This window comes from Panthera leo, chromosome D2 (genome assembly GCF_018350215.1).
Source record: "Panthera leo isolate Ple1 chromosome D2, P.leo_Ple1_pat1.1, whole genome shotgun sequence".
Classification (NCBI taxonomy): Eukaryota; Metazoa; Chordata; class Mammalia; order Carnivora; family Felidae; genus Panthera; species Panthera leo.
Genome location: NC_056689.1, coordinates 67,363,848 through 67,435,936, shown reverse-complemented (window position 1 = coordinate 67,435,936; position 72,089 = coordinate 67,363,848). Strand labels below are relative to the sequence as shown.

The 72,089-nt window shown below is 39.4% G+C and overlaps 1 protein-coding gene across 1 annotated transcript; it reads right to left on the bottom strand.

Annotated features, from left to right (window-relative positions):
- Nucleotides 1–28,457: 28,457 nt before the first annotated feature.
- SMC3 (structural maintenance of chromosomes 3) lies at nucleotides 28,458–66,007 on the bottom strand. Its single transcript, XM_042908447.1, has 29 exons — nucleotides 65,870–66,007; nucleotides 64,796–64,871; nucleotides 58,218–58,256; nucleotides 56,529–56,596; nucleotides 54,354–54,425; nucleotides 53,899–53,978; nucleotides 53,553–53,631; nucleotides 50,059–50,176; nucleotides 48,339–48,514; nucleotides 47,618–47,698; nucleotides 46,977–47,141; nucleotides 46,193–46,314; nucleotides 44,960–45,173; nucleotides 41,950–42,053; nucleotides 41,538–41,637; nucleotides 40,954–41,114; nucleotides 40,490–40,631; nucleotides 39,015–39,165; nucleotides 36,771–36,923; nucleotides 35,015–35,166; nucleotides 34,255–34,413; nucleotides 33,468–33,575; nucleotides 32,853–32,961; nucleotides 31,837–32,084; nucleotides 31,540–31,752; nucleotides 31,006–31,197; nucleotides 30,672–30,849; nucleotides 29,466–29,572; nucleotides 28,458–28,870 (listed from the first exon to the last, which is right to left on the bottom strand). The coding sequence occupies exons 1-29, from the start codon at nucleotides 65,882–65,884 to the stop codon at nucleotides 28,799–28,801; spliced, it is 3,654 nt and encodes a 1,217-aa protein (XP_042764381.1). The 5' UTR covers nucleotides 65,885–66,007; the 3' UTR covers nucleotides 28,458–28,798.
- Between the last annotated feature and the right edge of the window lie 6,082 nt (nucleotides 66,008–72,089).

Genomic DNA, 72,089 nt, shown 5'->3' with positions numbered 1-72,089 from the left:
GTATTTATATTTTATTCATCTCTATAAAAATGTGCATGGATATATATATATATATATATATATATACACATGTACACATATATATATATATACACATGTACATATATATATATATATATATCCTACAGAATTATTTGCCTTGTGTTAGTTTTATCATTAAAACTTTTGAGTTTTCCAACTGTACTATCATGTCACCTACCGATAGAGATAGTTTTATTTTTTAATGTTGACTCTTATGCTTCTAGGAGTTTTCTCTTGTCGAGTAGCATTGGCTAATATCTCTGATATTATGTTAAATAGCAGTGGACATATTGGCTATCCTTGCCTTGTTCCTGACCTCACGTGCTTATTCATTAAATAAGATGCTGTCTTTAGGAATGAAGTATACATTCTGAATATATACATTTATTATATGAAAATTAATTCATTAATTCTTGTTTTTATTTAATGTTTTGATCATAAATATTTAGTCAAAAGGTTTGTAATATCTATAGTATATAATTTTCTCATAAATTTATTATTATGGTAAATTATATTAATGAACAATATCAAACCATTCTTGTATTACTGGAATAAATCCCACTTGATTATGGTATGTTTTGAGGGAAGGGAATTGTTTGGATTTTTTATAGTTTTTTCCATTATTTATTTATTTTTTAAGTTGATTTAAGCAATCTCTATACCCAATGTGGGGCTTTAACATTGTTTCAGTAAGAAGTTCAAGTGCACATTTAGGGCTATTTTAAGAAACATGAACACTTTGGCTTTCATTATTACATCAGATGAAAAAAGTAATTCAAAGAATGGTTTTCAGGGGCAGCTGGGTGACTCAGTCAGTTAAGCATCTGACTTCAGCTCAGGTCATGGTCTCACGGTTTGTGGGTTTGAGCCCCATGTCAGGCTCTGTGCTGACAGCTCCGAGCCTAGAGCCTGGAGCCTGCTTTGGATTCTGTGTCTCCCTCTCTCTCTGCCCCTCCTCTGCTCATGCTCTGTCTTTCTCAAAGATGAATAAATGCTAAAAATAAATAAATAAATAAATATAAAAAACAAAACAAAAAAAACAACAACAAAGAATAGCTTTCATCTCTTACTATGATTAACAGCAAAACCAAGTAGAAAAATAAAAGAATGTATTTTATTTTTTTAAGTTTATGCATGTATGTATGTATTATGTAATCTCTACACCCATCATGGGGCTCTAACTCATGACCCCTAGATCAAGAGTTAGCCAGCCAGCCAGCCAGCCAGGTGCCCCAAGAGAATATGCTTTATTTTACTTACTTACTTATTTATTTGGGAGAGAAAGAGAGAGTGCATGCACACACAAACAAGGGAGGCATAGAGGGGGAGAGAGAGAGAGAGAGAGAGAGAATCCCAAGCAGGCTCCATGCTCAGCACAGAGCCTGACTCAGGGCTCAACGGGTCAATGGGGGGAGGGGAGAAGGGGAGGTTCGAGCCCATGACCCCAGGATCATGACCTGAGCTGAAATCAAGAGTCGGACACCCAACCGACTGAGCCAACCAGGCACCCCGAGAATGTATTTTAAAAGAGAGTATTTTATGAGACTTCTTTTGTTTAACTTTTCTATTTTTACTGTGGACAATTTTGATAAATTGTGTTTTCTGGAAAACTATGGATTTTACCTACATCTTCAAGTCTATTCACAAAAAAGTAGTGCAAAATAGTCTTATTTTTAAAATTCCCTTTTTTCCAGTGGTTATTTTGTTCTTGTCACTTATTTTGTGTGTTTCACCTTTCTCTCTTTTTTTCATTAGGTAAACCAGAGGTTTATGTATTTTGTTGTGTTTTTCAAAGAACCAGCATTTGGATATGTTTACCATTTCTGCTGTTTTCTTCTACTTTTTAGTAGAAAAAACACATCAGTGAATTTTTGCCACATCAGCGAATTGATGAGGATCCGGTGGTCTGGGGCCCTGCCAGGACATCCCCTCCGAAGTAAAAGACGAATTATTGTGTCTCGTGTCATCTACCACCAAAATGAAACACAACCTTTGCTTGCCCTCTTTGAGTCCTGGAGGCAGCATATTTATTTTACACTTGGGATACTGCTCTGATCCAGTCATGTATCAGGTGACACATAAGGCTGCCAGTTGTGTTATGTTTTTTGTTTTTAAGTAATCTCTATACCCAGAGTGGGGCTCGAACACGTGACCCCGAGATCAAGAGCCGCGCGCTCTACTGACTAAGCCCAGCCAGGCGCCCTAAGGCTGCCAGTGTTGAACAAGGCACTGAGACCAGGGGAGGACTCTTCAGTAGGTCCAGGCTGTGGGGCAGGTCACCCTGTTGCTTGGGTCACATGACACAGGAGACCCTATGGTGCTAGAGGGGTTTGTGGAAGGAAAAGATACCGTGCAGAATTTACTATAAGCCGCAGTAGGAGAATCGCAGTAGACACACGTGAATTCTGGAGCAAGCCATGGCATGTACCACAGAGAAGTACACACCATGTGAAAAATAGCCAGGCCCTGCTAGAGACAGAACCTCTGATCCTGCTGACCGTGGGATATCAAGTGACTACGTGGCAGAAATGCTCTATTATATTTCTACTCATGTGTAACGAATTATCACAAATGTAACAGCTTAAGGGAACACAAATTTATTAGCTCATAAATACATAGGTCAGAAGTCCAGCGTGGCTCAGATGGGTTCCCCTCTTAGGGTATCATAAGGCCAAAATCAAGATGTTAGCCAGGCTGAGTTTTTTTTTTTTTTTTTCTTCTTTTTGAAGGAGAGAGAGAGAGAGAACAGGGGAAGGACAGAAAGAGAATCTTAAGCAGATTTCACACCCAGTGTGGAACCCAACCCACGCCGGGCTTGATCTTAAGACCTTGAGATCATGACCTGAGCTGAAATCAAGAGTTGGCTACTCAGCTGACTGAGTCACCTACGCGCCCCCAGGCTGAGTTCTTTTTTCAACGTTTTTTATTTATTTTTGGGACAGAGAGAGACAGAGCATGAACGGGGGAGGGGCAGAGAGAGAGGGAGACACAGAATCGGAAACAGGCTCCAGGCTCCGAGCCATCAGCCCAGAGCCTGACTCGGGGCTCGAACTCATGGACCGCGAGATCGTGACCTGGCTGAAGTCGGACGCTTAACCGACTGCGCCACCCAGGCGCCCCCCTAGGCTGAGTTCTTATCTGAATTCAGGCTGTTGACCAAATTTAGTTCTTTGTGGGTGTAGGACTGGTTTGTTTCTTTTTTAACATTTTTTTAACATTTACTTTTTTTATAAAATCTTTAAAGGTTTATTTTCAATTGAGAGAGAATATGAGCGGGGGAGGGGCAGAGAGAGAGGGAGGCACAGAATCCGAAGCAGGCTCCAGGCTCTGAGCTGTGAGCACAGAGCCCCACATGGGGCTCGAATTCGTGAGCCGTGAGATCATGACCTGAGCCAAAGTCGGACACTTAACCAACCGAGCCACGCAGGCGCCCCTGTAGGACTGTATTTATTGGCTGTCCACCACGGGCCTCTCTCAGCATGTGAAGGTCACTGCGTTCCTTCTCACGTGGCCCCCCCATCCTCAAGCCAGCAGCACATCGAACTCCTCTCATATTTCAAATCTCTCTCATTTTTTCTTTTGCTGTCAGCCAGATAAAGCTCCCCATTTCGAAAGGCTCAGGTCATGAGAGCAGACCCACCCGAATAATCTTATTTTACCGTCAAATGTGCTATATAACATAACAGAATCACAGGAAGGATATCTTGTCATAGTCACATATTCGCACTAACAATCCTCACTCGAGGGGTTAGGGCAGGACATCTGGGGAGCCGTTCTGGAACTGGTCCCTACCACCACTGCCCATCATGAGCTGAGTTCTGGTCACGAACTGATGAACTGATTCATGCCCATCATGAACTGATTTGTCAGGGTCCTGGAAGGTGGACGGATGAAATATCGGGCACAAGGAGGTCTCGGGTAGAGGCGTGTGGATGAACCTACGGAAGTGCGCGTTAAGCGTGATGATCATTGAATCATATGAAAGCCACCCCTTCCGGCCGAAAGCATTCACCGTGGAAGAGGCACTGAAGAGCCAAGTACCCAAAATGACTTGGTGGGGGGGGGGGGTTGAGATCAGTCAGCCTCTGTCATCGGCCACCCCAGTACTGTCCAGTGAGTGTGTCAGTGAAGTATCCCGAGTTCCAGGGATGGAAGTCATTTATGAAACCACCAACACACGCTCCCAGTCATCGAGACGGATCTAGCTACTGCACTGCTAAATATGCAATGCGCCGCCAACAGAGACCAAAGCTGAGCCCCTGATATAGCATCATCCTCCAAAGAGAGCAATCCCGGGGAGGCAAACGATCTCTGTGGGCCATCATCTGCTTACCACAGATAATGAGGGTCAGTTGCAGCTGTAAGACCAGTTTCAGCAGTGAGGTCTGTAGTTTTCTCTTGCTAACCTTTCTCTTGCCAGTTTTTCCCAAAAAGAAACTACCAAAGTCCTGAAGGAGCTGTGCCAAGATGGGATAAGCAAGTGGAACTGTCAGATACAAGGAGCTGACTGCTGTGGTTGCCATGGTGCACCGCCTGGGTCTCCCTTTCAGGACCCCTCAGCTGCCAGAGCTGTCAGCTTCTGATGGCTCCCAACAGAGTCCCTGTCTGGAATTGCCCCAAACTGAATGAAGTGCCCCCCCCCCCGGGAAAGCCCACATCCAATAAAATCCAATAAATACTCAGTATAGGAGTATAAAGTCCTGGCCCCCTTGCCTTATGGCGGGACATCCTGAAGAGCCATCCAAGCTCCAGGGCTCCCGATAGAATCAGGAGTGAGGCCACTGCAGTGCGGTTCAACTTCCCCTCTGCACAATCCAGCTTCCCTCCCTCCTTACAGATTTTGTTGCTGATAGTACTCCCCAGTAAACCCCCTGCACACAGATCTCAGTCTGCTGTCTGAGAAACCTAACCAAAGGTACCTGCCTTTGTTTTTTATAGAAGCTGTATAGAATATCTAAATAGGTGCCAGGAAGATTATCTCCAAATTAATGGCTTTGCAATACAATACACTGAAACCTTGGATTGTGAGTAACTTGTTCTGCGAGTGTTCCACAAGACAAGCAAACATTTCTAATCAATTTTAACTTGATTAACGAGCGATGTCTTGCAATATGAGTAGTACATGATGTCAAATGTCCCACGATCACAACTGAGCCAATGGTTCTTCTCTTTCTCTCTCTCCCTCTACGGGATTGTGGGTGATCATCTCCCATGCTCAGATGCTCAGTCTCAGGCTGCAGTGTTTGGCAGAAATTAGTGATTTTTCAGAACATTGGAAGGTGCCCACAATTGACATTAGGGTATTTTTTGTTACTTCAAAGCACCAGTGGATAGTCCTTTGCTTTTCCATACAAGAGTAAGCTCAGGAATGCTTTGCTTCATTCTAGGTCAGGCTGCCTGCAGATATAGGCCCTTTCCTCTGCTACCTTATTGCCAGTTATATTAAATGCAGTATATGACAAGAGTTTCTTAATACTGAACTGGGGCGCCTGGGTGGCTCAGTTGGTTGAGCATCTGACTTCGGCTCAGGTCATGATCTCATGTTCCGTGAGTTTGAGCCCCGCGTTGGGCTCTGTGCTGACAGCTTGGAGCCTGGAGCCTGCTTCGGATTCTGTGCCTCCCTCTCTCTCTCTCTTGACCCTCCCCCGTTCATGCTCTGTCTCTCTCTGTCTCAAAAATAAATAAACATTAAAAAAAAATTTTAATACTGTACTGTAGTCAACATCCATGCAAGCATATACAATGGCGCAGGAAAAGATCCCATTGAGCCAATAGATAGCAGTGTTTCCATTAATGATAGTGAAAGTCTTCCTACATAATAATCCTCTCATCTCCCTCACACCAGCCATGAAGGTTTTCAAAGGTAAGTGCAGGTTAATTTGTTTACTTTTCTTTATATTTTGTATTTTCTTTATTATTTTGTATTATATTACAGTATTGTAATCATTTTATATGAATATTTTGGGGTTGTGGGATGAATCATCTTAGTTTCCATTATTTCTTATGGGGAAATTCGCCTTGATATACAAGTGCTTTGGATAACAAGCATGTTTCCAGAACAAATTATGCTTGCAAACCAAGGTTTTACTGTACCTCCATTTTTACCATGGCTGCCAGGAAGCTCAGAGCCCCAGCTGAGCAATCACAGCAACCACTTTACATTGGTTTAAATTCCCATTCCGTAGTACCTCTTTTTAAGCCGTATTGGAATGTGTTTATTGTAAGCCACCTCAAGCTCTCTATTAAAAGGGGCAGGGTATATATGCATTATAAATAATAACCCACCTTGATGGTAAAACCAGCACACCCTGACTGCTCTTAACACATTAAGCGGTATAATTCTGCAATTAGAGAATTGGCTCCTTCTAGGTTTAGGGCTGAGCTTCTATATTAGGCTGAGCTTGAGCAAGTTACCTAACCTCTCTGTTGTGGTGATGACCTAAAAACCATGAAGCTAGCAATACCACCTCACAGGGCTATTGTGAAGATCAATGAAATAACATTTATAAAGCACCTGACACGTGAAGATGCTCAGGTAACGGCAGCTGTCAAAGACAGCATCAGCATCAGCACCATCGTCCTTGTCATTAACAAGGACAATAGAGACATGAACAATGAATAGAGAATGGACGTTGCTGTTTTAAGCCCCTTTGGGCAAAAGAATGGCAAACAAGCCTTTGATGAAGTTACCATGGGATTAAAATAGTTTGGGGCTCCAAATCCTGAAGTAGCTGAGCCCCTGGGAACCCTGAGTTCCCAAGTTCCATCAAAGGGCCATGAGTGGTTCATGTTTGGAGGCCATCATTGATTTTGCAGAAGATAAAATGGTGGCCATACAACATATTCTAGTCTTCCTGGAGTGATGGTCCGTGGCCTTAATTGGCAGCTGTTCTGACATGTGTGGGGTGGGCTTGGCTCCCTGCTCTGTGCTATCATTGTATCTGGACTTCCCCCATCACCACCCTGCCTGTGATCGCCTCTTGTGGACTACGTCCCCCAGGAGGCTGTGAGCTGCTCTGTGGAGGCAAAGTGTTTTTGTCTTATTCACTATTGTATCCCCTGGATCTAGCACAGCACCTGACAACATAGGAGGTGCCGTTTAAATATTTGTTCAACAAATGAATGAGTAATGCCTCCTCCCCACCAGCTCTTTTAATCAGAATTAAGTAAATTGGGAAACATTAGCAGGTAGCAATTAAAAACAACAATCATGAACATTATGTGGGAAGGTAAAATAATTATGTGAGAATGTTAAGTGAGTTAAATTCCTTTTGGCCTCTCCTGGAAAACGGGGTCATTACCATCTCTTCTATTTGTTTGTTCTGATGCTTAAATGAGACAGAATAGGTAAAATGCTTAGCATAGTGCCTTCCATGAGCACATATGTATTTGATAAATGGTAGTATTTTTGTTGTTGTCATTTACAATAATAGTGAGAGAAAAAATAGAATAAAAATAATTTTTTCAGGCTGATTATATATAACTAAGAAAACAACAAATTTCCACCATTTCTTTTATTTTTTTAATATATATTTTTTTTAATTTTTTTTTAACGTTTATTTATTTTTGAGACAGAGAGAGACACAGCATGAACGGGGGAGGGGCAGAGAGAGAGGGAGACACAGAATCGGAAGCAGGCTCCAGGCTCTGAGCCATCAGCCCAGAGCCCGACGCGGGGCTCGAACTCGCGGACCGCGAGATCGTGACCTGAGCTGAAGTCAGACGCTTAACCGACTGAGCCACCCAGGCGCCCCATCCACCATTTCTTTTAACCTAACAATAATATGTTTTCTATAATTTCAAAACTTTTGTGATTAAAGTAACGTAGAGACCTGGGTTTATTACCAGCTCTCCAAGCCTTATTAATAAAGTAAAAATAAGTATTATGCCCTATTTGCTTTATAGGGTTTCAGTGAATTAAATGAATTTCCAAATGTGCAAATGCCTTGAATATAGTCACCTACCTTTTTCAGTTCTTTCTCTCTTCCTTTAATGTTCCCCTCTGGTGTCCTTGTGAAGGGTGTCCTGGTTGCAAGGGAGACCCTGAACAAGAAGGGAGAGTAATTCAAGTAAAAATCTGCGTGGGGCTGGCCATGACCTTGGGGTCAAAGGTGGCCAGAGCTGGAGGGGAGCCGGTGTGTGCCTCCCCTACAGAGGGACCCACAGGAGAACCTTGGAATGACTGCCAAAGAGAGACAAAACCACAGTGCTGGGTCCTGAGTTTGGAAGGGCTTCAGAAAACTACATCAAGACTCAGGACATTCAAAAAAAAAAAAATGCTGGAGGTGAGCAGCCTCTGATCCCCACCTGGACTTACCTGGGGCATTCCCCCACCCCCCTGACCCCCGCATTGTTTGCTCAAACCAACTCAGCTTCCCACCTCTCATACCTAAGCCTCCGATGGCCCCCAGACTATTATTACTACTGGCTGTTTGGATCTGACTGACAGAGGCTTTGGACTCTGTCCACCCCAGTGCCCCAGGCTGAGAAAGACACACGTCTGGCCTCCTTACTTTCTGTGAGTTACTGGAGCCCCAGCAACTGGTCAGCACAGGAAGCTGATTCCTGTCACTGGATTTGTCACTTTCTGACACCAGAATAGCACACATGTTCTGGCCTCTGTATATTCTGCTTACTGCTTCTGAGAACACACAGAAATTGGATTAAGGGGCCACTCCTACTTAATGTAAACAGTCACATGTATTTGGAGTCCTTTTGTTTTAAAAGTCCGGCAGCCTCCTTTGCACCTGTTGGCAGAGTATCAACTTGCTTTATGTCATTCACACTGCATGGGAGAGTCAATCAGAGCTTCAGTTACAAAGTCAACAACATTAGGGAAGCCCTGACAGGCACTTTCACTTAATCCTCACAAAAACTCTGCAAGGGAGGTGTTATTATGCACCCCCCCCCCCCTTTTTCTTAAACAAGAGAACTGGGTCTCAGAGAAATTCAGAAACCTGAACATGGAAGAGCTAGGATTCAAAACTGGGGCTCTGGCCTGCTTAGAGCCTGGCTCTTTCTACTACGCCAGAATTTAGACGCAAAATGTTGGCCTTTATTTCATTTTTTCTTTTTCTTTCCTTCCTTTCTTTCTTTCTTTCTTTCTTTCTTTCTTTCTTTCTTTCTTTCTTTCTTTCTTTCTTTTTTCAAGTAAGCTCTATGCCCAACATGGGGCTTGAACTCACGACCCCAAGATCAAGAGTCTTATGCTCCACTGACTGAACCAGTCAGGTGCCCCAAGAATGTTGGATTTTAAGTGATTGCTTTATAAATTCAATACTTCTAAGGCACCACTGCTGCTCCAAGCACATTAGAATAGATAAAATATTTTAAAAATTAATCTGCTCAAAAGCACAATGAACAAACATCTCCATGGACTACACAAAATGAGTCTGAAAACCAGCATTTTAAGCACATGAAAATATCTAACCCTAAGAAAGAAAGCTAATAAAATCAAAGAATAGGGGGGAAATTTTACGACAGAGTAAATTAAAATAATGGGATCATCTGACATAAATTTTTATTTAAAAAAAAAATTTTTTTTAACGTTTTATTTATTTTTGAGACAGGGAGAGACAGAGCATGAATAGGGGAGGGTCAGAGAGAGGGAGACACAGAATCTGAAACAGGCTCCAGGCTCTGAGCTGTCAGCACAGCGCCCGACGCGGGGCTCGAACTCACGGACCGCGAGATCGTGACCTGAGCCGAAGTCGGCCGCTTAACCGACTGAGCCACCCAGGCGCCCCTGACATAAATTTTTAAATGACATGTTTAGATGGCATTTTTTCTCATTGTATCGGATCCAGTGGTGCATGATTTCAATTTGTCCCATTCCCAGTGATGTTCATTTTGATCACTTGATTAAGATGGCATCCGGCAGTCTTCTCTATGGTACATCGCTAACTATGTAACTAAGAAGAATTTTGAGGGGAAGCCACTGGGATGCCTTCTGCATTTGTGCAGATGAGAGTCAATGGTGGCTTCAACGGGGATAATGGCAAAATGGCAGAGGAGGGGGCATATGTCATAAAACTCAGCAAGGAAAGTCATATCTAAGCCCTGGAAGCTGCTTGGATCTGAGGAATGAGAAAGGGAGAAGCTAATCACTATAAACATTCTGATCTGGGCAGCGGGGTGATGGAGGTGAGTATGACGCATAGGACAGAGAGCAGGCAGGAAAGATGGCAAGTTCAGTCTATGTGTAGGTTCTTATTTCCAACTTGAGAGTCATTATTCTTATTTTAAATTTATTCTTTATTTTTGAATAGGTAATATATTGGTGTCATAGGAAAACATGAAGAATATACAGAGTATTTAGGGGTGCCTGGGTGGCTCAGTTGGTCAAGTGTCTGACTCTTGATTTCAGCTAAGGTCATGATCTCACCATTCGTGAATTTGGGCCCCTGCATCAGGCTCTGCGCTGACAGAGCAGAGCCTGCTTGGGATTCTCTGTCTCCCTCCTCCTCCATGCCCCTCCCCCACTTGTGGGTCCTCTCTCCTTTAAAATAAATAAATAAACTTAAAAAAGAGAATAGACAGAGTATTTAGGAAAACAATAACAACACGGACACTTCTAAATAATCCATGAGTCAAAGTATAAATCACAAGGGAAATTAGAATATATTTAGACCTGAATGAAAATAAAAGCACCACACATCAAAATTTGTGGGATGCCGTTAAAGTGGTGCTTAGAGGGATATTTATAACTTTAAATGCTCATGTTAGGAAAAAAAGAAATATCTAAAATCAGTGATTTAAGCTTCCATCTTAAGAACCTACTAAAAAAAGAGCAAATTAAATTCAAGGTAATTAAATAGAAGGAAGGAAATAATAAAGAGCAAAAATCAAATAAGAAATGGACAAATGGATAAAATTCAATTAAGCCAAAAACTACTACTATGAAAGGTTCAGTAAAATTGATAAAACTCTAGCTAGAAAAATAGAGAGGATACAAATGATCAATGTTAGAAATGAAAGAGAGGATATCACTACAGATGTACAGACACTAAAAGGGTAACAAAAAAACATCGCTGGTGACAGATGGTGACCATAATTATCATGGGGAGTATTGAATAATGCACAGAACTGTTGAAACACGATGTTGTACATCTGAAACTAATACAATATTTTCTGTCAACCATACTTCAAAAAATTTTAAAAACACATTATAAACAATGTAACGATTTATGACAATAAATTGACAATATGGATGAAAATAGATAAATTTCATTAAAGACACAAATTGCTGACTCAAGAAGAAATAGAATATGTAAATAATCCTATATCTATTAAAGAATTTGAATTCATAATGAGACATCTTCCACAAAAGAAACTCCAAGTTGAGATGGCTTTACTGGTTAATTCTAGCAAACATTTAAGAAAGAAATAATAGTAACCCTATGCAAGCACTTTCAGAAAACAAAGACTAAAGAGATATGTCCAAGCTCATATTATGAGGCTAACATTATTACTCTGATGCCAAAGTTACACAGAGACATTCCAAGAAAAGAAAACTACAAACATCCCTCATGAATATAGATGCAAACACCCTTAACCATGTCCTGAAAGAAAAAGAAAGGCATAGAAATTGGAAATAAAAAAAAGGAAAATTATTCAAGGGGAATGTGATTGTGTGTTTAGAAAATCATAAATAATCTACACAAAAGCTTCTAGAAGTAATGACCACAGGATACAGGTTAATATACAAAAATAAATTATATTTTTATATACCAGCAAAAAAAATTAGAAAATGAAATTCCAGGGGCTCCTGGCTGGCTCAGTCAGAAGAGCGTGTGACTCTTGGTTTAGGGGTCATGAGTTTGAGCCCATGTTGGGTGTAGAGATTACTAAATAAATAAATAAATGAAATTCTAAAAACAACATTTGCAATAGTATTGAAAACACAATATACTTAGTGATAAATTTAATAAAATATGTGCAAGACTGGTACATGGATTACTTGTAAAGATTGATGAGAAAAATTAAAGATCTAAATAAATGAAGAGATATACAAAATTCATGGATCAGAAGAACTCAGTATTATCTTTTTAATTAAAAAAATTTTTTAACATGTATTCATTTTTGAGAGACAGAGACAGAGCCTGAGTGGGGGAGGGGCAGAGAGAGAGGGAGACACAGAATCCCAAGCAGGCTCCAGGCTCCGAGCTGTCGGCACAGAGCCCAACGCGGGCCTTGAAATCAGGATTGGGAGATCATGACCTGAGCTGAAGTTGGACGCTTAACCAACTGAGCCACCCAGGTGCCCCAGATCAATATTTTTTTTTAAAAATATATATTTGTTTTGAGAGAGAGAGAGAGCACGGGTGCTCTCACCCATGAGTTGGGGAGGGGCAGAAAGTGAGGGAGAGAGAGAATCCCAAGCAGGCTCCACGCTGTCAGCATGGGGACTGGAGATCAACACAGGGCTCCATCCCATGAACCGTGAGAGCATGACCTGAGTCAAAATCAAGCGTTGGACACTTAACTGACTGAGCCACCCAGGTGCCCCAAAGACTCAATAGTCTTAAGATGTCAATTATCCCCAAACTGATCCATAGGTTCAATGCAATTCCAATGAAATTTCTAGCAGATTTTTTTGTAGAAATTTCCATTCGGATTGTAAGTTGTATCTAGAAATTAAAAGGACTCAGAATAGACAAAAACAATTTTGACAAAGGAACACATTTGGAGGACCAACACTATAGATTTCAAGAGCTGCTGTTTAGTGGCAATAACCATGACAATGAGGTGTTGGTGTAAGGATAGATACATAGATCAATGGATGAGAACAGAGATAGGCTCATACATCTATGGTCAATGATTTCAGTGGTGTCAAGGTAACTCAGTGAAGGGAAAATACAGTATTTTTAGTACATGGTGCTGGATCAACAGGAGGCCGTATGAAAAAAACAAACCTTGACCTTCACTTCATATCCTATGTAAAAATTAATTCAAGGGGCGCCTGGGTGGCTCAGTCGGTTAAGCGTCCGACTTCGGCTCAGGTCACGATCTCGCGGTATGTGAGTTCGAGCCCCGCGTTGGGCTCTGTGCTGACTGCTCAGAGCCTGGAGCCTGTTTCAGATTCTGTGTCTCCCTCTCTCTCTGACCCTCCCCCGTTCATGCTCTGTCTCTCTCTGTCTCAAAAATAAATAAAAATTAAAAAAAAAATTAAAAAAAAATTAAAAATAAATAAATAAATAAATAAAAATTAATTCAAAATAAGTCACATACCTAAGTGCAATTGCTGACTATAAAACTTCAAGTGGAAAATATGGGGAAAATCTGTACAAACTTTAAAAATTGGTAAATTAGAATTCATTAAAATGAAAACCTCAGCTTTGCTTCAAAGAAACCATTAAGAGGGGCACCTGGCTGCCTCAGTCGGTACAGCATGTGACTCTTGATCTCTCGGGATTGGTAAGTTTGAGCCCCACGTTGGGTGTAGAGATCACTTAAAAATAAAATCCTAAAAGAAAAAAATTAAAAAAAAAAAAGAATTCTGGAAGAGGCAAATCTAATTTATAGTGACAGAAAGCAGATCGGTGATTCCCTGGCATAGCCATACTATTTAACCATACTAAAATGGGCGTGCAGTGGTAACTCCTTAAATGATTTTAATGTTACATTTTCTGAAGACTTTTCAGTGTTGTATTGGCTCTGAATATAATAAAAAAGACTGTTGAAGTCTTTTGCCTGGTTTAAAAATTAAATTTGGGTTGTGTGTCTTTTCTTCTGATTATATTATAGAATTTCTTTGTATATTGGAATTGAGCCATTTCTTGAACATAAGTATCAGTATATCTTCCCTTGCTGAGCCACTCACTAAATATCAATATATCTTAAATTTGTATTATTCCTTTTGTAAGTGAAGTTGAACACCTTTTCATATGCTTAGGATCTGTTTGTACTTATTTTTTCTGAGAATAGTTTTCATCGCTTGCCCATTCTAAAATCAGGTTTTGGTCTTTTTCTTATAAATGACTAGGAGACTTTTATATATTGTGGAGATTGGCCTTTGACCTTTGGAATACAGTAGCAATTTTTCCCCTAGCTTGTCATTTTATTTGGCTTTGCCTATGGTGTATTTTTTGGCCATGCAGGTTTTTATTATTATTTTTAATGCAATTGAATTTTTGTTTTAATGTAGTTGCTTTGGGTGGCTTTTTTTTTCTTTCTTTTTTTAAGCTTATTTATTTATTTGGCAGGAGGAGGAGGGGGAAGAGAATCCCAAGCTCCCAGGCAGGCTCTGTGTGGTCAGCACAGAGACCGATGTGGGGCTGAAACTCACAAACCATAAGATCATGACCCGAGCCGAAATCAAGAGTCGAATGCTTAGCCAACTGAGCCACCAGGCCCCCCATAATGCAACTGAATTTATCGATCTTTTCTTTTATGATGTGTAGTCGTTTTTAAGTCCAATTTCCCCATTAGATACCAAGGGAAAAAATGATTTTAGACAAGGTCTAGCCATGTTGGACTAAGCCTAAGAAGGGCCTGAGCTTGTGCGGAGGGTTCAAGCCCCTTCTCTGCTACTTATTAGCTGTGGATTCTGGGGCAAGTTACCCTACCTCGCCTTGGCTCAGTCAGTTCTTTCGCCTGCAAACTGGAGATAATGAGGCCTAGTTTAAAGAGTTGTTGTCAGTATGACACGAGATAGTGTATGAAAAGCACCTGGCACGTGCCTAGCACAAACCTTCCCTGCAGGGTTCTTCTGTCTCTCCAAATGCGTGTACACAGAGGTGTGTGTGTGTGTGTATAACAGGTGTACATATATATGTGTATTTGTGAGTGGGAAGAGGCAGGGCCCAGGGCCGCCTGTGGGATTCAGCAAACAGCTCAATCACTCATGGCCTCAAAATAAAAAAGCTGCTCCAAGGGCCCAGGATGATTGTAAATCCCACAGCCCTGGCCCCGGGCCAGAACACTCCTTGCCCACCCTCCGTAACCGCCTCTGCTGATGGCCAGAGCCCTGCTGCCTGACTCTTTCTCCAGGATGGCCTGCACCGTGGATGTCTAAGTGCTAGTAAGCCCCAGGGCATCAAGGGCTCCAGGATGGTCCCGAAGGGTCAGGGGCAGAGGGAGACCACCCCCACCTCTGGGCTGCTTGCCTACTCTGGGGACCTTTCTGGATAAGGAGATTGATCTAGAATCACCGAGTAGATGCACAGCCTGCCTCAGCCACGGGTGCAAATCTCAAGTCCCTCCCACACTGGAGCTCACAGAGCAGTGGGGTACACTTCAGGCCTCAGCTTTTCCGAGAAGGGTCTGGGAATCCCCGTTTTTGCACACCCATTCCTGCTCTTACACTTGGGGTCTCCATTTTTACAAATCCATTTCCAAACAGACCAGCCACCTCCTCCCTGTTGAGCTCTGTAAAGCTGTTTTTCCATGGCTCTGCTAAAGGTGAGCGGTACACAGACACCTCTGGAGGCCGGCACGAGGCCAGGCAGGTCTCAGTTTCCCCAGCAGTGCCAGTCAGCCCCGCAGGATGTTGATCCCTGGAAAAGATGCCATGGCACCAAGCGCAACCCCCTTCTCACCCCACTGACCAGGAAAGTGGGGTGCTGAGAAGGGAGGCGACTTGCCTGACATCACCCACTTGAGAGGCAGAGGTCTAGAATCCAAAACTACTCTCTTCCTATCTCTGTATTCCTGACATCAGAGCTTAGGCCTTGGCAGTAATAGGAGCTCCAAAGATGGGGGACTGGACTCAAACCCAGGTTTCCTGGTCGCCAGCCCTGGGCTCTTTCTACTCCCCCTAAGTGCCACTGGAAGAGCTTTACACAAAGAAATACTTTGTAAGGTCCTATTTTTTAATGTTTATCTATTTTTGAGAGACAGAGAGAGAGAGAGAGAGTGTGTGTGTGTGTGCGCGTGCACACACAAATGGGGGAGGGGAAGAGAGAGAGGGAGAGACACAGAATCTGAAGCAGGCTCCAGGCTCCCAGCTGTCAGCACGGAGCCCAACATGGGACTAGAACTCACAAACGAGGAGATCATGACCTGAGCTGAAGTCGGATGCTTAACTGACTGAGCCACCCAGGCGCCCCGGCAAGGTCCTATTTGAGGGTGTCTGTCGTAAAATTGTGGCTCTTCCTTCCGTGGAGAGCTGGGGGCCAGGTCCCTTCACCTTGGAACTGGGCCAGGCTTCATGACTTGCTTGACAAACTGAGTAATATGGCCAGGACTCTCAGGGCTAGTTTCCCCTAACATCACACCAGATGTGGGTGCAGGAGTGAAGCCACCTTGGACCCTCCGGGTCAGCCCATCTTCCAGGTAAGTCCCACTTAGGGGACTGCCACTGAGACCATGTCGGGGCAAAGAATCAGATAGCTGAATCCTGCTCGAATTCCTGACCCACAAAACATGAGATATAATAAAACGGTGGCGGTTTTAATCTACTGAGTTTTGGTGTCCTTTGTTACACAGTAGTAGATAACTGTGCAATAACTTTGCATCTCAAACATACCAGCGAAGATCGCAGGTGGCTATTGAGTCCTTCCTAAAAGCAAGTACACACACTCCTGAATTTTATACACTTTGTAAGCATGGATTGCTCTCAAGCTTTTCTTGAGGCTGTCTCTGGCCCCAAATATTACAAATATAACTTGGATGCCAACTGACATAAACAAAATACACCTAATTCTTACGGAGAAAGCACTATGTGCAAGGCACTTGGTTCTCCCTTAATTCTAGAACCACTTTTTAAGATAGTTTCATGTGGTGTTTCCATTTTACTGGACAAGAAACGGAGACAGAGGTTAACAAACTTGCCCATGACCACACCACTAGAGAACGGCAGGGCTGGGATTCAAAACCCCTGCTCCTTTCCAGAGCCTACATGCAATGTCTCCCTTGGCAGATGAAACTTCCCTGGGACCCTCCCCACATGAGACAACATGCCTGGATGGGCTGCATTGGTGGCACTAGGGACTCTGGGGTCGGTGCTGGAGTGAGGGTCCCAGCACCCTGGGGAGCGCTGCCTCCAGGATGATGAATGAGCACAAACCCCCGGCCCAGCCTTCCTCCATCTGCCCAAGCCCCCTCCTCAGGCCCCTGCCGCAGCTGTCACCATCACAGCCCCCGATCCGATTACAGACCCCAGAGCCCCTGGCTGCCTCCTCCTCCCCTTGCCAGTGCGCACGAGGGCAGAGTCCCATCCTGCCTGGGAACAAGGCTGAAGTCGGAGGACGAATCTGTCAAAGGCACTGCCAGCTGCAGTCGTCCCTGTGGCCCCCGCCCTCTGAGCTCATTCCCAGAGGTCTTAGGCGGCTGGTGCTGAAGAGGGACAGGAATGAGGGCCCTGCAGTGGGGATGTGTGGAATCCCGCAGTTGGCTTTGTTTAGACGTGTAAAACCGCACCAGGCCTGGGCTCTGCACCTGCTGCTAAAGGAAGTCACCTCCTACCTCCCACCCAGTTCACATGTGCATGTGCGCGCACACACGCACAGAGGAAGTCACCTCTACCTCCCACCCAGTGACCTCCCACACACACTTGCGGCTCAGGAGACCCAGGCATGGATTAACTCTGGGCTTCACCAGGCCCCCGGGCCTGTTCCTCACCCAAGCTTCAGTTCCCTCATCTGTAAAACGTCTCATCAGAGCACCTAGGTCATAGGTTTTCATATACCAGGTCCTTACCAGACGCCTGTTGAGAGAAACCTGTCATCCTCCGAATCCATCTATTCATTGCAGGACCGGACTCCCGCTCTCCTCCACCCTCCGCTCTCCTCCAACCACGGGCTCGACTGGCTTGACCAGAGCTGCTTTTTGTTAGGCCTCCCTTTTTAACCCTGAGGGTCCGCGAGCCACGTTCCTCGAGGTCATGCTTCTGAGGACTGGGGTGGACGTTCAGAGAGGCTTCGAGTATTTAGAAAAATGCATCCAATACTTGGAAATAAAGCAACAAACCTACTGGATGCTTTTTCAAAGCCACATTGGAGCCCTTGGGTCCCCGAAGGGTCATCTGACTCTCTAAGGGCAGGTCACCCATTTTTTTCCACTGATTAGGAAATTGGTAAAATTAGATGCTAACTTACAAAGAAATAGACGACTGGGAAGTTAGAAATGATTCATGTGGTCAGAAAGATAACCCCGAAGGTTATGGTTTAACTGACCTATAGAAGTCTGGGTGTCCTACTGGTTCCCTCACTAATGAGATAAATAAATCTCTAATACACGCTTGCTAACCTGTGTGTGAGAATCATGTTTCCAGCTTCTCAAAATTTATGCTTCAACACAGATCTCGTGTTCTGGGATGTGGCCAGAGTCGGGGTGGAAGCGCCCCTGAGGGTGGAAATTGGGAAGAAGGTTGAAGCCACCGTGGACGATGACAGGCCACAGGATGGAGAGGAAGGCTGAGCTAAAGGCACAGAGCACCTGTGTCCTGAGTAGCGGGAGTGATCGCAGGACGATAGTGCTGGGGCCAGGAGTTCAGGGGTTCCTCTTCCTAAACCTGAGAGAGGAGGTAAGTGAGAAAATGTGTTCTTCATCAAAAGGATTTCAAGGGTGAAAGATCTCAGAGGAAATCATCAGGGGGGTAAAAGGAAGTTTCAGGTGTTATGATTGAGGCTGAAGTTTCTGGAAGGCTTGGTGATAAAAGGTTTTTGGAGGAGGTGGAGCAAGTATGGAAGATGAGTTGAGGAATGAGGAGACGGGACGCCTTCTGGACAGGAAGTAGAGCCATAACGAGGTCTGTGACAGACTGGGCGGGCCTAAGGGCTTCCTACCAGAACAGAACAGAACACAGCCTGGTATGGATTCAGAGGTCAGGCATGCTCAGGTCTGGATTCTGGCTGCCAGGCATGAGCCAGTAGGAAGGGAGGGGCAGTTCTCAGTGGCCAGACCCACACTGGCTAGGCTAGAGACTATCACTGAGCTGGTCCCTTCATCCTGGGTCCTGGCTCTCAGCTTTCAACAAACCCCCAAACCTACCAGTATACAAGGGAGACATCAGGGCGGCGGGGAGTTGTAAGGTCCTCCAGCTCACGTCCTGTAACCCCAGAGCTGCGATTATCCCCCGAATCCCAGAATCCCATGCTCAGAACTGCCGGCAGTCATCAGCCCTCCGCAAGGAGCCTGGAGGTCCCTTCTTAAGGAGGCCAATGAGTCAAGCTGGCTAAGTTTGTAACGACTCTCCCCTCAAGATAGGAATTCCCTAAAGTCCCCAAGTAAAACGGGGAGGTGGCTCAGGGTGGAGGCGACTCTGGTTTATTGTCTCTGTTGCCGCAGCCCCCTAGTTTGGAGGCCTTTCTGTCTAAAGTTCTGCCTGTTTCAGGAACTCCCCCCCGCCCCCCAACCTCCTACATCCAGAGGCTGTACGCTATTTACCTTAGTTCCGATTAAGTTTCATTTTCTGTTTTGGATAAAAATAAAGCCCTCTCAAAAATAAATAAAACGTTTAAAAAAATATTTTAAAGGGGTGCCTGGGCGGCTCAGTCGGTTGAGCATCCGATTTTCGCTCAGGTCACGATCTCACAGTTTGCGGGCTCGAGCCCTGCATTGGGCTCGAGCCCTGCGTTGGGCTCCTTGCTGACCGCTCAGAGCCTGGAGCCTGCTTCGGATTCTGCGTCTCCCTCTCTCTCTGCCCCTCTCCTGCTCACATTCTGTCTGTCTTTCTCAAAAAAATATATTAAAAAAATATTTTAAAATACATAAACAAAACCAAAAACCATCTGGTGCTTTCCTTTGCATAGATGCCTCAGGAAGATCTCCCCGATTCACAGACCATCCTTTGTTTCAAAGGTCAAAGATTTCAACAGGCCTGACCTTTGAGATCCCTGGCTAACAGGCATCACCTGTGGCCCTCCTGGGCCCTGCCCCAGACCTGCTGATTCGGGTTCTCCCGGCGCGGCGGGGGTGGGGGGGTGCGTCGCGGGAAGGCTAGAGAATGTGCATCTTCAACAACCACCCCAGGTGAATCTGACAGTGAGGTAACAGTTCAGATTGGAAGCACTGTTTGCTCATGAGATAGCATACGGGGGCCTGCATACATGTCTAGACAAAGTTCCGGTGAAATTATTCTAGATTCTTACCTAGCCACTGTGTTTATCCCAAGAGTAGGGAAAGCAGGCCCCGGGACACACAGCTTCTCTCGAACACCCACCGCTCCGGGGAGAACCTCGTGAGAGAGAACGGCGGTGAAGATAGAAATAGAGTCCGTGGGAGAAGTCGCTGAGGGCCAGTGTGGGCTGTGGCAGGAAACGGCCCCTGGCAGGTGGCAGGCTTAGTGATGGGGAGTGACCACGTCGCTGTGGACCCAAGAGGAGGAAGGCCCGCTGGGGCCCAGCTGCCACCACTCAGGGATGAGAGGCCACGTGAGGGCAAACAGTTTCTTTGAGGCTCGGTGGCTTTCTTTGGAAAACCAGGGCAACAGCTTTTCTCTCGGGGTCGTAAGTTTCGTCTGCCATAATGAATATAAATCACTCAGCACAAAGCCTGGCGTATAGGAAGCGCTCAGTAAGTGCCAGCTGTGTGTGTCATCAATCATTCACTCAACAAACATTCACTGGATAAAAATGACAAACAACAAAACAAAAGACAGACATGGTCCCAAGGCTCATGGCTCTTACAGAGTAAAAGGTCTTGAATAGATTTCACTTTAAGATAAATAAAAGTTTTCGTTTTGAACGTGACAGGGGGAAAAGAAACTATGGGCAAGAGCACAGCTTTCAGAGGACAGAGGTCTCTGCTTTAGATTCAGTCCTTTGGAGCAAGAAAAGACTGTAGAGGTTCCCAAAAAGGGGATGTGACTTCCTGAGACCCCAGAGCCTTCAGCCTTGTAGAACAGACTCGTCACCTTCTCCACCTGCCCCTGCACTACTGTATTTAACAACTTGGTGACCTGGAACTATTCTTAGTTCTATCAACTTCCATATCCTTCTCTACCTCAAATGTCTCAAGTGTCTGCCTAAAACCCCTCCTATATCTGCAAACCACAAAGTGAGGAATAATTAAATGGATTTGAGGACCAAAAGAGAAAAGGGATGGTGTGGTGGGGGTTAAGGGGTCAGTATCACAGTTCTGCTCTTCAGAACTGGAGGGTGAGAACTGAACCCAGGCTCTTCTTTGGGAAAGCTGAGCTCTAAGCAGCATGGTCAGGGAAGGGGGGTGAGGTAGTGGCATTGCTCAATGTGCAACCTTTGCCTTTTAGAAATTGGGAGCAGAGGATAGGATTGTGGGAGGTGAGAGGAGTTAAAGGTTAGTGCTAGAGAATTCCAGAATCAAAAGCCCTCAACCAGCACCATACTCTGCAAAAATGCACGTGAGTCATGCAGAGTGAGAGGAATAAGGGGGCACCTGGTTTGGGATTTGCAAATTTGGGTACCACCTGGAAAAGCCTGCATGGCCCAGGATCTTGTTGCAATAAAGCCTTCTGCTTTTACAGCCTGGCGTTTCTGGGGGGCAGAGTGGGATGGAAGTTGGGGGGGGGGGCTGCAGGAAAGGACAAATACTCCACAAATACTCCTCAGACTTGTAGACAGCTCTGAAACCAACTGGTTCAGAGGTGACTCTCACTCCGTATTGTGGCTGGTCAAGCTGCAAGTTTTGGTATCAACTTCATTTTGAATTTTTCCTCTTTCAGGTAGGCTCCACACCCAACATGTAGCTTGAACTCATGACCTCGAGATCGAAAGTCCCATGTTCTACCGACTGAGCCAGCCAGGAACCCCCTCATTTTGAGTTTTAAAAAGGAAGCCAGAGAGATCTGGTGGACCCTGGATAGACCAGGGTTCTATTCTGAGCTCCACCACTTTGTAACTGGAATTTTTAGGCAAGTTACTTCACCCTCACAAAAGCTCAATTTCCTCTTCTGGAGGTTGGGGTTAACGCCACCCACCTCTGTCCTTAAGCGAGATGATAAAAGGGCCTGTCGGGTACTTAGTAGGTAACTAGTAACTATTAAGTCACGCAAACAAGGTTAGCTTGTATGAATCAATATGCAGCAAAGACACAGTCTCTGAAAGACTGTAATCTTCATGCTTCTGCTCAAGGGATCAAGACTGTCACCAGAAATCAAACGTCTCAGCTAAAGGCGGGGGTTAGACAGACACCCCAGGAGCATGTCCACAGGAAAAAGAGAACAAAGGGTCATAGGAAAGTCCTCTTTGGCATCCACGTCAGTAGTTTCACTATCTTGGAGGTTCCTCAGAACCTTCCTCAGAACTCTCCTTCTCAGAACTGAAACACCATGCTGCATATTTATCTACTTGTACCTTAAACTCCCATCCATCATAAGGCCATCCATGTTCAGTGCCAGTATTCACAGCAGGGGCAGAAAGTCAGCATCATTCGGGATAAGATTTAGGCCACTGTGCGACCCCAGGTGAGAAACAGAAGGCAGGGCTGTATGTGCACATTGTGCTCCTGAACACCGTTCATAAGTGGTATACAAACTGGACTTCTGGAACAATCCTAAAGATAGGATTTTCTCCCGGGCTACAGGGGTTCTAATAAGACTTCTAACAAGAAACCAAATCAGCAAGTATTCCCTCTGTGAGTCACTCTGTGAGCAAATTAACAGACCCTAATTCGGACTCAGTCTTGTCAGGAGAGGATTCAGAAATGGTAAAATGAAAAGCAACATAATAAGTGAAGCCGTTTCAATTAAGGGATGCCGGGTGAGTCAGAAACAGTACGTAAGGAACACTAAGACGATCTCTTTTGGGTGTATATGAGATTCAGAAGGAATGGGCGGAAAAAGTGCTGTTCTGAGAAACAAAGAGGGACTGTTGAAGAAAGGGTTGCCATTTTGTTAGAAGGTCCCGTTAAACAGCTGCTGCATACCTTTCAAAAATAGCAATACAACCTGTTGTTAAGTGCTAGGTACCTTGGCTAAAACATCCAATTTATGACTGAGCTGCAAGCAGTTATCACTTAGCTCATAAACTCCTGTAATAGAGAAATCTCGGGAATATCACATCTCGACCTTCTCATTGCTCCTGGAACTCTACTAATGAGGAATCAGAGAGGAAACTGGTTTGAAAACTAGACCGAGAAAGGCCAAGGAGGGGCTGGCATGTGTCAAGGGCCCCCTCTAGCGGTTCTGGAAATAAATGAAGTAACTCGGGATTTGAGACATTGGAAAAGAAAATAGCAGCATAGACCACACTGACAAAGCCTCAACCTTACCAACCTTTGCAGTCCTCGTTCTACTTCTGAGGAGGTCTGACAGATTCCTGTTGGGAAATTCTCTCCTAGCAAAGGCTTCTGCCTTAGAAGTGGCATGGTCCTTTACAATGTTACATATGGTCTCTGTGAACTTCGTCCCAAATGATTTGGCCTTAAACCCATGTCCTTCAATTTTCCTTTTCTTCTCTTTCACCTATACGTACACTTCCATGTTAGCCGTCTTTATAACCATCATTGTTAACGGCTGAGTAATTTCAGACTTTAATTTCGAGGCTAAGGCTGGACTTGGTATCACTGCACACTTGAAGCGTTTGTGTATTACGTAATCAACATACCAGGCACTGGCCTGAAACCACATGGAATCCATAAGAGAACACTCAAATGCTAATAATGTTCTCTTTGCAATAGACGTTACCAACCAATGCGATGACTGGAGTAAATATATCCACGTTCCCTTTGCAAACCTAACCTCTGTGCTGCCTCGTATCCCTGTGTGGTTTACTGGCTGCCACAAGGGCTCTTACACCCAGGAGACTCTCTGTCTCTAGGAAGGGGAGACTGAGTGCCACATGGTGGCAGATTTATGGAGCAACACTGGCATCTTCCATGCAGAAGACTGGCAGCTAGGAGTAATCCAGTCCCCCTAGGACATTAAGTGAGACAAATGATCAGACTCCACCTAAATAGGTGAAGTCTAAAGAAAAAGGGAGGAGGGTATGGAGGGAAAGGGTAAAGAAAATAAAAGAAGGTGGTGACTCACTCACCCTTAGAATCTGTTACTCTGTATAACGTAGAGGATCAATCAGCACTGTACAAATGTGATACTTCATTTTCATAGTTAACTAGGGAGAACTAAGTCCTCACTTACCAGAAAGTCTGCTCTACCGAGGCAGGCAAGTCAGCTGTTGTGTGTCTTCAGTCATTTGGGCCCCACTTACCTGGGTGTTAACCTGGGCTTCAAATTTTCTCATCTACAAAATTAAAGAATCAGACTAAAAATAAAAAATCTTGTGTCTTTTAGGTCTAAATAATATATCCTATGTGCAAGGTCCTGATATTTTTGGCTGAAAGTGTTGACAAAAAAAGCTATATTTAAGGGCAAATGCTTTACAAAATCTTCAGCTCCTGCCATACTCAATATCCCTTCTAGAAATGTTAACTGAATCAATCTACTTTGTTGAAAATTTCTTCACGTGACCAGAACAAAGGCCGTAACACATTTGTAGGCAAAAGACCAATGAAGCAGATCCCACCATTTTTCCCAGAGGGAAAGGAAAGCTACTGTTTTCTCCCCAAAAAGTATGAAACCTAGGGAACAAGGCAATCACTATTGCTTAATCTTCACACAAAACTAGAGGATAATTTCTAGCTGATTTACATAGAATTAAAAATCAAAAAGGAGAGATCCTCAAACAGGGAAAGAAAAACCTATTTTCCAGGCATTGGGTTAACAGTGTGTTGTCACCAATTTTAACTGCATCGGTTTTAATGCATCGGTTTTCCATTTAGTCTTCCCCTGCTTTATTAACAGGGCAGACTCAGCAGAAACACACAGACTTGGGTGGTTTGTGTTCCAGGATAAGAACTTATGCCTGAGTAAAAGGTAAAGATGAAGAATCCTTAAGACAGAGCATACTTTCCGCACCTTTGTGGCAAGCCTCCCAGCAATGCCATGCTGCTCCCTGTGCAAGGAGACCATCTGCTGGTGACAGTGAAATCTTAATACTGTTCTCTTTTCCTCAACACTGGTATTCTCCCTTTGTCAGAAGCTGACAGTCCTCTATCCAGTTAGGAGAGAAACTCCTTTTAAAAATTAACCAAATGTGGTTTTTTTTTGTGTGTTTCAAGTTTTTATTTAAATTCCAGTTAGTTAATATATAGTATAATATTAGAATTAACCAAATGTTTTTAAAAAGTTATTACTTGGTTGAAAAAAAGAAATCCTTCAAAACTCATCTTTCATCTTTTCTATACTTCTATTATAAAACATTATTCAAAGTAAACTCAGCTTCTATAAATTCCATCATTTTCTTAGAAAATCAGTACTTTCCCACATTTTTCTATTCATTAGAATTAGTGGTTTCTATTCATTAGAATCTTATGTCATCACTAAGATTTAGCAAAGAATATGGATTTTAAAAATATTTACATTCTATGTTCCATTGTTTAGGTACTTATTGTTACAAACTCACTGGAGTTTCATTATATATTGGATATCCTTGGGGAGATGCTTAAGAACATTAAGTTCTAGAACGATGCTATACATGTAACATCCCTTGCCAAAATCTGTATTATGGAGGTTTCCCATATCAAAGAACAAAGCTATATATCATAAACTATACACCAACCATTTCAACCTCTATATGTAGTGACTCATAATGAATATTCCTGGGGAGATGGCTAAGGAACATTTTAGGAATATTGGAAAGATACTATGCCTACATAACCCTTTAAAAAAATGTTTGTTTTTGAGAGAAAGAGAACACACACACAGGTTTGCACATGAGTAGGGGAGGGTCAAAGAGAGGGAGAGAGAGAATCCCAAGCAGGCTCTGGGATGGACAGCCCGATATGGGGCTCAATCTCACAAACCATGAGATCATGACCTGAGCTGAAATCAAGAGTCCAACACCTAATGGACTGAGCCATCCATGTGCCCCTTACATAACCCTTTTGAATGGGGACCTACACAGAATATTTCTTACACCCAATTCTGTCAAGGAAGATCAATTATATCATAGCAAAACTATAAACAATATACTGAACATTTAAACTCTAGATTAAGCTAGTCAAAATGAAAACTCAAAGTGAATGTAGATTTTTAATTTAAATTTACAAAACTACTTCCTCATTTTAAAAATGCCTCTTTAGGGGGCACCTGAGTGGCTCAGTTGGTTAAGTGTCTGACTTTGGCTCAGGCCATGATCTCACGGTTTGTGTGTTTGAGCCCCGCATCAGGCTTTGTGCTGCCAGTTCAGAGCCCGGAGCTTGCTTCGTATTCTGTATCTCTCTCTGTCTCTGCCCCTCCCCGCTCACACTCCGTCTCTGTATCTCAAAAAATGAATAAACGCTAAAAAAAAAAAAAATTAAAAATACCTCTTTAGGGATTTCTGGCTTCCACTAATGGGAGGAGTAGCTCCTAACAAACCAGCCCTCCTGCAGATGACTATAAACTCTAAGGGGAAAAAAAATCAGCAAGGAAAAATACAAGGTATATATATTGAAGAAGAAGAACTAAAACTGTCTCTGTTTACTGATAACATGATTTGTCCATGTAGAAAACCCCAAAGAATCTACCAAAAAAACCCTACTAGAATAATGGGAGATTTTCAAGGTCATAGGAATAGCTTTGACCGAACTCGAGTGGGGCAGGAGCAGAGAGAGAAGGAGACACAGAATCTGAAGCAGGCTCCAGGCTCTGAGCTGTCAGCACAGAGCCTGAGGCGGGGCTCGAACTCATGAACCATGAGATCATGACTTGAGCCGAAGTTGGATACTTAACTGACTGAGCCACCCAGGTGACCCTCAAGGTCATAGGAATATCCTAATGTGGACTGCACTTAGTGAATTGCTTCCAAAGAATAGAGTTAAATAGAAAAAAAAAAAAATGTGACTTTACAGGGAAGAAACTGGCAAATGATCTTAGGAAGGTGATTAAGGTAAACATCAAGGTAAAACATGTTAATAATAGGCACCACTGATATGATGTGTTGGGAACACTTCACCCCTGTTGTATTATTTAACACCAGTCTATCTAGGAGAAAAATAATCACAGAAATCCCAAATGGGAGACGTTCTATAAAATACATGAAAAGTACTCCTCAAAACTGTCAAGGTGGGAAAAACAGACTGAGAAACTGTCACAGACCAGAGGAGATATGACAACTAAATGTAATGTACTGTAAATCCCCCTGAGGAATCAGAGAAAAAGGGCATTAGTGGAAAAACTGGCGCAATCTGAATATAATCTGGAGTTTAGATGATAAACTAAATGCACCCATGCTGAGTGACAAATGCACCATGGTAATTGTTATGGGCTGAACTGTGCCCACCCCCCCCTCCATTCATATGTTTAAGTCCTAACCCCCAGTACTGCTGAACTAATGGATGGATAAAACATGGCATATATTCCTAAATGCGATTTCATTCAGCAATAAAAAGGAACAAATTATGGATATGTGCTACAACATGGATGAACCTTAAAAACACGCTAAGTGATGAGGCACCTGGGTGGCTCAGTTAGTTAAGTGACCAACTTTAGCTCAGGTCATGATCTTGCCGTTTGTGAGTTCAAGCCCCGCATTGGGCTCTGTGCTGACAGCTCAGAGCCTGGAGCCTGCTTTGGATTCTGTGTCTCCCTCTCTTCCCCTTCTGTCTCACAGTCTCTCTCTCAAAAATAAATAAACCTGTAAAAACAAAACAAAAACACATGCTAAGTGAAACAAGTCAGTCACAAAAAGGCCCCACACTATAGGATTCTATTTATATGAAATGCCCAAAACAGGCAAATCCATAGTATCAGACAGAAACTCGATTTATGGTTGCCAGGGAATGCAGGGAGGGGGAGGTACAGAGTGAGTACTAATTCGTACAGAGTTTCTTTTTAGGGTAATGAAAATGTTCTAAAATTAGACTGTAGAGATGGGTGCCCAATTTTGTGAATATACTAAGAAGTATTCCATCACACAATTTTAACAGGTGGACTTTATAATGTATGAATCTTAGCTCAACAAAGCAGTTTAAAAAACATAATAAAAAAAAAAGATCTCATCTGAGGGGGGGAAAAAAAAGTTTCAAAAATAAAGTTTCCCAAACGTTTACTTAATCCGTAAAACAAGGAAATTTTATGGCTCAATGTTTTGGCTTTAGTGTTCTTAGCTACTCTTAACACTATGTTCCCAAATTCTAGTAAATACATTTTCCTCTTAAATTTAAAGTAATTTTTAAAGGACTGTTACAATGAGTTAAAGCAACTGTTCTAATCCTCACCAAAGGTCATAATCACCTGGGAGAACTTTAGAACCAACAATGACCAGAACCCCACTCCATAAAGATTTCGATTCAACTGGTCTAGGGAAAGATGTCAGTCAGCAGTGTTACTCCAGCAGTTTAAAGCTCTCCCATGGATTTAAGCATGCAGCCAGGATTGGGAATCGCCGATGTATTTTAACAGAATATGAAGCCGTGTTTAAAAAATCTTTTAGGTGAGGGCAGACCTTTTCTTAGGCAAAATAAAAAGCAGATATTTAAGAACAATTCGTTTCTAGTCACATAACTATAAATAAAAAGCCACATAAAATACTAAATTAGTCATAAAACCAATTTAATTGAAGCTATAAAAAAAGAGGCAATATAATTGATAAAATAATTAGCAAAGAATATTTAGCATGTTTCAAAAGATTTAAAACGGGAGCAGGACACTTTACAAAAAGTTGTGTGGGAAATAAAATTCTTAAACTATAAGTAGAAATGTAACATTACAGAGTATCTTATAAAATACAAGGACAGAAATATAAAAGGGCTGTATATGCTCTAAATCTGAAAACTATTAATAGTGACTAGATATTTAGGTTTAAATGTACAGTTCCTGGGAATCAGAATCATATTACTATACACATCTTCCAAACCAGTAGGCAATATTTTCCAATTAACCATGAGTAGTATCATCTTCTACAAAGTCTTTGGCCATCTCTGCTGTGATCACATCAATATGACTAACCTGAAGAATAAATGTTAAAAACAAAGTCTGTTAAATCCTCAAGACAAAATCAATGTTCTCACTGTATAGAGTAATATTTAAAACACATGGCCTATCACCTATAAATTTTATAAATCTAGACAAATGATTCTAAAACACTGACGGTAAAACTTTTTATAATGGTGTTTGTTCAGTACATTTGTTTATAAAATATTCTTCATTTTAATACTCTGAAGATCCAGGTAAGTACTAAGTACTATTGAGCCACATTTTTTCAGTTTTTATTATTTTGCTATTTCAAAGAATCTTGAGGCTGAACAGATCAAGAAGAGCTACATGGGCAAAATATAAAGGAGTGTATCTAACTGTTAAAAGCTGTGCACTAAATAGACAAGACAGGAAGATATTGTCTCTTAATGCCAATGAAAATAAAATCAATGCAATGGATGCTATAAAACTAATTGCTAAACTTCGTAGGCATTTGAAGGAAAAGCTTTTTCTTTACAAACTCATTGTAAGAGAAGCAATAACCTTCTAGGTTTTCTTTCATGATTTAAGTAACATAAAACAAGAATTTGACAAATATGAACTTAAATTTCATGTAAAAAAAATTTACCTTATTTCTAAACTTTACACCATAGAATTTGTCAGCTGACTCAAGCAGTTCAGGCCTAAAAGTAGTTGTAATAAATTGTGCATGTACGGCAAGTTCCATAATCATATCTGTAAAAAAGAAATAGTAACTTAATAAAACCCTTTTCTCAGATCTGAACATTTAAATATTATTTGATTTTATTTTATGAAAGAGAGAGAGAGAGGGAGGGAGGGAGGGAGAGGGTAGGAGCACATGCGTAAGGGGGGAAGGGGGGCAGAGGGGGAGAGAGGGAGAGAATCCCAAACAGGCTCTATGCTCAGCGTTGATCTTGATGCTTGGATCATGACCTGAACCAAAATCAAGAGTCGGATGCTCAATCCACTAAGCCATCCAGGTGGCCTTAAGCAGATCTGAACATTTAAAAAACTATCTTTACTCTTTACCTAAAATCCAAAACAGCCTGTGATTTTATTTTTCATGCATACATCTGCAAACGTTACCAACTTAATCTTTTAAATTAGGGGTAAATCTTTAGTCCACGAACTTACAGAATATGAAGTAGCAGCTACTTACCAACACAGTATTAAAAACGTCAGAGCAAAACAAGCTTTCTCACAAAAAAAGAACAACCAGGGCACCTGTGTGGCTCAGTCCGTTGGGTATCTGACTTTGGCTCAGGTCGTGATCTCGTGGCTTGTGAGTTTGAGCCCGGAGACGGGCTCTGTGCTGACAGCTCGGAGCCTGGAGCCTGGAGCCTGCTTTGGATTCTGTCTCACTCTCTCTGCCCCTCCCCTGCTCATGCACTGTCTCTAAGATGAACAACAATAACAACAACAACAACAAAAGAACAACCTTCCCCTGCTGCCCACTTCTCCAAAGAGGTTTTGAGTTTACTAAAGATTAAATTTAGGTTTTTAAAATACAGAATCAACACTTTATGCCAGGAGCTATTCAAACATTAAGAAAAGCAATTTTAATATAAGAGACTTCTGTGTAAAGTTTAACTGAAGTTAGGATTTTCAACAGACTCCAAGAAACACGTTGGCTTTTCACAAAACTAAGCTTTGTAAACTAGTCTAAAACTAAATTTTTAAAAACTTTTAAAAGAAATTTTATTTACTGAATATATACCCTGTCTAGTCCCAAGTATGTTAGGCAACAAGAAGTCACAATCAAAAGAGGCAAGCTATCATTGTTAAGTTCTTGTCCAGTATAACCCAAAATTACCTGACACAGCCTTTCTGTGCTGGGCATCCAGAGCCTGGTCAATCTCATCAAACAGGTAAAAAGGAGCTGGGTCACATTTCTGAATGGCAAAAATCAGAGCAAGAGCTACCAAGGATTTCTGTCCACCAGAAAGCTGTTGCATTTCTCTCATTTCGCCTTGTTTTCCTGTAAATGATACCTAAAAAAACCATTTAATTAGTAACCAAAAGGGGTAAAATCATAATCTCCTCCTAAAATTAAGTCACATACAACAATGCACCAATTTAATCTATAAAACATTCTACAAATCCCACTATGGTAGTACTGAGGGAAACTGGATATAAAGGTTTGTTACCCTAATTCCAACTCCAGTGAACTGGTCGACTGATGGGACACTGCTTTGTGACCCAGAACCCCTCTCACTTTCACCGCTTCCTTCTCCTTCATCCTGAGACTGACTGCCCTCCACGTCTCCTTTCTTCATCACCAAAGTAGCTTTGCCACCAGGTACCAATTTCTGGAATACTTCACTGAAGTTCTTAGATACCTTAAAATGAAGGAAGGAATGAATGAGTAAGTGTCAATTCAAATATAAATTTTGCTTAGGTGGAACTGCACATATTATTTCTTAAAGCAAAGACAAATATTTAAAAACAATCATAAATACTGTTTAATCTTAAAAACAAGAGTAACAAACTAAATTCTTTTAAGAGCTGTGCAGGATATTCTAGTTACTGTGTTAGAAAACTGTATGCGGGGATTTGTTCATGTGTATTAGATCCACCTATCAAGTGGAAAAAAAACCTTTAAAACCTTTGCAAACTGAATAATAAACTAAAAGCTGAAGTTTTTGTCTTGTGTACATATTAACTACAAAATAGAAACATACCTGTTTGAAAGTTAACTGAATAGCTTCATATTTTCGAAGTTCAAGTACATTCATCAGTTCCATGATTGATTTGTATCCCCTATCCAATTCTTCTTGTCGTTTTATTAACTTTTCTTTTTGCTCAGAGAAATTTACAAACTGATCTAAAGCTTTTTTGTTAACATGGCTGTACTTCTTCAATTCTGTGTTGCACTGTTCAAGTTTTCGAAACAGCTATAAAGAGGAAAAATGTATAAATAAATTCACATGCAGAGAAATCTGCAACAAGACTTCACATTTAAAACCAAGAAGATTTACCTGTTTGAGGCTCAGCGTCTGGTACTTTTCAAATGCTTCCTGGGGAAGTGACCCAAGTTCACGAATTTTCTTCATGCACTCTTCTTTCTTCTTCAGCAGCATGCCTTGTCGATTTGTCATCTTTTCCAGTTCCTTAGTATCATGATTTATAGCATCCATGTGTTCTTTTTCCATATTTTTCCAGCGTTCCATACTCTTCTGAAGCTCCTTAATTCCAGCTTCTGTTTTATCAATGGAATTGTCCAAATCTAAAATGGGGGAAAAAACCAAATTAGGCCATAATACCTATTTTAAAGCTAGACTGTTATTTAACCAAAGATTTTAATGGCCAAATTTATCAAAATAAGTAGATTTTAGTTTTTCATAATGTTTGTTTAAATTTTACTGTGTAAATCTATGAAACACTTAATTCAGGACAAAATAGGAGTATACATTAGTCACTCAAGTATATTATTTCACATTATTGAATGTTTATGTTTATAAAAAACTAAAAAAATAATTTTCTTCTCAGCAACTAGGTGATAAGAAACTAGTTCGGCTATTTCACACTTCTGGCAATAAAATTAATAATTACAGTCTCTCATAAAATTGTCACAAACATTTTCCAACAAAACAGAGATTACAATTTATAACCAACCCACTAAATTCCATCCACTATAAATTATTTATGCTGATGGAAAACAGAAAAAATATTAGTATATGCTTTTGCCTATTTGGGTATTTCATTGTGTAGTAAACAATTTTATCAAATAATCTAAATTTAACAAACTACAAAAAAATTTAATTTTTTAAAATGTTTACTTGAGAAAGAGCATGTAAGCAGGGAGGGGCAGAGAGAGAGAGAGGAAGAGAGAGAATCTGAAGCAGGCTATGTGCTGTCAGTGCAGAGCCCGACAAGGGGCTCAAACTCATGAACCATGAGATCATGACCTGAGCCGAAATCAAGAGCTGGATGCTTAACCAGCTGAACCACCCAGGCACCCCCCCAAAAATCTTTCTACTAAATAAAAATTCACCTTCTGATCGTGCCATAGTATCTTTTACTCTTTTATTGATTGCTTCAAGTTCTGAAGTTGTAGCAGTGAGAACAGTACCCCCTTCTGTCTCTCTCAGTTCATTAAGTTCCTGTAACATAAAAGGAACTTAAAACCATTAAACCACAAAATATGAATTCTGTTAGTTTCAAAATGTTATGACTTCAACAGTTTCTGATAGCAGTTATGTTGAATAAACATTCAGGAGAACTAGAAAGTACACTCTGTATAACTACAAATATTTACAGTATTCATTAAAAGGGGGAAAAAGTAATATAATTAGAAAATTTCTCAGCATGGGACTACTACTGAGAAAACATTAATAACTAACATTTACTGATCACCTAGAATGTGCCAGGATAATCATACACAACAGGCATTACTGTTATGCTTATTTTTCACAAGAGGAAACTGAGGCTTAGTAATATTAAAGTACTTGCTTGCACAAGATCATACATTAGATGGCAGTGCTAGAACTCCAACCCAGGGTAGGGGGGTCTTTCTGTCCCCAAAGCACATGCTCTCAATCAGAGCCACTTGTGTGTAAGTACTTTCAAAAGGTTACGGTCATCAAAGAACCCTCAAAAAAGAACATACCTGTTCCACTTGGTCCAAGCGTTTTCTCAAATTCTCATTCAGGTATGTCTCCACTCGAGTAATAATACCTTCTAATTTAATTCTTTCATTCAGCAACTGTCTGTTTTCCTAGAAAAAAAAAGTATTATCTGTCTACATAGGAATTCACATTTCCCACACAGGAATGCTGTTTATTTGCTGTCCTCTCCATTACTTGTGTTCAAATGAGCTGCAATCAAGTTTTACATCCTTCTAAAAAGCCCTATATTTTCTTCATTTTTCTCTCTTATCTCTTCAGAATGCTAAGTTTGTGTGCTTGGTTCATTTTTTTTTTCTTTTTAAAGATTTTGTTTTTAAGTTATCTTTATACCTAACATGGAGCTTGAACTCACAACTCCAAGATCAAGAGTTATATGCTCTACTGACTGAGCCAGCCAGGCACCCCAGCTTGGTTCTTTTTATAAGACATCTGCAAAAAATACTTTACCTACTTTTCATTTTTTGGACTTCGTGTTTACATCTCCATATTCAAAAATCAAGTGCTATTAAAATGTTTAATCAAAACAATATTATTACATGCGTAAAAGTGGTCACATCAATAAAGACAGCAAAACTAACAAGTCAATCTTACTAATAATAAATGTACATTAAATAAGATGGAAGAAAATGAAGATTTCTTGCATAATCCTAACATACCCAGAATCTCACATACCTATTTTCTCAAGGTTCCTTTTTTTACAATCCCTTAGTAGCAAGAAAATTTTCACAATAGCCAATTATTAATTAGAATTTCGTCAGTTGTACTTGCCTGCTGAAGTTGACGAATTTCATCATTGAGTGCATCTACTCTCTTCTGATCTTCCAGACTAAGTTGAGAAAGCAAGTCCGTTCCTAGTTCTGCTTTCAATGATTCTCTGGTGGACTCCATAGCATGCAAACTTGCCTCCAAACTTTGTAAGCTACGTTGCTATGTGACAGATCATACATTTATTAATAAAGGTATTAGTCTGTATTACTTACAATAGTGAAAAACTGAGAACAATCTATATTTGATGTTAAAGTGAACTAAATCATATCAACTCAAGTAACTATTAGGTATCCACTAAATTTGAATAGAACTAAATAGCAGTAAGAAAAATATTTATGATATTAATACTAATACAATACTATCAGGGTATGTGGAATAAATCATATTCCATGACCAAATTGTATAAAAATCTTCTTGAATATTAATAAGAACAAAAAGAAAAGACTGCTAGAATGTGTTAGGGTGGTATAGTTGGAAAAATTTTTTTAAAAAACTGTTTAGTACTAGTGATCATCTAAACAGTTTTTGTCAAAACTGCTACAAATTTCTGAGACATACGTATTATCACTTGTAATTCAACAGTAATAGTTTAGTTTCTACCCTGTTTTAATATAATCTGGATAAAATGCAACCACATATTCAACTTCATAAGCAGTGCTTAATAGACAAAAATGATTACTGACAGGACAACCAATATAACACGTGGTCCACCCCAATTCTAAGTAATTAAATCTGTAGTGAATGGGACATACTTACGAACCTTTGGCATAAAGGTTTTCTCTGACTGCTGCCTCTTCTCTTTGAGCATCTTCATTTCTGATAATATGCTATCTCGAGATGCTTTAAATTTCCTTTGCTGCGTCTCTATCTGCTGCATTTGGTTCATCAACTGATCAATTTCATTATTAATCCATATACAAGGCTAAGGAAAATGCACTCTAAAAACATCTCTTAAAAACACTGTGTATCCCCTTCCTTTTCTTTACCTCCAAATAAAAGTTATTTCCTCAGATTTATGGACCATAACAATGCTGAATTAAATACTACACCAAATGTGTTTAATCATAAAGAAGCTTAAAACATTTCACCCCACCATTTCTCTCTCAAAATAACTTACAGATTTTCCTTAAAGTTACATATAAAATATATATATAAATATATACAAATTTATATATAATTTTACTTACATAATGTTTATAAATTTTATATATTACATATATGTATTTTATATATATTACATATATATATTATATATATTACATATATACAATAAATATATAAATTCTTGGGAAATCCAAGGAGAATCTAAATATTATCTTTTACATCTCTCATTCAAAAAATATTTACTGTGTAATCTATTATGTTTAAATCACCACATAAGGTAGTTATGTATGAAGAGGAGGCCTTGCCCAATGTAGACAAATAATACCACCTCACTGGATTATTAAATACAGAAGGTAGTGGATGTATGCTGTCAATATCCTCCTTTCTTAGTGTTTCCCCATGTTTTCTTTGTGCCAACATCTTACCAAATTTGGGCAGTTCTAAAGATGCTCTACAGACCCTTGCAGAGTCCAGACTAACATGTTTATTTACCTTTTTCTCTGTGCTGCTGCTTGCACTGATGACACAGAAGCTATAAAATCACTTAAAAAAACTGCCAGTTTCATTGAAGAATATCCCAATGATTCACTCACTCAGTAAAAATGATTGTTCTTGATGCTGGAATACCTATATATATATTTTTAAGTAATCTCTGCACTCAATGTGGGTCTTGAACTCATGACCCAGAGATGAAGAGTTGGATGTTTTACTGACTGAGCAAGCCAGACACCCATCAAGTACCTATATTTTTCAAATTGTGTGACATAATGTGAAGTACATACTGAGCACTTTTGCCTTACACCAAAGTAGCATGGTTATCTTAAGAAAATGCACAAGTACAACGCTCCTGCTGTGAGCTAAACTAGCCACTCGTTATGGAACACCAGCTTTATTTAAAAGAACGGAGAATACTGTTTACTAAGACTTGGACTTTGACAGCCATTTCCTCCACGAATACTAAATCTGTATCAAATGACTCTGAAGTAGTAAAATCGAATGCACATTTTCAACCCCTATATTTAACTTCTTTGCAGTATAATGGTATTACTGATGCCCCCAACCCTTCTTCCTTGAAGCAATAACCTGGTTTTCCTTCTACAATTCTGATTGATCTTCTTCAGTTTCCTCTGTCCCCTTAAATTTTAGTGTACCTCAGGTTCTTTGCTCTCATAAACAGACTCACTGCTATCACCTATTTAATAGCTAATCAAAGAATCAATGTTAAAATAGTTTTTTCCCCGTCTTCAGGAGTTAATAAGTTTTGACAAATAAGCTTCTATGCTTAAAGAAAAGTCAAATATGAAGAATCTTTTTCTCACTGTATGTCTGTAAGAAAACACACCTAACATGCAAAAGATTATATATTCTAACCCAAACACAGTTCTCCACAGCAACACAGGACAAAAAGATATTTTCAATATTTCTGCGAAGGTTTTCATTGAGCTTTGCTTCAAGCTCACCTAGTTCTTCTTCTGCTTTTCTAACATCTTTCTGCAGTTCAAGTCTAGATTTCCTTGTGTCGTAATAACCTCCAGTGAGAGCACCCCGATGACTGACTTGGTCACCTACAAACAAAGCATAAGAAAGGTAGATATTCTGTATAACAACTTCTTTTTTCAATGATAAATTGATTTATAATCAAACAACTATTCTAAAGCTTTGTTTATTTAATGAGAATTAGAAGGGATTTAAGTCAGCCTGAAAAACTTTTCCTTTCCAACTGTTAAAATCTTTGTTTAAAAAATGTGCTTTCTAGGGTCACCTGGGTGGCTCGGTTGGTTAAGCATCTGACTTTAGCTCAGGTCATTATCTATAAGCAGTTCAAGGATGTAGGCCCTGTCTCCGGTTCTGGGCTGACAGCTCAGAGCCTTGGGCCTGCTTCTAATTCTGTGTCTCCTTCTCTCTCTGCCCTTCCCCCACTCATGCTCTGTTTTTCTCTCTCTCTCAAAAATAAACATTAAAAAAAAAAAAGTGTGCCTTTTAGATGAGTCTGAACATCTGCCAGAAAGGAAAGAAGTGCTAATAAAAACTAATGGGGACATGTCAACAGGACACAGGACTTGGGAGCTTGGAATTCCCACTGGCCATATTTGGGAAAATTTGAACAGCAAACAATAATGGCAATGCAGTAACACAATAAAAAAAAAAGTCACGAATCACAGTGCTACTTAAAAAATTAAAAAAAAGGGAAGAGGTTCTTCTTTACAGAAGAGTGACAGTTAGTAAATACAGAAACCTTGACAGAATTTAAGAATCCCGATTTGGAATCCCCCGGTGTATTAACTGAGTCAGGCAAGGGCTAGCAAAGGAAGCTAAACCATTGGAAAAAAAGTTGTCAAGGAACCTGATATTCATGTTTTCTTAAAGGATAGTCCCACATATCACTTACTAATTATGAAGAAGAAACGGTACCTTTATAACTCAGAGATTGCTACTGGTCAAACTTAGCATGATTAACAGTGGGACGGACATTGTGTGATGCAAGAAGTATACACCTTGAATGTTTAAATTGAATCTAATGATGAGGAAGCAATAAGACAAATCCAGAAAATGGAAGATTCTATGAAAAAGTCAATTTCCTGAGGGTATGAGAGAACAGGAGGAGCTGTCCTATATTGAAAGAATCCAAACAGAAGACATTCCATGCATCCTTGATTAGATCCTGGACAGACAAATATTTTGGGACAACTGGGGAAAATTTTACTGTAGATACTTTTTAGATGATATTATTGGGTTAATGTTAAATTTCTTAGGTGTAACAGTTACGATACCTGTGGCCATTAAGGAGAATATCCTTACTCTTAGAAGATACACATACTTAACTTTAGAAATAAAGTATCATAACTGTATTTATTTTATAACTTATTCTCAGAGGTAGTTCAAAACGAAAAAAAATTGTCTATAGAGATAAAGCGGAGGGGGGGGGGTTACTTTCTTTCATTAACATATAAATTATAAAGAGAAGGAAAAAAATTTAAAAATGAAGGCAGGTAAACTTATACACCAGAGGTTCGTAACCTAGACCCTAGACTTCATGGATAAAATTCAGGAAATCCATGACTTGGTAGGAAAAAAAATTTACTTGTTTATTTTTATACTAACTTCAAAATGAAATTTACCAATTCCCTCTGTAACAAGAACTATAGTGCTAGTATCAGTACTTGTAACTTTGTTACCAGGAGAAATAACAGCTATTTTCTATATAACAGCTATAAGATTATACTTGCTGGAAATCTCAAAATATTGTTTACATGTATCAGTACTTCAAAATTATATTAGATTCACTGCTAAATCTTGTTTCTGAATACCTTCAAGAATAAATTACTATGTCATATTTGAAAAAACACTGTGATTACCATGCCAATACAGTTTCTTTAGTGATCCAAAGTATTTTATGCACTTAAAAACATTTTGAGAAAGGGTACACAGACTTTACTCAAGAGCCAAAGAAGTCCACAGTGCAAAAAAGGTTAAGAACCCCTACTATAGACCAAATGATTATACTTAAGACAGACATCAACTAAATAAAATTGTGGAACCTGTTTGGACTCTGACTTAAACCAACTATTTAAACATGACAAAGGCACATGAATTTTGAAATACTTAAAACTAAAACTGAATTTATTTTTTCAAAGCCAAGAATTACTATTACAAACCTTCCAGGGTAATGCAGTCCATAGTGAAAGCACGTGCTAGCTGGGTTGAAACTTCCATGCTACGACAAATAAGTGTTTTCCCAAACACGTGTTTGAAAGCTTTGTCAAATCTGGGATTGTACCTCAGTTTACTTATCATAGGAATAGCATCCTAAAAATGAATATTTTGGTCAGCAAAAAGATCACAACACAGTTAATTAAAACATGCTAACAGAATTACGAATTACATCTTTATGAAATACAAAGAAACATAAATGCCTATTTCAAAACTATTTTTACTCTGAAGGAGTTAGAAAAATCATTCTACTGAAATATCTGGGAAACTGTATTCATGTACAGATTTTCAAGATCAGGGCATAGTGACAAAGAATTCAGTGGTTCCACAGTCAGTGGCACAAGTTCAAATCCTAATTCTGACACTCACTAGATGTATACTTTGGACAAGCTGCTTAACTTCTCCACTTAATAGTTATTTCACCTACAAAATTGTGATAATAGTACCTTCTGAAGTTGTTAAGACCAGACAAACTAATAATATGTAAAACACACAGGACAGCATCTGTCACATAGAAAGGCCAAATAAATGTAAACTAATAGTATTTCCTCAAAATGTTTTCATTATATATATGTCTTAGATATTCAGAAAAATATTTTTTCATATAAAATTTTCTTTTACACTCTTCTAAACTGTTAGAAAAAGACTTATAATTTTCACATTAGGAAATATATCCTATACACAGAACAATGCAACAAATATGTTAGGCTTAAATCAGTAATTATAAAGAGAACACCAATATAGCTACCATGGAAAACAAGAAATAAAACACCGCGGACACTTAGTAGTGTGGACCCTTTAAGAGAAGAAAAAAGAAGAAGAAAAAGCTGGACCCTTTAAGTAGCTTATAAGATTCTCACTGTTCCACCTAAGTTGTTATCATTCTCATAGACTTTCAGCTTTAACCTTAGAGGATAGAACCGTTGCTAATACATCAACATTCCGAAACCAAATACCCTCAAAGCAATTACATTTTTTTTAAGAATTGTATCTGAGGAATATTTTGAATCCATTTATAAATGTATACTAGCAAGTAACAAAAGCAACATTATGCTTTCAGGTCCTATCATCTTGGTAGACATTTTTATTTATAAGTCATTTAAAAAGCATATTCAGAAAACTTAGAATATATTCACTTCAAATGATAGTTCCTCAGGAGTTTCTTCTTAATTTTGTCACCTGGGATACTCTCTCAAAGTACCCTGTGCTTATGTATTTTAACATTTTACACATTTGCAATGATTTGTTTCATGTCTTGGCTGTGACCTGTCTCCCTTCCCATCCCTATGCTACATGGGAAGAAACCATGCTTATCTCACAGATCAGTGAATCCTAATGCACAGTGCCCGTGCACTAGCATGGACTAACCATGAGAAAAAATGACTTATTGAAAGGTAGACCTTCACACACACCAACTCACATTGGTCTCAGGATAGGCAGTATCCCTGACATCTAACTTGTTAAGAGGCAGAAAAGTGACCTCTCCAGGAAGATTCATTTTATTGAACTCCATCAAAATCTTCGTGCTGACTTCATCCGAATCAACAATGTGATAAAATAACCTTACAGGTAAACAAAACAAAACACATTTGTATTGCTAGACTTTAAAGTGCTATAAACATTTAAGCAAACAACTCAGTTTTTTTCTATGCAACCCAATTTGAACTGGGGTAGGGTGGGAGGGAAACTACTTAGAAAATTCCAATGGGGGTAGGGAGAGAACTACAATTAGGAACACTTAACGCCTACATCTTTAACCAGAAAGTTAAATAAGCAACTAGGATAAAAGGCAATGGGAGATATATTGTACTAAAACTCCAAAAAGCTTTTTATTCTTATTCCTTCTTTCCTTTAAAAATTCAAAATACCAAACAAAAACCTCACCTGTTGCCCGCAGTGACTTCCACGCATGTGTAGAAAGCAGGCTCACATTCGAAGTTATTCATCACAATGCCGTGATAGCCATTTTGAACATGCTGGTTTATTCCTTTCCTACGAAAGTGGTCCAGTACTTTGTTTATGCTGTCTATTCCATTTAAAATAGCCTGTTAAATTGTCAGAGGTAAAAATTTTTTAAATAATACTGCCAATGGCACCCCTCTGGTAAGAAATAAACCCATTACTCTACACGTTAAAAAATATTCCAGAGATTAAACTGAACACCCTCCCCAACAATACCTCACCCCCTTGAAAAATGCCAACTACATGAAATACTTTTATATTATGGGTTCTAGTCTATGATACTAATATTAAAAATAGGCTCTTCATCTAAACATCAAAAGTGCTAGAATTAACAGTATGGGTGGTAGTAAGGCTGCTTAAACAAGACCCATCATTTCAAATTTATAGGACAAGTGATTTGCACTCTTATTTACTACCTGGAACCAATGACTTACAGCTTGAAAACTAATATTCTTGTGTAATAACTGGCTCATTGTAAAGTGAAGTAATGAAAAGAACCTGCCCACCTTTCCTGTTGCTGCTCTAAGAAGTTGCTGTTTCTTTTCAAGATCTTCTCTTTTAGCAGCAAGCGCTTGCTGTTCTGCATTCTCCTCTCTCCACAAATAACTGATCAATAAAAATTAGACTGTCTTTAATTACAAAAGCATTAAGAATAGGCACCAACAGTATATAATTGAGGAAAAAATACTGAAAAAAAAAAATCAAACTTGAATAGTTCATTTATAACTTTTTTTTAGATTTTAAGTAATCTCTATACCTAACATGGGGCTTGAACTCACAACCCCGAGATTAAGAGTCGCATGCTCCACCGACTGAACCAGCCAAGGGCTGCTAGTTCATTTATGACTTAACGACCATTTAACACCCAGTAACTTGCATTACTCAAAAAAATTAAGGCATATTTTAGTCTATACTAACTTTCTCTCACTTTGTAATTCATCTTTCTTATTTTTTACTTCATAGTATTTTCTGTCCAGTTCTTCTACTCGAGCTTTGACTTCATTAAGATCCTGATCCAGTTTCTATGGAAATAAAAATAATTCAAATTTAAAAACCAATTTCATGCAAACTAATCCACAGCGACAGCAAGATCAGTCATTGTTGCTAGGGGATAACACAGGAGGGAGGAATGGGAGACATGTTGGGGTGATGAACAGGCTTGTTATCTTAATTGTCGTGACGATTTCATAGATGTAAACACATATCAAAACTTATCAAGTGGTACATTTTAAACACATGCAATTTACTGTATGCCAACTGTACCTTAATGAAGTTGTTAAAAAATCCAACTCTATTTTTTTAAAAATGTGTTTAGACAAGTGCACATCAAGAGAAAACATAAACCACAGAATGAATTACTCTGTAAAATACTGCTAAAATAAAATTAACTTGCTCACTAATGATCTAAACCTTTCTACTTGATAGTATACACTGCAGAATTTCAGAAGAAAAAATACATTCACAAATTCTCAAAATACCGCAGTCAATACTTTTCACACCACTCCCTCTACACATATACAATAGAACACAAGAGTTAGGATTATACTAAGAAGCAAAAAGTTATTCTGCATAATGCAATCAGCACTATAATATTATCTCTATCCAGTATAAAGGTCAGACTTCATCAGTGGAAGGAGTGGCTGAAATACTGGAAAATAATGAAGTTCAAGCTTGAGAAAGAATGAATAAAAACTGAAAAATCTTCGCTCATCACCAGGCTGTTTCAAAAAGGCATTTGTTGAGGTTGTTTCCATGAACTCAAGAATAATACATTTTCTTCATTCCAAGAAAGGACATGTAGCTATCACAGCTAAAAACTATACTAATCAATTTCCAAATAACTAACTACTGGGATCAACTTGTGCTTTCCATTCCCTCCATAAAGTATCCTGACACTGGAATTTTGAGCCTAGGAGATATTTTCTATTACCCCTGATCACTTTTCTACCAGTTATTTGAAGTTTGTTTATTTATTTGGAGATAATGTGCATGTAAGCAGGGGAGGGGCAGAGACAGAGAGGAAGAGAGAGAATCCCAGGCAGGCTCTGCACTCTCAGCACAGAGCCCGAAGTGGGGCTCAATCTCACAAATCCATGAATCCAGAGATCAGGAGCTGAAATCAAGAGTCGGACGCTCAACCTATTGAGCCTCCAGGGGCCCCACTACCAGTAATTTATGATTACAGGACCAGTTGTGTTTGCTCCCACTATGTTTTCATTTTGTTGTTTATGCTGTGATTACATTAAATATTAAACTGAGAATATGAAGACAAAGGAAAGAGCTGTTTCTTTAAAAACCTGATTCAGTTTTGGATATACTTAAAGATGACTCCCTAAAAACCGAATTAAATGGGGAAATTAACTCTAAAAGACCAGGGTAAATAACTATATAACACATAAATGCATGTATTAACGTGTAATATAGTAGAATACATAGCAGAAATAAGACTAGGGAACTGATCCAGATTAAAAAAGAGAACAGAAACATGACAACTAAATGTAATGTATGATCCTAGACTGAACCCTGAATTCTGTTCTCATCCAACTTTAAGGAGAACTATATTTACATGTGTGGCTCATAACAAAAAAGTCCCTGGCAACTCCAATCACTACTCATACTCAAACATTGTGGACTCTACATCAAAAGACTGGTACGTACTCTGGTGGGGCGTGTTGATAATGGGAGAAGCTACGCATGTGTGGGGCAGAAGGTACATGGTAAATCTCTGTACCTTCCTCTCAGTTTTGCTGTGAACCCAAAAATGCTCTAAGAAAGTAGTCTTAAAAAAAGAAAGATTGGAAAAAAAAAAAGATTAGTACATGAGCATACATTTGCCTGTTTAAACAAAATACTTAAGATATATATAAATACATGTATGTTTTACATGTGCATAAATATATGTATTACTCATAAAATATAAATATACATATTTATTAAAATTTTATGCATTTATGGCTTTTCTGAAAAATCAAAAACCAATTGGGTGCAGATCTCATGGGTAACAGGGTTCTTCTGTGTATGTACATATTTACCTACCTCACCCTACACTTACTTGTCCTAAACACTCCCTTCTCATCACTTCTATCACCCTCAAGTTATCTATATATAGCCACACATAACACTTACCTAAGCATTTTCCCCCTTTCTCATTTTGAATGTCACATCTTTTTTACTCTAGAAATGGTTTTATCTTCTACTTCAATTTTTAAGGAAATACTAAGTAAATATGTAAATAATGTTTAATTCATTTAGAAAATGTTGTAAAATCACCATTACTTTAACAAAAAATATATTCTGTAGTAATTTTTAAATTGAAAGAGAACTGTGAAAGAATATAAAAATGGAAAAAAAATTTAAATAAGTTATTCTGAAGTTGCATTTTAGACTTACCATGTTAAAATTAAGGGTAGTTCAGGTACATTCTACCAATTCATAAAAATATATTTTAAAATACACTCAATCTACATGAATACTCACGGATATGGAAAAAAAAACTTCCTTGAAAAGGAAAATTACCATATAAATATTAATTTATATGTATAAATATTGTTATATGTATAAATGTTAAAAAGTGCTGGTCTTTTTTTTTTTTAATGTTTATTTTTGAGATACAGACAGAATGCGAGAGGGGGAGGGCAGAGAGACAGGGACACACTATCGGGGCAGATTCCAGGTTCTGAGCTGTCAGCACAGAGCTGCATGTGGGGCTTGAACTCAGGAGCTGAGAGATTATGCCCTGAGCCAAAGTCAGATGCTCAACCAACTGAGCCACCCAGGCGCCCCTGTGCTGGTCTTTTCTAAGTACCTGTGTCTTGTATATTTTAAGAATAGCAATGTAAACTGTTTGAAAATAAAACTTAACTAGATGCAACTGTACACGTTTAGGTCTTCTGAAAGATTGTCACAGAGCAGCTATAAAAGTTCTTACATTGTATTGCTCCAGGTTTTTCTCTTTATTTGCCTCAGTGTCTTCCAGATCCTTATGGATAGCAGCAATCTGTCTTTTCTTGTCATTAATAGCCTGATCTAACGACTTGAGTTCCTTTTTAATCCATTTATCCCTTTCTTCTTTTGATGTAAACTGGCTTCCTCGACCTTGCTTTGCATAAAGATCTGTTCTTTCCTGGGTAGCTTGGGCCAATCTATACAAGACAGAAGAAAAGAATGATTAAAAAGAAAAATAGGAAATAAGCAAGTTTAACTGCAATCGATATGTCAAGAATACATAGAGACAATAACCATTTTTTTAAATTCTATAAAAAAAATATAAAAAGGAACTGGTATCTAATAGAGCTCCTCAAACTAGTACTATATAATATACATTTTATTTTGAAAAGTCACAGTTAAAGGTGAAATAGCCCATATCCTAAGGATTTCAGGCAGACAATGTATTTACTCCAGGTCTGAGTTAGTCACTAAATCTAGAGACAGTTCTAATAGCCTATCTCAGGAATTTTAAAAAATGCTCCAACTATATGTAACTATATAAACACTTCCAACTCCTTACAATAAGACACTATCCAAGGTTAAGAGGCAAGGGAAAAAAAAGGTTAAAAGGCAAGAGAAAGACAAAGAAAACATTTAAAACAAGTAGAATACAAATGTCTAGATTACATACAATCCTACCAAACGGCAGGGGGATGCGAGGATCAGAAAAAAATGGGCAAAAGAAATAAATAATTCAACAAAATATAGGTGGCATAAAAACATACTAATGCCCTAAACCATGAAATGAGCAAAAGCTGGCATGTCCAACCTACAGCTAGATATGAAAATGTCTAGCTACTAAAACAACAGTGAAAAAAGGAAATAGGATGAAACATAGAATAAGATGTTGAGTGGGTAGAAAAACAGAAACGAAAACAAACATCATTCATGTTTTAAAAAGCCCAACAATATCTCACTATGTTGTCTCAGGTGAGTTAACTTCTCAGAGCCTCAAGTTTGTCAAACCTACAGTGATCTCCTAAAGTTTCCGAATAGAAAAAAAATGTATGCAATATGTATACAATAACGCTTGGCCCACAATAGTTTTTTAATATAGCCTATTACTTTGAAATGGAATTTAACTTTTGCCCTCACTGTCTTAACTCATAAGTATTTAGGTTTTATAGAGGAACTATGTAGAAAGTTAGAAATGTTGGTGAAAGAAATCCCATACCGAGCAATTCCTCGCTCTTCTTTTTCTTTCACACTGTTGAATTTAGGTTCTGTTTCTGCCAGTTCTTTCTGCTTTTCTTCTATTTTTTCAAGCAGCTTCTGCCTCTCTTTTAATAAGCGTTTCTGTAAATAAAGGAGAAGTACAAATGTAATCTTTTTTTTAATTAAAAAAATTGTTAAGGTTTATTTTTGAGAGAGCGCGAGCGAGTGGAGGAGGGGCAGAGAGAGAGGGAGACACAGAATCCAAAGCAGGTTCCAGGCTCTGAGCTGTCAGCACAGAGCCCAACATGGGCGTGAACTCACAAACCGCGAGATCATGACCTGAGCCCAAGTCAGATGCTTAACCAACTGAGCCACCCAGGCGCCCCAGTAAAAATGCAATCTTAAATTTTTTAAGATTTTGTGCTTAAGTCTAGCATAAAATATTTTCTCATGAAAAGAAATCACCAGAAAACTGATCCTTCAACACAAAACTAATATTTATTTGCCTATTTATTTAAAGATTTTACTAAGTAATCTCCATACCCAACATGGGGCTAGAACTCACAACCCTGAGATCAAGAGTTGCATGCTCCACCAACTGAGCCAGACTGGCCTCCCACAAAGCTAATTTTTAAATGAAAGAAACAAGGAGACAGTACAGAGTTGCCACTTGAGTAGTTATTTTAATGTGCCAGATCTTTTACAAAAATTCAAGCATACATCCTTGTCACAGAAAGGATGGTCTTCTGTAATTCCTATTCAACTAAATGTTTATGTCTTTCATTTTTAGTATTTTAACTCACCCTTTGTTCACTATTGCCAGCCAATTCATCTTGTAAGTCCTTGGCTTTAAGCTCCAACTTCGTCCTCTGCTTAATTTGTTCTTGTCTTTCAGCGCTGAGCTGCTCCTTTTCTTCTTTCATAGCTGAAATTTTTGTTTTCAGCTCTCTAACTTGACGTTCAATATCCTAATCAAAAAGTATCAAATAGAAATGAGTCAGACAATTGAAAGTACAACAGCAGAGTTTGGACACCATTAGTTCTATCCCTTCTTTTTCTTTCAATTACACTTTCAGTACTATTCTGTCTTTCCAATACTCAATCTCAATGACATTCACTTCAAGTTACCATTTCATAATTGTTAATTTTGTTTAATGTTTAGAGAGACAGACTTGAGCGGGGGAGGGGCAGAGAGAGAGGGGGAGAGAGAATCTGAAGCAGGCTCCAGGCTGTCAGCACAGAACTTGATGTGGAGCTCAAACTCATGAGCCATGAGATCATGACCTGAGCTGAAGTTAGATGCTTAACCAACTGAGCCACCCACGTATCCCTTTAACTTTTTGTTTTTGTTTTTTTTTTTAAGCCATTCCATAATTCTGGTACAAAAGGGGGTTTATTGTGGTCGAAAAATATAAGCTAACCTAAGCCTTGTTTATAATCTTACCTCCATTTTATCTCTTGCATCCTGCTGGGCATCTCTTAATTGTCTGGATTTTTCCCCACTAGTCTCTCGCTTAGCAGAAAGCTGGGGGAAGAAAAAAAAAGCTATAATTTCTAACTCATTTTATATTTGTTTCATACTTCACAACATAATAGTAAAATTTTAAAATATCTTCTAAAATAAAATCATTCACTTAAAGAGTTTTTATAAAACAATTTTTAGTGGTTTTAAGTAAAAAGTCCTTTAAGTATTACCTAAAGCAATTTTTGGACAAAATATCAGCAATATTTACAAAATACATTTTAAAAAGCCAACAGAAAAATTCATGAGGCTTTTTCTTTTTATTATCAAGTAAATTCTACCCACAACATGGGGCTCGAACTCACAACTTGAACTCCAAGATCAGGAGTCCCATGCTCCCCACTGACTGAGCCAGCTAGGCACCCCTTCTTCATGAAGCTTTTAAAGGTGGCTGCCCTCATTTTGGTTTGTCTTGATCACCACCTGATTATATTTCAGATACAACTACAGCAAGGACCACACAGACCTAGGCATTTTCCTTGGAATAATTAAAAGAACAAATTCACTGACCAATGAATTTATTAAGATTTAAAAATTTTTAAGGTCCTATTTAAAAACCATTGAAAAGTATAAATATAGCATGAGCTTAACTTACTCATTCAAATAAAATCACTCATGAATTTAAGTGACAAAAGTATTTTACCTCATCAAGTTTAGCACGAGTCTCATTAAGTTCCTGATTGTAAATGGTATATTCCAGGGCTCGTCTCATTTTATCCCACTTCTGATATTGAGCCAGTTCTTCCTTTTCTTCTTCTAAGGTATGTAATCTCTCTTCAATGTATTTTAACAACTCATTGATTTTTTCGCGTTTGCCCTCTTAAAAAATGAGAGAGGAGTGAAGAAGTTGAATGAAATTTTGATGTAGTATCTTCTCAAATATACCATGAGTTAAAATTAACCTTAAGAACTATAGCATTATTTGAAAGTATGTGGTAACCAAATCTAAAACTAAAATGACACAATGCTTCATTATGAAAAGCATCAGAGAACAGTTACACATGGTGACACTTTAAAACTTTTTATTTTAGTTGACATACAATGTTATATTAATTTCAAGTGCACAATAGTGATTTCATAATTTTATACATTACACAATGCTCACTGTGATAAGTCTAGTTACCATCTGTCACCATACAACATTATTACAATATCATGGACTATATTCCCTATACTATACTTTTCATCTCTGTGACTTATTTTTATAACTGGAAGTTTTTCCTCCTAATCTCTTTCATCTGTTTCACCCATCTTCCCCCTGCACCACCACCTTGGCAACCACCAGTTTGTTCTCTATATTTATGAGTCTGTTTCTATTTTGTTTGCTGGTTTTTTTAGATCCTGTATATATGTGAAATCATGTGGCATATGCCTTTCTGTCCGACTCATTTCACTCAGCATGATATCCTCTAAGTTCATCCATGTTGTCACAAATGGTAAGATCTCATTTTTTAAAAAATGGAGTAATATTCCCTTGTATGCATATACCACATCTTTAAACACTCATCTGATGGACACTTATGCTGCTTCCGCATCTTGGCTACTGTAAATAATGCTGCAATGCACATACATACGGGGGCATATATCTTTCCCAACTAGTGTTTACTAATTCTTACAATACATGTAGTAAGGCCTCTGTTTAAACATCCTTTAAAGGCAACTGTGCCTTCCCACAACATTACAAAATTAAAAACCATAACATCATTGGTGTCACTGATTCTCAACTTTTACTACAATAGCATTATCCACAGCTGCTGTATATTGAACACCTACTATATTCCAATCATGGTACTACTTTGCTCCTCTATTTATCACCATAAACTATGAAAAAGAATTTTATAGATGGAGAAGCTTTAGACCAGAGAGATCAAGTCTAAAGTCACATCGTCAGTTAATTATTAGTCAGATCTTGAACTCAGGACTATCTATGGAATGACAAACCATAGCAATTGAAAAGCAAAGTAGGGTTTCCATCATAATGTACTAAGGAAAATTCTTAGTTTAAAGTTTTCCATTTACTTGCTCCTGAACAACTTAAAACCTAATGCCAGCTGATACTTCCAGAAATGCTTTTTGAGGTTTGCATCCAAATCTGTTATCCTCACTAACAATGAGGATGTTAGAGGCACAAAACAGTTGACCTATAAAGGCATCATTATCTAACAGTAATTCTTTATTTAAAGAGAGAAATCACTGGAAATCTCAAACCTTAAAATGTCTCAAACTAATTTTCTCTCCATTCAGTACACAGGCAAACTATCAAACAGTATACTCTTGAGAACAGACTGAACTCCCCTCAACCATCATAGCACAATGAATATGTAATTCACAACAAAAATAAGGCAGAATCACATTCATTTTACCTGTTTCTTTCATTAAAGATATGCTTTCTTCTTTTCGTTCATCATACACTCTAGTACCAGCTACTTCTCTTAATAGTTTTAGTCTCTGAGAATCTGGTGCTGTGGCCATCTGGTTGATCTAAAAATTTTAGAAAAATAATTATTACGTAGCTATAGACTGTTCTTTAAGAACTCTACTTTGAAAGAGTACTCACATGCTAGGTTTTAAGTAGAGCATGACTTCAATAATGCAATTCGTACAGTGCATTTACTTACAGACCTCTATCTCATTTAAATAAAATTTATTAAATAAAAATCCAAATAGGATTGATACATTCATAAGTCTAATTTATGAATAAGACTCTCTAAATTAAAAATAAAGGAAAAACGTGGCTCCTGGGTGGCTCAGTCAGTTAAGGATCCGACTCTTGATTTTGGCTCAGGTTCTGATCTCGCGGTTTTGTGGGTTTGAGCCCTACTTTGGGCTCTGAGTGCTAGCTTCCTGAAGCCTGTTTGGGATTCTCCCTCTCTCCTTCTCTCTCTGCCCCTCCCCTACTTGCGCTGCCTCTCTCAAAATAAACTCTGTAAAAACAAAACAACAAAAACAAAAACGAAGAACATTACATCACCATTTTTCCTCAGTCAATATGATAAAATATAAAAGATGAACTCCAGGGGTGCCCAGATGGCTCAGTTGGTTAGGAGTCCAACTTTGGCTTAGGTCATGATTTCAAGGTTTACGAGTTCGAGCCCTGCATCGGGCTCTCTCTGCTGTCAGCACAGAGCTCGCTTCCAATCCTCTGTTCCCCTCTCCTCCTGACCCTACTTTGCTTGCATGCATTCTCTCAAAAATAAATAAACATTAAAAAAAAAAAAAAAAAAGATGAACTCTGTTCTAAAAGAACAGTATTTTTACAAGGGGAAACTATCACTCTACATTTTTAAAAAGTTATGATACTATTAAAAGTATAGCAAAAATGGTATGCTTTATTATTACTATTTAAAAAAAATGTTTAATGTTTATTCATTTTTGAGAGACAGAAACAGCGTGAGTTGGGGGAGGGGTAGAGAGAGAGGGAGACAGAATCTGAAGCAGGCTCCAGAATCTGAGCTGTCAGCACAGAGCCCAATGTGGGGCTCAAACCCACAAACTGTGAGTTCATGACCTGAGCTGAAGTCACATGCTTAACTGACTGAGCCACCGAGGTGCCCCATTATTACTATTATTTTTTAAGTAAGCTCTATGCCCCCAAGATCAGGAGTTGAATGGTCTACCAACTGAGCCAGATGAGTGCCCCCAAAATGGTATTCTTTAAATATAGATAGGTAAAAATAACTGTCTATCATAGGTAAAAATAACTGTCTATCACAGGTAGTAACTAACATTAAATAAAACAAGCAAAAGCATTTTAAAAATCTTATTTAAAAATATATGGTGGGGCACCTGGGTGGCTTAGTCGGTTGAGCATCCAACTTCAGCTGAGGTCATGATCTTTCAGTTTATGAGTTAGAGCCCCACATCGGACTCACTGCTGTCGGCACAGAGCCTGCTTTGGATCCTCTGTCCCCTTCTCTCAGACCCTGCCCTGCTTATGCTCTCTTTCTCTCTCTCAAAAACAAACAAACATCAAAAAAAAATTTTTTAATATACGGCAAAAAAACACAGAGTGGTACAAACTAAGTGCCATGCAACTTTAAACAACAAGCGTGAGTTTAACATATTCATAAAAATAAAGTTAGCCACTAAATGCAAAAAATGCTGTCATGGCATTAAAAAAGTGAAGTTACTCTAACACTTTCACATAAAGACAGAAATCAACTCTGGGAAAAATGTGGTCTATCAAAAGTATAGACATCAAAGAATCTCCTTTCAGATCCTTATCACTGGTTACCCCAATTATGCATGTTCATTCAAGTTACTCACTTCAAAAATATTGAAAAAATGTTTACAACATATATGCCACTCTGCTGGGCACTGGGAAAAGAGCAATGAACAAAACAAAGTCTTGCCCTCATGGAACTTACATTCTAATGGAAGAAGAAATAAGTATACCAATACAGTATAACTATTATGAAAAAAATCAAATTAGAAAAAAGTGAAGTGCCTTCACTGGGGTGAAGGCAACATTCTTTTAGATGAAGTAACTTATGGATGGCTTAATATGAAATGACATGAATAGAAACTGAGAGTATAGGGGCCTATGCTGTATGTTTGCAGGGAAGACTCAGATTAATTAGTCTTTCGTAATCAGCCTCTTTAAATTTTTTGTTTATTTTTGGAGTAGAGACAGAATGTGAGTGGGCAAGGGGAAGAGACAGAAGGAGACACAGAATCCAAAGCAGGCTCCAGGCGCTGAGCTGTCAGCACAGACCCCAATGCGAGGCTTGAACCCATGAGCTATGAGATCTTGACCTGAGCCGCAGTCAGACACTTAACCTACTGCGCCACCCAGTCACCCCGTAATCAGCCTCCTTTTTTTTTTTCTTTTTTAATTTTTTTTTAACGTTTTATTTATTTTTGAGACAGAGAGAGACAGAGCATGAACGGGGGAGGGGCAGAGAGAGAGGGAGACACAGAATCGGAAGCAGGCTCCAGGCTCTGAGCCATCAGCCCAAAGCCCGACGCGGGGCTCGAACTCACGGACCGCAAGATCGTGACCTGAGCTGAAGTCGGCCGCTTAACCGACTGAGCCACCCAGGCGCCCCTCAGCCTCCTTTTAAAAAAACTCCTTGCTTCTAAAGACGGTCTTCAAAAACTTGTTCTGCATTTCCCAAATGTGAAACACCATACGTACTCTTCCTAATCAGTTCGGAATGCTAAGTTTTCAACACATATCTAAAAATGTCTCCAATGTGAAATAAGAAGTGGACATTTAAAAAGAACTTTCCCCTAGTCCAAAAAAACACTACAGCAAACTATGTGAACAATGCAGGGTATGTTCTAAGAAAAAGAAGTTATCTTAGATAAAATTTAAAGTATATGAGGAAACAGAATAATCAGCTGAAGTATGCAACTACTAAAAACTATAAAGAATATAATCTCTACAAGCAAAAACAATATACAGCATTATGGTAGATTTCTGGCAATGTAAGCTTTCCACCATTTTAACTCTGTGATATATTAAATAACAGAGTATTACTTTTAGGAAGTAATTTTTTTCAAATGCTATTTTTAAAGAATTTCTACAATATTCTTAAATATTTCCATTGTGACTTTCGCAAACCAAAATGTCTTCCAGTATAGGACACCTTATTAAGTGATACAGGTCACAATGAAAACAACATCCACTAACTGCTGAAAAAATTGAATCCCATTACACAGTGGATCTACTTTGTAATTTTATGGCCACATAAAAGGTAATACTAATATCTATACAAAATAAATCAATGAAAACAAGAGACAGTAAGGTCCATTTTTGCTTCAACTTAACCACTAGAATCTATAAGCAAATTCATCATTCAAGTGAATATACTCAGAAAACATTCTATAAAAAAAGGACATACAATATTTTTACCTTTCCTTGTTTTACAATATAATAAGGATTGCTTCGAGAAAAACCAGCACTTTCAAGGAGATTCATCACATCATTTTTCCTGTTAATAAACATTGAAAATATTTTTTCAGATTAATCGCCCAATAATAAGCAAAAAAATGAAGGGTAACTGCTGGGTTAAGGAACATGAGGGAGTATAGAATAGTCATGAAACCATTTATTCTACTGGCCTCAAGAATCTTGATTCTTCTGTTAATGCTCTAAATATTGGTTTGCTGAACACGAGGCATATATAACCCATACAGGAGTTAAGTAAAATACTTTTACTCTTTCATAAAGAAATTATAAATGTAAAGAAACTGCTTACGTGACCATTTTCTTGTCTAAGAAATACTGATCCTTTTTGGCACCAATAACTCTTCGAAGTGAAACTTCTTCTTTATCAATCTAAGAAAGAATGTAAAAGCCTGAAGTTAATTTCATAGTAAAAATGGAAAACTTTTCAGTTAACAAGGTCATTCTAGAGTCTGTAACCATAACACTTATTTTGAAATTTCAATTCTCACTAAAGATTTGCTATGAATATCAATTCTTATGACAAAGATATTTTTTCACAACAACTTACACACCCTATTTGCTAGAATGTTCATTACAATTTTAGGACAAAATGAATATGTAAACCGTATAGCTATTTTAACATAAACTAAATTATAAGAACTGTATTTAATACAGTTATGAATGTTTCAAAGGTTGGGAAAAAAATCAGCTGCATCAATAAAATTCTCAAAATTGTGACTAGAAAAAAAAAAAGCCATTACTCACTGGCAACCGGTTGTCCGAATTATCAAAAATAATCTCCACAAAAGCAGAAATAACACGAGGACCAGTACCCTCCTAAAACATGTAAAAAATAAAATTGTCATTTAAGTGGTATTTTCACATTCTTTTTTTTGTTTTTTCTTTAAACACCTTTAAAGTTTAGTGCATGGCAATAAGCCTAATTCAATGGAAAACAATTTCTATTGGGCTAGTATATATCCTAGAGCAAAGACACTGGATGAGGATAACAATACTTGTCAACCAAATGGCTTTAGATTCTGACTAAAAAAATGAAAACTATGCAAGAGATATCAAAGTCAGATGTACTTAGGTCTTGTTCTGAAGACCACTTTATTAGAACATAAGACCCCACGCCTACCTAATTCTCCTTATTTGCTAATATCAACACCACTTTGAGGCTTTTCTCTTACAGACTCAATGCTGGAAAGGAAGCCTAACAAATCATATAATTACTGGAACTCGGCTTTTTTTAATTTTTAAGTTTATTTATTTATTGTTGAGAGAGACAAAAAGCGCAGGTGTACAAGAGAGCAGGGGAGGGGCAGAGAGGAGAGAGAATCCCAAGTAGACTCCACACTGCCAGCGTGGAGCCCAACGGGGGGCTCGATCTCACAAACCAAAGATCATGACCTAAGCTGAAATCCAAGGTTGGATGCTTACCGACTCAGCCACCCAGCTGCCCTGGCTTTTAAAACTAATTATCTATTTTTATTTACTTGTTTAAATTTGCTATATCCTATATAATTTTAAATCTGCTATGAAAACACACACAGTTAATATGTCACATATACACCAATTTATGACGCTGCCACTCCTTTACCAAGTTCAGATAATTTCCAGATTCTAGAAACTGTTACTACACAGTGATTCAATATAATAAAGAATGATACCTAAAGAAGTTATTCTTTCAATGCCTATCTTAGAAACCTAAAAAAAATTTTTTCTATAGGCAACTAGTTGATAATGGTAAGAAAACAAACAAAATAAACCACCTTCCTAAGTGTGAGAGACTCTGTTAAGATATACTAAGGAATCTCACTTTCTCATTTTAAAACTAATTATGTCATATTCAAACCGACAATAAATTTATTATTTTGTTATAGCCTTTTATCATTTTTTATCCTAAAATTTCTTTTTTTTTTTTTTTTAATTTTTTTTTCAACGTTTTTTATTTATTTTTGGGACAGAGAGAGAGCATGAACGGGGGAGGGGCAGAGAGAGAGGGAGACACAGAATCGGAAACAGGCCCCAGGCTCCGAGCCATCAGCCCAGAGCCTGACGCGGGGCTCGAACTCACGGACCGCGAGATCGTGACCTGGCTGAAGTCGGACGCTTAACCGACTGCGCCACCCAGGCGCCCCCTAAAATTTCTTTAGTTCATTATTCATAATGATCCAATGAAAAATTCTAATAATTTTCATTACTATAAATATACTTATCTTTCATATTGGGAAATGATGTGACCATTTGAGTTACAAATATGGATAAAATTATAACATGTTATGCTGCTTAGTTTGTAATGGTTCCTTCTCTATGCTCCCGATTAACTTCTGGTTCTGAGTCTCAAAGTTCCTAATTCCCAATTTCAAACTCTTTTCTCTTCAGCAAGCCTGTTTCCAGAGCATCACCAGACCATACTCTTAATAAAGAATCTGTATTTATGGGGTGCCTGGGTGGCTCAGTCAGTTTAGTGTCCGACATCAGCTCAGGTCATGATCTCATGGTTTTTGGGTCCGAGCCCTGTGCTCTGCGCTGACAGCTCAGAGCCTGGAACCTGCTTCAGATTTGGGTCTCCCTCTTTCTCTGCCCCTCCCCTGCTCATGCTCTGTCTCTCTCTCTCAAAAATAAAAACTAAAAAAATTTTTAAAAAAGAATTTCTATTTATATGGAAGACACACCCATTTATAGGAAAGTCCTACAATTTTATTACCATTTACATAAAAATTAGGCCCTTATCATGCATTAATATAGTAGGCTAAATTCCATAGAATTAACACACTTAAGAGAGACTGTACCATGTTTACTAAGAGAGATTATATCATGTTTACAAAAGATCTGAAACTTGAACAAGTGATTTTATTTACCAGAATCAACAATATAGTTTTAAAAATACATAATGTCAACATGTATTGACAATCTCAAAGCAATCTCACTCACATGCAACAAAGCCAATCGCTGTTCCGGACGAAGATGACTGAACTCATCACTAAGAACAAACTGAATTGCTAAAAATACAAAAACATTAAGTATTAGTATAGTCTCAAAGAAGCTTTATGCCTTAATTTATAACTTCCCATACCTCTATCAGGTAATGAACAAGGCAGATAAAAACAGATTATCTATTTCATATATGCAAAAAATTGCTTGTATTTTAGACTAATCAGCTTAGAAATGACAAGAAAAATACTAAGAAGTTTGCACTGAAACATTTAAGGGAAGAAAAAGAGAACACTGAGGTAACAAAAAGAGGTAAGCAGAACTAAAATCTACCTCTTGATCAAAGTATACACTGAGTGATTAACACTTTGCTTTTATCCACTAGAAGTAAATAATATACATCAAAATATTTATTAACAAAATAGGACATATTCTTACCATATCCTTAGCAGGATAGTTTTGTCAAAAGAAATTAAACTAAGTGGGAAACACAGGGAAACAGTTCAGATTCCCACATTCTACTGCACTGTTTGCACTGCTCTTATCTTCTGTAAGAAGTCACTGCTGCTTCCATATAAAGTACCTAACTGGACCACCCTGCCCTAGAAATGAAACTCTACTCAGCTGTCCTGTTACCAGTTCACCCAAGAGACCTTTGACATTCCAAGAGTTGAGTACGCATGTATGAATGTGTATGTTGAGGGGAGAGTGTTTATCTTTCATAATCACATAATCACCTTAGGGGAACAGATTCAAAGTGCCTTTATCCGCCTGGAGATCATGCAATACTTCTACTCCAATCCCACTCACTTATCATCACCAAATTACAACCACTGAAGGGCTATAGATTTGTGAGCACAGAGGGATAGAACCTTTGCTCCTGCTAAGCCCCACCCCCTTTCCCTCAAGCACTACTCAAACAAGAGGTTCAAAATTTTTTCAATCTACTTCTGGTATAGTTCAAACCTGTTCAGATGTTTTCTCTCTCCAAAGGATTTGTTAACAGAGGCATTATACTTAAATGTATTTTATCTTTAGAATTTTCAAAGCTATTTACTATCTTCAAACTGACAATAATCTTTGTGGAGTCTCTAATTTTTTACACCCCTCTATCTTTCATAAAAATGATTTAGAAAACATTTTTTTAAAAGACGAAACAGAGGGATGCCTGGCTGGCTCAGTCAGTAGAGCATGCAGTTCTTGATCTTGGTTGGGATTATGAGTTCAAGCCCCATGTTGGGTGAAAGGCTTATTTACTTACATACATACATAATGAAACAACAAGATGAGTCATTTTCCAAAACAATATTAACTATGTTGTTGCATTTACACTTGTATAAATATGCATCTGCAACATTTACATACAGCATTCAAGTTTAAAAAGCACTTCCATTAGTATTATCTCATGATTCCCATAACCCATCAAAGTAGACAGGTCAAGTACACTTTTAAATTGCAAAGAGTACCCTGAAAGATTGTTTTGCCCAACCTCTCAGCTACTTAATCACTAGGTATAGAGTAGAACTCAGATCATTATACTCTACACTCCCTACACTAAACTGCAACCCTGTACGAAAAAGTATTTCTTGAGTTTCATACAGACATAATCTCAGAAAACCAATCTTTAAAATAAACTACGCGAAGATACCCAGGTCTTAATATATTTAGAATTGAAAAAACAACACTTACCGTAAAAAAAGTTACTTTTTCCAGATCCATTTCTGCCCACTATAAAATTTCAAAAAGTACATGTTACTTTCTATAAAAACCAATAAAATTAAAACTTTACCGTAAGTATTAAAAAATTTATATTCAATTTTCTAACTTAACATCTTAATATCTGAAATTAAATACAAAGAACAGTGAACAAAAGAAATCCATAAACAAAACAGCTTTAATCACCAAATGAATGCGATTTTTGTAGAGACTTCAGGTATTTTTTTTTTCTTAAATTTACTTCATTGTTTATTCTTTTGCTTTTTCCTAACAAATAATATTTGGAATAACTAATATGTTACTAGGTTTTCATAATTTACAATCATTACTATGGACACGCAATTTTTTTTTTAATTTTTAATGTTTGTTTATTTTTGAGACAGAGACAGAGCACGAGCAGGGGAGGGGCAGAGAGAGGAGACAGAATTCAACGCAGGTTCCAGGCTCTGAGCTGTCAGCACAGAGCCCGACAAGGGGCTTGAACTCACTGACTGAGATCATGACCCGAGCCAAAGTTGGACACTCAACCAACCAAGCCACCCTCCCACTACTTGTACATGCTCTCTCAAAAGAAGTAAATTAAACAACAACAAAAAAAGGAGACATCATTCACTTCCAGATATAATATATTCAGAAGGACACGTCATTTATGTAGTATTTTTTAAAAACAATGTTAAAAAAGACAAAGAAAGGCTATGGAAATGATCCAGATTAAAGAGACTAAATAGATATGACCACCAAAAGCAATACCTGACCCTAAATTAGGCCCTGTACTGGAGGAAAAAATACTATAAAGAAAATTTGGGGGTCAATCAGTACAACTGGAAAATAAACAGATTATCGTATTAATGTCAAATTTACGGAAATTTACAAACTCTACCGTGATTATGTAAGAGAATATCCCTATTCTTAGAAAGCATACATTGAAGTCAACGGTAAAGGACAAAGACCTACATAACTTACTCTAAGAAAAAAAGTGTGAGAGTGGGTACAAATGATAAAGCAAAAGAGGAAAAAGTTAACAGGTAGATTTGGGTAAAGGAGATCAGCGTATTCTCTGTACTGTTCCTATTTATACAACTTTTCTGTAAATTTGAAATTATCTCTAAATAAAAGTTTAAAAAGAGAATTTAGCATTCAAAGAATTACATATAGTTAAAACTGTAATCTATTCATAAATAACTTAAAACTTTAAATTTCCCTTTAATTACTCCTACCCATCAGTGGAATACTGTAAAGCAATTTCAAGGATGTTGACTATTTAATAAGGAAAGAGATTCAAGACTTATTCTTTAAAAAAAAATTTTTTTTTAACATTTATTTATTTTTGAGACAGAGAGAGACAGAGCATGAACAGGGGAGGGGCAGAGAGAGAGGGAGACACAGAATCGGAAGCAGGCTCCAGGCTCCGAGCCATCAGCCCAGAGCCTGACGCAGGGCTCGAACTCAAGGACCGCGAGATCGTGACCTGAGTCGAAGTCGGACGCTCAACCGACTGAGCTACCTAGGTGCCCCAATTCAAGACTTATTCTTAAAAAAAAATTTTTTTTTTAACGTTTATTTATTTTTGAGAGAGAGAGACAGAGCATGAACGGGGGAGGGTCAGAGAGAGAGGGAGACACAGAATCTGAAACAGGCTCCAGGCTCTGAGCCATCAGCACAGAGCCTGACGCGGGGCTTGAATTCACGAACCACGAGATCATGACCTGAGCCAAAGTCGGACACTTAACCGAATGAGCCACCCAGGCACCCCAAGACTTATTCTTAAGTAGAAAAAAACAGATTACCAAAAGATTATACTACAAGCCCACTTTTATTTTATTTTAAAAGGCTTATTGTGGGGCACCTGGGTAGCTCAGCTGGTTGAGTGTCCAACTCCAGCTCAGGTCAGGATTATCCTCATGGTTCAATTTGGGGATTCCAGTCACCGGGCTCCCTGCTGTCAGCACAGAGCCCACTTCACATCCTCGGTCTCCCTCTCTCTCTGCCCTTCCCTGTTCTTGTGTGCACTCTCTCAAAAATAAATTAAAAATTTAAAAAATTAAATAGGGGCGCCTGGCTGGCTCAGTTGGTTAAGTGTCTGACTTTGGCTCAGGTCACGACCTCACTGTTCTTGACCTCTAGCTCCACGTTGGGCTCTTGTGCTGAGAGCTCAGAGCCTGGAGCCTGCTTTGGATTCTGTGTCTCCCTCTCTCTCTGTCCCTCCTCCACGCATGCTCTGTCTCTCAAAAATAATAAATGAAAAATATTTTAAAAATTAAAAAAATAAATAATTAAAAATTAAATTAAAATGCTTAGGGGGAGCCTGGGTGGCTCAGTCAGTTAAGCGCCTGACTCTTGATTTTGGCTCAGGTCATGATCTTACTGTTCATGGGAATAAGCTCCACGTTGGGCTCTGTGCTGACAGCTCAGGGACTGCTTGGGATTTTCTCTTCCTCCCTGCCCCTCCCTCACTTGTGCTTTCTCTCAAAATAAACTTAAAAAAAAAAAAAAAAAAAAAAAAAAAAAAAGGCTTATTTATGTAGATGTACACAAAGACTGGAGGCATATGGGGGTAGATCCAGTTTATATGTGCCCCAGAATCACCTGCCCCAACCCAAGCCTTAGCTGCCTGTCAATGGAGAGATTCAGTATTCCATCACCTTTAGGTTGTTTCAGCCTACCCTGGGTGTGCACTCAGGTCAGACCTGTGAAAATCCAAAAGACACTATATAGTTCCCTGACTACTTTAGGGGGTTAGTCCCCAGAGTAACACAATCCAAAAGCATGGAGGAATTAATTAATGCCCTGTGTGGTAAACTCTGACCAATCAGAGAACAGGAACTAGCAGACAAAGCCGTCTCCATTCCTTTCCAATCTGATCTTTCCCAGGCGTGGTGGGTTCACAAAGTCTGTCTGGAAGTTATCCAATATGACCACAAACCAGCTGAACCTTCTTTATAAAGCTATGACCAACTTTCCGTTTTACTCTTGCCCTCAGACTGAACCTTCCCATTAAAGTCTTATTAGTTGCTGAGTGGGCCTTGGATTCTGTTTTCTAGGAAACCAAGGCTAATACAAGCATAGGTTGTTAATATTAAGAATGGCTATTGCTGGGCAGGATTACAGTTTAGTTTTTTCCTTTCAGCTTTTAAACTCTTCCATAACGTTCTACAATTAACATATTTCTTTTGTTAAAAAGCTAGAGACAAAGTAACCTTAAAAAGGTGTATGTTTGGTAATTCAAACATCATTCAACTGTTCAAGCAAGAGATTAAAACACTGAAGATCACCAGAAGATATAGTTGCCTTCAAATCTTTTTTTAAGGGTCAAATCATTAAATAATCAAAGTACTATGCTTTCACAGGATATTTTTAATGTCAATCTCAGTCTACACTACTTTGGGTCTTTCCTGTCTTTAAAACATGTTTAAGCAGTGGGGTGCCTGGGTGGCCTACTTGGTTAAGTGTCCAACTCCTGAGTTCAGCTCAGGGCATGATCTCACAGTTCCTGAGATAGAGCTCTGAGTCAGGCTCTGCATTGACAGTGAGGAGCCTGCTTGGGATCTTCCCTCTCCCTCTCTCTGCCCCTCCCCTGCTCATGTGGGTATTCTCCCTCTCTCTCACTCAAAAAATAATAAATTTTTTAAAAAAGCTTAAAAACCTTAAAAAAAAACATGTTTAAGCAGTAAAATCATATTAGGTTTGTTAAAACAAAAGAAAAAACACTTAGACAATTTACTCTGTAACTGTTACTATTAACAATACTAATGTAAACAAAGTAGTAAAACAGTGGTCTCTTAATAGCTAAAACAAAAATACTTGATAGATTCTACAAACATAATCTAATCATAATAAAAGTCATCATTTTACAGCTCATAAAATTATACCATTGATCTAATTAAGATATTCATCTAGTTTAACCTGTAATATAAATCTAGCAATTATATTTTAATAGAATATATAATTTTTAAATAATTTATATCTAGTAATTATTCATTTTTTTCCATTTCCAAAGATTTTCTGATTGATGAAAATCAGAAGGCACTTGTAATCAAAATATAAATAAAATACCAGAACAATCAGGCTATCCTTGGGGCACTTTAATTAAATTAACTATTCAACAGGTACAGCAGAGGGTAAATAGTGTTTTTTTTTAATAAGTTTATTTTGCACATGCGCACGGGGGTGGGAGGGACAGAGAGAGAGGGAGAGAGGATCCCAAACAGGTTCTGCACCATTAGCTCACAGCCCGATGCGGGGCTTGAAACCTCGAACCGTGAGATCATGACATGATCCAAAACCAAGGGTCAGATGCTTAACTGACTGAGCCACCTAGGCGCCCCCAAAGTGTTTTCTTTATTCTCAACTACAAGGCTGCAACTAATGTACTGAGGGCAGGTTTTGTTTTTGCCTCAATTTTTATTTATTTTTTATTTTTTTAATATGAAATTTATTGTCAAATTGGTTTCCATACAACACCCAGTGCTCATCCCAACAGGTGCCCTCCTCAATACCCATCACCCACCCCCCATCAACCCTCAGTTTGTTCTCAGTTTTTAAGAGTCTCTTAAAAACTCCTCCTCCTTTTTTTTTCCTTCCCCTCCCCCATGGTCTTCTGTTAAGTTTCTCAGGATCCACCTAAGAGTGAAAACATATGGTATCTGTCTTTCTCTGTATGACTTATTTCACTTAGCATGACACTCTCCAGTTCCACCCACGTTGCTACAAAAGGCCATATTTTATTCTTTCTCATGGCCACGTAGTATTCCATTGTGTATATAAACCACAATTTTTTTATCCATTCATCAGTTGATGGACATTTAGGCTCTTTCCATAATTTGGCTATTGTTGAAAGTGCTGCTGTGAACACTGGGGTACAATTGCCCCTATGCATCAGCACTCCTGTATCCCTTGGGTCAATTCCTAGCAGTGCTATTGCTGGGTGGTAGGGTAGATCTATTTCTAATTTTTTGAGGAACCTCCACACTGTTTTCCAGAGCGGCTACACCAGTTTGCATTCCCATGCCTCAATTTTTAAATTTTATTTCAAAGTACAGTTGACACTTTTGCTCTCAATTTTTAAAATTTATTATTTATTTCAAAATAAAGTAGATTCTCTGGGAACAGTAGCATTTAGTGTTTGCCTATTACTGATCTCTATATAAATCTCACCTTATCCCATGCTACAGAATGAACTGTGTCACCCTCTCATTCATATGTTGAAGCCCTAACCCCAAATGTTATGGTATTTGGTGGGGGGGGGGGGGGAGCTTTGGGAGGTAATCAGGATTAATGAGGTTGTGAGGGTGGGGCCTTCATAATGGAATTTGTGCTCTAATGAAGAAGAGGGAGAGAGAATCAAACAGTCACACGAGCCTGATGACAAAGATGGTGACTTTCAGGGGATGCCTGGGTGGCTCAGTTGAGCGTCTGACTTTGGCTCAGGTGATGATCTCACGTATCACGGGTTCGAGCCCCACGTCAGGCTCTGAGCTGTCAGCAAAGAGCCTGAAGCCTGCTTTGGATCTGTGTCTCCCTCTCTCTCTGCTCTTCCCCCACTCATACTCTGTGTCTCTGTCTCAAAAATAAACATTAAAACATTAAAAACAAACAAACAAAAAAGATGGCGACTTCCAGAATGTGACTATGCTGGCAGCCCGATCGTGGATTTGAGCTACCAGAGCAGTGAGAAGATAAATTCCTGCTCTTTAGGCTACCCAATCTATATTTTATGGTGGGCTCAGCAGTCTAATATACCAATATACCCCTCAAGGAAGACAATGTATAGCTTAAGTCCATTTATAGCACATTGTTTCATCTAGCCTTTAAAAATTCAGCAGAATGCCAGAAAACACTTTTGCTGGCTGTATCAGCAAAAAATGGACACTATCAACTGAAGAGTCTTTAGACTAAATACTGTACTGCAGGACAATAATCGTTTTAGTCCTTTATCCTCATACGTATACTTTCTCATTTAATTTTCCCAACAGCCCCTATAAGATAGGTATCATTAGCTCTTCATTACAAATCAGAAAACTAAAGCCCCTCAAGGAGTCAAGTTTGAAAAAGAGTATGTGTCAGAACTGGGACGTGAAACCCATTCTGTTATGCTCCAAAGTTTATGCTCTGCCCACCAAGCTGCATGGTCTGACCTTAAATATTAGGACAGGAAAGAAAAAACCCAAGAACAATCAAATTTGTGAATAAAGAATGGTCATCTCTGAAATTAGACAACAGTGGGCGTTTTAACCAGGAAATGACATATCAAGAAGAGTACAGCTCAAATGCTAACTTTAGTGTCATTCACTATAAACGTAAAGCTATTAAAAGACACCTTCACACCTACCAGGCTACCCAAACAAAAATGAGTAAGTTGTGCAAACATTTTAAATGTATAAAGTAAGCAATTCATCAGTGCAGATTAAAAAAAAAACATGTTATTTCATATAGAAGAAACATTATAAATTCATAGAACATTCAAAGCCAATTCCCATCTCAAGCCTAAATATAGACCGAATTTAAATGGCTCTATAAATATAAATCTGATCTTGGAAACCATGAACACTTACCAATAACATTATGCTTTGAACTGAAGGGATCTACAATTGTTTGATCTCTGTAACTCCGAAAACCCTGGATGATAACCTAATAAATAAAAGATACTTTTCAGAGAACACACACTACCAGAAGAAACTCCTAAACATTCTTCCTTGGCACTTCTCTCTCTGGTTTCTCATTTAATGCAAGATAGAGAACTTTCCATTTCATAGAAGAAAAATTCATTTTGGAAAGTGGCGATTAAAAAATCTTCTAAAACGTCCGCGTTTATCGGTAGCCAGGGCCAGTGTTGCAAGTCACCTGTTAAGGAACTCTCAAGAGCAAGTACACTGTGTAAGTAAGGTTCGCTGGAACGCTGAACATCCCCGAGCTACAGCGAAAAAGTGTGTCAAGCAGGCCGGTCGGCCCCAAGCTTTCCTGACTCCAGGAGCAGTGGGCGCTTCTCTCGGACACGCCGACCGGCCAGAAGGAGCAGACGTTCCAAGAAAGGGGTGCTGAGAGTCCAACACATCCAACAGAGAAACTTTTCCAAGAGTGCGGATGGGCTCATCTTTGGGGTGGACTCTTGCGCGGGAAGACCATTTTGACAGAAGTAAACAAGGGAACGAGGCGGCGCTACATACTCTGCAAGGAGGAGGGTCCCTTTCCCGTCTCCTGTAATTCGGGGACAAAGACCCCGGGCTAAGCTGACACCCCAACCTGAGCCCCCCCCAGGGATGCCCCCGGGCCCGGGGGACCACCTTTCCACACACCCCGCGCAAAGGGCCCGCGCGGAGCTGGCCCCGGCAGGACGACACAGCTTGCCCGCCCCGCCGCTGCCGCCCCCAGCCCGCCCCCGACCCACTGGGAAGGCCCGGTCCCTCCAAACCTCTCGGAGATGCTACTCCCGCGGACGGGCGCCCGGCGGGGAGGCCCGCGCCGCGGCCCCGCGCTGGCGGGGCGGGGCCTCTCCCCTCCCCCGCAGCCCGCGTCTTGGGTCCACCCTGCCGGGAGGCGGGAGGCCACGGGTCGCGCCGAGACACCCCCGCCAGACGGAGCTGTCCTCACAGGCCCGCGAGGGAGTGGGCGAGACGCACAGGCCTCACCTGTTTTATGTACATGATTCCGCGCCCCTCGCCGGGGAGAAGGCCTCCCCACCGAGAAGCGACAGCGCTGCCGTGGGGTCCAATGAGGCGCCTACGAGACCCCTCCCCCAAAGCGCCGCTCGCTCCCGTCCAGCCAAACAAAATGGCGGCGCCCGCGGAGGCGGAGTCCGCGCCTTGAACGGAACCATACTCGCGGTCCCCGCAGAGCGTAGGGGGAACCGGGGTCCCGTCTTCTCTTTACTTTTGGCAAAAGAAGCCTTCTAAGGCTCTATTGAGTGGACTTCATTTGGTTGTTGAATTTTTAGCTGAACATTTCCGGAGAATCAGTCTGAAGCTTCACTCGAAAAAGCCTTGATCGTGAGATTGGCGCAGAGTCCCTCCGAGCGCGGAGCCAATGGTTGTGCCCACATGGGGGGAAAGGTTCGGCGCCAAAGCCAAGTGTTAGAGTCGGGGGGCCAATAGCGGAGCTTGCCGGTGGCCACGTGGTCTCGGGCTGTTTAAAAGTGGGCACCCCCGTGCTGCCGCAAGGGTCCCGAACTGGTGGAGTATAGGATTCGGCGGTCCGAATCCCGGCTGCTCTATTATTCTCCGTCGCCTTGGGAACTTGTATAAATTTAGAATGGCTCCTCTTAGCTCTCGACTGGACACTCGTAGGACAGCCCATGAGGAACTTGGCGCAAAGTCTGCTTTAATAATGTGATCATTAATAATTCTGGAGCTCTTACTATGCCATTTGCTGTAAATCTAGGCCGACTTGAACAATTGCAACAAAAAGAGGTTTAGTTAAAATTAAAAGCTCTTTTTTTAAAAAACAGCCTGAAAGAGGTGCTAGTAGCCCCCTAGATGATTCTAATCTAATCAATCTTAGGGGAAAAATATTTGTTAGAAATTGGTAATTAAAATTACCTGCCATTTAAGTCGGTAGGTCCTTGCTTCCCCTCCTGCTGCCGCGAGCTGTTCCAGCCCTAATTATTTCTAGATTGAACTTTTTAATAGTCTGCTAACTTCATCCTTGTCAGTACCCCTTGGTGCTGGCAGAGTCAAATCCTTTCCAACCCTTGGTGTAAACAAAAAATCCCAAAACTTTTTAAAAACTTTTTTCTTTTTAATGTTTACTTATTTTTGAGAGAGCGAGGCAGAATGTGGGGGGCGGGGGGCGGGGTGGAGCAGAGAAAAGGAAACACAGAATCGAAGCAGGCTCCGGGCTCTGAGCTGTCAGCACAGAGCCCAATGCTCGAAATCACTGACCATGAGATCGTAACCTGAGCCAAGGTCAGACGCTTAACCGGAGCCACCCAGGCGCCCCCAAAAAACCCCAAACTCTTAAACATTTCTCTGGGATTAGTGTCTCTACTCTGGATTTCTAGCTGTGGGCTTATAGGCATAATAATATTGAACGTTTGAAGCCCCTGCTTCCTATTCTATAAAATGAGGATAATAAAAATCACTTCATGTTTAGAATTAAAAACAGGATGCATAAAATCTATTTGCCCAAATTATAGAGATGGATGCCCCTTAGGCTAAAATAAAATTGCAGCCTGACTGACATCTTGATTTTAGCTACATGAGACCTGAGGAGAGGACCCAGTTACACTGTGCTGACTGCTGACCATATTTCTAAGAATTCTGAGGCTGTAGACTTTCTCACAAAAATTCAACCTGGTGTACAGTACCTGAAGTAGTAAAGACTCTAAGGACAATGAAAGTGAAGTACAGGACAAGGGCCAAGTTACCACGTAAGACCCCGGATGTTATAGTTTCTCATTCTCCTCCTTATACCCCTCTATTGTTAAGACATTCCAAAATAAAGCTTTGTCTCTAAGCTATTTTCAGTTCACAATCTTTTACCATCCCAGGAAGGGATCACAGACTGATTTTATCTATTTCTAAGTTATTCCTCCCCACCTCTTAAAAAGATTCTTTTTTAATGTATGCCCTATCTATCTTCATTCTTAGGCTAGGCAGATTTTCTGTGGGTATCTCCCAGTCCAGTGATTAGGAAGGAGATTTCTCATTATCACTCAGTTCATATTCTTTAAGTTTGTTATTTGAGAGAGAGCGCTCACACAGAACGTTAGGAGGGGCAGAGAGAGGGAAAGTGAGAATCCCAAGTAGGCTCTGCACTGTCAGTACTGAGCCTGATGTGGGGCTTGATCTCATGAACCCTGAGATCATGACCTGAGCCAAAATCAAGGGCAGACACTTAACCAACTGAGCCACTCAGGTACCCCTCATATTCAATTCTTATCGTCCCCAAGAGATAGAACTGGCACAATAGGGATGATCCCAAATTATAGTTTTCTCTTGGTGACTCCTGGGACTTTCAAATGCCAAATCACTTAAGAGGAAACCTAGAAAATTCTCATCCAAGCAGGATAGAACCATAGCACTGTGGGAAGATGAGGCTCACAAAAGACAAAATCTTTTATTGCTTCCCTCATGGATATAAAGGAGACATCGCAAAACTTTTTTTAGGGAAGCTTAGGGAAAAAACTTGGGAAGAAGCCTTTTCAGGTACCAAGCCCTAAGAGCTAAGACTAAAACCCTTAGTCTCTCAGGAAGTAAAGATGCTCATCCCTCTACTGGATGATGTTGGGGAAATTGTTATTATTGGAAAACCCATTCAAAAAACAACTGCCTGAAAAACCACCAATAACCTTCACTTTGCTTCCCTATTTTTATTATATTTATGCCACCATACTCTTCATGTTGTTATTTTTTAAAAAACTCTAATTCTCACGTAAGCTTGTGTCAACATTGTATTTAATTCATTAAGGAGAGATTTGGTAAAATGACAAAGCTGGCTTAAAAGATACGAGAAATTGAAATTTAGATAGTCGTTGGGGGAAAAATGCTAAAATACTATTCCTAAACTAGACACAAAACTGATAAATACTCTACCAGCTGATAAACTATAACCTTTAAGATTATCTAGTCTAGGGGTACCTGGGTGGGTCAGTCGGTTAAGCGGCCGACTTCAGCTCAGGTCATGATCTCACGGTCTGTGGGTTCGAACCCACGTCAGGGTCTGTACTGACCGCTCGGAGCCTAGAGCCTCTTTTGCGTTTTGTGTCTCCCTCTCTCTCTGTTCCTCCCCTGCTTGCATTCTGTCTCTGTCTCTTTCTCTCAAAAATGAATAAACATTAAGATTTTTTTTAAAAGATGATCTATTCTATTAGTCAAAAGAGATTCATCACATATCAGTTTTCTTCCAGTTTTTACAGAATAGTCAACTGTTTGGGCCCTAATCAATTGTGAATACCAAGTTGTTAGTAACATTAAAAGGTCCTGCAAACTTGTAGCTACAAGTTTGGGGGCATTTTTCTGAATAAGGACTCTGAGAATAAAAATACGAGATTAGCTTTCTTGGGTACCTTAAATATTCCCAACAAGTTGAACTCTTACACCTTAGAAGAGGTGCAGTCACTGTCCCTCCATAGAATCAATCATGCTGGGGAAATTGGACCTGTTATGAAAGACCTGATCAGTGGAAAAATAACTTCCTGACTAAGCCTTGGTACACCTCCGTAAGCGGTTTCTACACTTGCACCAAATCCCCACGGCCTCCATATTCCGTATAAATTGAATTACAAAATATGTGGCCTTTTGTGTCTGGCTTCTTTCATTTAGCATAATGTTTTCAAGGTTCATCCATGTCGTAGCCTGTAGCATATAGTAATGGTGCAGGCTACATTCTCTTTTATGGTTGAATAATATTCCATCGTACGGGCAGATCACATCCTGTTTGTCCATTCATCAGTTGATGGACATGTGGGTTGTTTCCACTTTCTGGCTATTAGGAAAGCTATGCTATGAGCATTCATGTTCAAGTTTTTGTGTGGATGTGTTTCCAGTTCTTCTGAGTATATTCCTAGGTGCTGAAGGGATGAGTCATATGGTAACCTTCTTTCTCTTTTTTTTTTAAATATGATATTTATTGTCAAATTGGTTTCCATACAACACCCAGTGCTGATCCCAACAGGTGCCCTCCTCAATACCCATCACCCACCCTCCCCTCCCTCCTACCCCCCATCAACCCTCAGTTTGTTTTCAGTTTTTAAGAGTCTCTTATGGTTTGGCTCCCTCCCTCTCTAGTTTTTTCCCTCTTTGACTTTTTGAGAGAGTGCCAAAGTGATATCCAAAGGGGCTGAACCATTTTATCTTCACATCAGCAGTGTGAAAGTTCCAGTTCTCCTTGGCAAAGCTTGCTATTGTTGTCTTTCTTATTTTAGCCACCTAGTAGGTATGAAGTGGTATCTCATTGTGGTTTTGATTTTCATTTCCCCAATGACTAATGATATTGAGCATCTTTTCATGTCTTTCATGTTAATTTTTTTAAGCTTATTTATTTTGAGAAAGACAGAGAGAGAACGAACTGGGGAGGAGTAGAGAGAGAGAAAGAGAGAATTCCAAGCAGGCCCTGCGCTTGCCCAATGCGGGGCTCTATCTGATGAACTAAGAGATCATGACCTGAGCTGAAATCCAGAGTCAGACACTTAACTGACTGTGTCACCCAGGCCCCCCCTTTCATTTTAATTTATATATTTTATTTGGAGAAAACACTTTGTCCATTCTTAGACTTGTCTTATTGTTGCATTGTAACAGTTGTTTATATATTCTGGACACTCGACCTTTAGATCGAATATATGATTTGCAAATATTTTCTATTTCTTTGGGTTGTCTTTTTACTTTCTTGATAATCTTCTTTGAAGTACACAAGTTCTATATTTTAAGGTCATCTATCTATTTTTTTATTTGGCTGCTCGTAGTTTCGGGGTCATATCTAACGAATCATTGCCTAACTTTTAGAAGTTACGCAAATTTGAGAAGTGGAATCTATGAAAGGAGTCACGTGACTACTTCACACTGCTTGGAAAACACTTCCATCAGAAATCTCCAAAACTCACCCCTCATCTCATGTAGGCCTTTGCTCAATTGTCAACTTTCCAGGAAGTTCTCCTTTGACCACCTTACCTAAAACAACACTACCCCTTGGTCACTTACCATACTTTATACTGCTTTATTTTTCTTAGAGTACTTCCTGACATTCTTTCTCTCTCTCTCTGTCCCTCCTCTTGTTTATTTTCATTTATTGTATGCCCCTGCTCTCACATTGGAATGTATGCTCCTGGAAAAAAGGAATTTTTGTTTGTCAACTGCTGGTCACTCAGTGTCCAGCATAGACTTGTTATAGGTGCTCAATAATAATTTGTTAAGTTAATGACTCCCCAAATCTCCGATAGAATATTCACAAATTTTTTATCTTTGCCAATTTGAAATATGAAAAATGATATTCCAACATTTTTAAAGTTGCATTTTTATACCTGTGAGTGAGGTTTAGCACTTTCTCATACATTAAAAAAATCACTGGGGTGCCTGGCTGGCTCAGAGGGTAGAGCATGTAACTCTTAATCTTTTTTTTAAGGAAAAAACCTCAATAAAAGAATTAAACAAAGATAAACGATATGCCAGATAAAGAATTTAAAGTAATGATTATAAAGATATTCACTGGGCTGGAGAAAAGAGTGGAAGAATTCAGTGAGACCTTCAATAAAGAAATAGAAAATATTTAAAAGAACCAATATTAAAAGAACCAGTTTGTTGAAAAATACAATAACTGAAATAAAAAATACACTAAAGGGAATAAATAGTAGATCAGAGAATGCAGAAGAACGTATCAGCAATCTGGAACACAGATTAATGGAAAATACATAAGTTGAACAGCAAAAAGAGAAGAGGATTTTTAATTTTTTTTAAATTGTTTGTTTATTTCTGAGACAGAGAGAGAGGCAGAGCATGAACAGGGGAGGGGCAGAGAGAGAGGGAGACACAGATTCCGAAGCAGGCTCCAGGCTCTGAGCTGTCAGCACAGAGCCTGACGCAGGGCTCGAACTCACGGACCGCAAGATCATGACCTGAGCTGAAGTCGGACGCTTAACTGACTGAGCCACCCAGGTGCCCCAAGAACAGGATTTTTAAAAATGAGGATAGATTAGGCTTAATCTGTTACGCCTTTGACTCTTGGTTTCAGCTCAGGTCATGGTCTCAAGGTTTTGTGGGTTCAAGCCTTCTGTATCAAGCTCTGCGGTGACAGTGTGGAATCTGCTTGGGATTCTGCGGTGACAGTGTGGAATCTGCTTGGGATTCTGGCTCTCCCTCTCTCTCTGCCCCTCTCCAAGTCACCCTGTCTCTGCCTTTCTCAAAATAAATAAACTTTAAA

Bases quoted from the DNA above. Each gene is read 5' to 3' on its own strand.
- SMC3 (XM_042908447.1), bottom strand. The intron at 56,597-58,217 runs GTAAGTGTTGTT...TTGTATTTTTAG, and splicing joins AAAAAGTAACTTTTTTTACG to CAATTCAGTTTGTTCTTAGT. The intron at 47,699-48,338 runs GTAAAATACTTT...TTCTTCCCCCAG, and splicing joins CTCGTGCTAAACTTGATGAG to CTTTCTGCTAAGCGAGAGAC.